The sequence below is a fragment of the Chlorocebus sabaeus genome, chromosome 5 (genome assembly GCF_047675955.1).
Source record: "Chlorocebus sabaeus isolate Y175 chromosome 5, mChlSab1.0.hap1, whole genome shotgun sequence".
NCBI classification, from domain to species: domain Eukaryota; kingdom Metazoa; phylum Chordata; class Mammalia; order Primates; family Cercopithecidae; genus Chlorocebus; species Chlorocebus sabaeus.
Genome location: NC_132908.1, coordinates 60950099 through 61022187, shown reverse-complemented (window position 1 = coordinate 61022187; position 72089 = coordinate 60950099).

Sequence of the window (72089 nt, the reverse complement as noted above, 5' to 3'; positions counted from 1 at the left end):
TTTATCTTTTCATTGACAAGTAATAATTGTGTATACTTATGGGCTGCAATGTGATAGTTATGAACCAAGGGTTTGTTTTTCCTTAATTGTATCTTCTTTTTTAAAAATATATTTTATTATAATAAGTGTTTCATTGGAGAATAATCTTCATTTTCTTAAAGCAACTAAAATGTTACTTGAGGTTTTTGCGTTTGCTTAAACATTTTTAGAAAAATATAGAGAAGATACTTTCTCACAATCCAATAATTTGTGAAAGTTAGATTTAAATAACTAATTTCAACTTCTACTTAATTAGAAAATATGTATTCATACCAGTTAATTTAGACGACTCGGAAGTCGGTAAATACTTGCATACAATTTCATGATATAGCTGCTAGGTACTAATTATTCATAATGGGAGATGTTCAGGATATGTCCATAAAATTTTGCAGTTCTCATGACACTTGTTTACATCACAACCCCCACAAACTCTAATTCATTTTCCCTGAACACCAGATTGCCTATAGGCAACTCCCTTAGATTGTCCCTTAGAATGTGATGTCCAGAGCTTGACATATGGTACCTGTGACTTTAATAAGGATAACATGGCAGAACTATGAACTCCCTTGTGTTCTACTAAACTCTGCAAGGAATTTCTTAGAGTTTCTAGCCCAGTGATCTGAGAGGTCAGCAATGCTTTTATTATCGAAAGATTTTTAATTGTGTTGTCTACCTCTCAAAGTCCAGTGCAATTTTTATGTAATTAGCAGCCAAGTAAAAACAGTAATATCACCTTATCTATGAGACTGACTCAAAATATTCTGTTGTTGGAGTGTACATCAATATTCTGTGGTTCAATGCAGAGCTCCAGAGTAGAGGACGTTGTTTTAAGCCTTTCTAGTTTACTTTTTTGTTGACTTGTTTGTGGAATGCATAGCCAACCCATGTAGAAATAAACTTGTAAAGATTGTTTTCTCTAAGTACAGCTCTTGGCTCATTCTAGGCACCAGAATATTGACAGCACTAATTAAGTTGACTATATCCAATGCCTTGGGTCAGGTCTTGAAGTAGAGCCTGAGACAGGGTTTCTTGTGAAAGTGATTTGTTGAAATAGGGTTCCTAGGAGAAATCTGTAGGGAATGAGAGAAGAGGTGAAGATGGAGAAACAACCTGGCAGAGGTGTGATTTCCAGAACTCAGCCTCACATCACAGGAAACTCTAGAGCATAAATTGGTATCACAGAAGTCCCACCTCAAGGAAAGAACGCAAGGGAGTGATATTCCATCAGTCACTGTTTGGCTGCAAGATGCCTGGGAGAAGTGGGTTGAATAACCTCCCAGTATCCCAGACATCTCTGAGTGTGCTGCCTCCTGTTAGCCAAGGACAATGTTCTGGTGAAGGACAGTGTGAGTTTTAGAACTAGCAGCAATACCAAATAGAAACAATATCCTAATAAAGAGGACCCTGTCAGGAAACCAATAGTATCTGCTTCAATCTGTCCATACAGCAATAGGAAACAGGGACTTACGAGGTTCTTTATCTCCAGACTTTATGAATGCAAAAAAATATATAATTGAGCAAGGATAATTAAAACCATAAAAGAAAGTGTCTAAATTCAAACTTTATTTTATTACGCTGGGCTTAAAATGACAATTGCAGAAACTTCTCCATCTCTCATATTGCAGTTGCTTAATGTTCACCCATTAAGTTTGGAACCTTCATTTGTAATCCATGCTATGGTGTGTATACATATCCATGCAAAAACAAGTTTTAGAATGTGTTATTTCTGTCTTTCAGAACAAACTGCAAAATGGTCACTTCAGCTTCCATATAGGAATCCTCTGTAGTTCTAAGGTTTGCCTCTTTGAGTAGTAGTCATTGTTTTCTCAGCCTTGAGACTTGTTTTATGACACCACAGGAATTTTCTGGTTCTTGCTGATAGTGAGAAAGTCACATATTCCATTTTAAAAATAACCTATTGCAGCCAAGAACCCACTTGACTTAAAGCCATGTCCTGTTTGTATACAGGAAACTGCTTTGTGATGTACATTGATGTGGAGTTTAATGGTTTCATATTCTTCAAATAGACTCTCCTTGACAACTATGATCTCAATTGTGGCAGGTTACACTGCTGTTCAACAATATATGGTTTTCATCTACCTTTGAGTCCAGAAAGAATGCTTAGTTTCCTCTTCTCAAAGTCATGTGTATGGGGACATGATTTCCTTTTTGTAAATGACATGTAATAATTGTACATATTTATTGAGTACAAAGTGATCTTTTGATCCATATGTATAGTGATCAGATCAGGGGAATCCATCATCTCAAGTATTTGTCATCTCTTCGTGTTGGAAATATTCAGTATATTCCTTGTGGCCATTTGAAACTATATTATTGTCTATGATTATCAGCCTGCAGTGGTATAGAACACTGAAAGCTATGCCTCCTACCTTTCTGTAATATAGCACAAATTATATGCATTGTTTCCAGGTGTAGGCATTTAACTGTTGGTGCTTAACTTTCCAAACCATGCTTCCTCTACAACAATGTTTGTGGAAGCATACAGTCAGGTAGAAGCCGCCAGAGATGCTGAGTTAACACATAGAAGGCAGCTGGTCTGGGGAATTGCCTAGACCAAAAGTTAATGTTGCATGAGCAAACCATTTGTTATGATGTGACACTGACTTTTTGGGGTTACTTGGAAACCACATATAACCCAGACTATCCTGACTAATAAAAAGATTCAATCACGCAACTCTTCTTGTATATATGAAAGAACACATATTATTGTGCCAATTTTATGAATTAGGGAGCTGAACTGCTAGAAAGTTACACGATTTTACGGAAAACAACAAGAAAGCAGAAAAAAAGATTTAAAAACGAATGCTCTCTGAATCCAGGGCAATTTTCTCCTCTTGCAGGATGGGAACAAAGGGTCATCTGGGTTGCCTCCTTGCAGTGGATTTAGCGATGTGATAATTACATGTAAGCGTACTGAAGTCTGCCAGGTACAAGACCATTTGAACTTTTATCTCCATAAATGCCAATAATTTTATTCCCAAAATATCTTTATAACAATTGATCTTATAGAAAGAAACCCAATCATCAATGATTTGCACTTCTATAGAACTAAATATTTTTATTCCAAATACAATTCAAATCTAAATCACTGAATTTGTCATTAGAATAGGAGCAAAATAATAAAACCACAATTATTATCATGTATCAGTTTGTTAACTAGTTACATATGACATAACTTAATATTTGTCAAAATATAACCCAGGTATTACTACTGACAGTTTTATAGCTGAAAAAAGTTGAGAATTAGAAAATGTAAACAATCTGCCCAAGGTGTCACAGAATTTGTGAGAGAAGATTCAGTCCAATTTCTTATGCGCAGGATCTTATGACAGTCTGTGTTTTAGCTTAAACGCTGCCTAGATGATCTCAAACAAGCCCTTTAACTGCTTCATTACTCAGTTTTTTTAATATGAAATTAGGAATAACACTATCCAGTAGTTTGGTGTTAGTATAAAATGATGACTTATATGAAAACATTTGTACATTAAGAACTCTTACAGGGTGTTGTAATTTCCTTATTATAATTACAATCATAGGAATGCTATAGAGATTATTATGAATCTGTGCCACACACTTTGTTCTGTTATATACTATTTCTTTTTAAAGAGCAGTATATTTTTAAAAGCTATCTTACATGTAATTATGCAGTGGGCAAGGATAAGTGGTGAATTAACTGTGTTGGTAGTTCTTTTCTGAAGTATATCTCTAGCAAATAGCTTCATGGCTCACTGGAGCAATCAAAATTAAAAATGTATATGTGAGGCTTAAATACTCAAAAATAGCTCACAGTTAAACACATCATACTGCTTAAAATTTTAAAAGATGCAATTATCTTTTTTTTGGCAAACTCTGAATATTCTCTGGAATGTTGGCGAATATAAAAGGGTTTCAAACAGTAATTTTTACAAGGTTCCGTTAAATGGAAATACCGAAGGGTATGCTATTTTCCTCTTTTACTATAATCTCTCTTCCAATTTCCCCTTGGAATTTACATACTCCCTGAAAATTGATTCATTCAGTCAATTTCAAAACTTTGAAATAGTGGTAGGTAAATAGAAAATCTGTCCTTACAAATTTATGAAGTAAAATAATTTTGGAATAGCCATCACAGACTCTCTCTCTTTCCCTGTCTCTATGATACACGCACACACACACACACAGATGATTGCGGTTTTGAATAAGTCATACAAGCACCATTTTCTTAAATTTGAAACTTTTAGGATTAAAACTTTCAGAGTATAATTATTACTGGTTGTGATAGTGTAAACAACTTAGTATATAAAAAGAATATTTTTTCTTATTCCAAAGATATTGGAGGAAGAGATGAAAACTAAAGCTAAGTGGCAATGCTATGATAAATGTGTATGATTTCTATGCATATCATATAAATATGAAAAATATATATATATGACCTATATGGCAAGCATTGCTCTAGCTGATAGGATGTCACAGTAAACAGAATAGACAAAGTCCATTAACTTGTGGGTTTTACATTATAGTGAGCAAGACAGTAAACAAACAAATAATAGCCATGCTAAATGGTAATAAATACTCTGAAAGAAAATAAAGCAGTGTAATGGAACAAGAGTAATGGGGCCTCTATTTTATACAATATTGCATATCACTTAGGGTTCTTACAGGACCCTGGTGGCACATTCAAGTTGAAATAATTGAAGGTAATTTAATAAAGGAACTATTATAAAAGGTATGGACAGGGTGTTGGGAAAACCCCAAGGTGGTTTTATAGCTTTGGGTACTGGCTGTCTACCTTATCAGTGTGCAAGAAGGACTGAATGAATCTGGAATAGAATATAGAGTAGAAAATGTATAAAAAGAGTCACATGCACCAGACTCTGAACTTCAGTGATGACTCTCACAAAAACAGAGGAATAAATACCCCAAACTAACATGTCTTCCCCCGTCTAGCCTCTTCCCCCAATACACAAACCCTATCAGAAACAAAATATCAAGGAAGTTCACCAGTGTAGTAAATATGACCTAGCCTGGTAGAACTCAGGGCAGGATAGAGAAGGACAAAGAAGAGTCTGGGAAGCAAAACAGGCACTACAGGCATATGTGGTCAAAACAGTCCTCTCTGAGTGGGAAGAACAGTTAAGCAGAGATCTGGATTAGACAAAGGAGGGACAGCATAGTAGTTATCTGGGGGAAGCTCTTACAAAACTGAGGGAACACAAATTTTTAAAGTGCTTAGCATGTCATTTCCCAAAAATATGATTTGCTTTTAATAAAATGCTCCCTCTCCTCACAGTTGCTGATCTGCTGTAGTCGGCCCTTACCTCCAGAGATCGCCCATGACTCTTTGAACTAAGCTCACCAAAAATATATGTTCTGAACCAGAAAAGTCTTGACTTTGGCTTTATGTCTCTGACCTATACCACATATTTAACACATTTTTCTTAGCTTTCCTCTTGTATCCATATCCTTCCAATGTTATCATTACTTTGATGCTAGCTCCCCCTCTGTATCGCTGATAATACATTTTCTATTTTATTGCCTCATTCCCCCAAGGTCCTACACTTGGACCTTTCTCTTATCATTAAATTTTTACTTGCTTTATATTATCAATTTTCTTTCCTTCTCTTCTCTATATGGTGAATCAGAACATAGAGGGAGGATGGATGGATAGATGGATGGATGGAGAAAGGGAGAGAGAACTGAATTACTATAAAAGATTAACACAGGCCTTTAAAGTGGCCTGCTTGATCTCTCATCCTCAATATTTCTACAATGGAAACAACCATCACTTTCTTTTTGTTTGCTCCCAGTTCCGCTGAATGGCAGCAGCAATGTTTAAACTATCACCGCTTAAAATTGTTGTATCTTCAAATCTTTCTATTCTCAAGCTAACTTTTCCAACAAATAGCCATGTTATCAACATATCTATAGTGGAACTAACCATCTCCACCGTTTGTTCTGCTCTTCCTCCTGAGTTATCACAGTGAATGGCAACATATTCTTCTGTTTCTCATATATCTGCAACATTTTCAGTTCATCTCTTTCAGTAAACTATAATGTCCTATTTTGTCTTTTGGATTCATATACCTCTTTTAGTTCCCACTATTATCACTCTAATTTAATTCTTCATAATTCTCACCAGTATAATGGATGATATTTTTCATTTCCACATAACTAACATGTAGGAGCCCAGGACTGATCAGGCAGGTCCTTGCTGCTAAGACCTAGGTGGATAATAGTAGATGGTTAATACTAGCAGGACCAGTACCATCATGGTAACATACCCACCCTGAAATAGGGAGAGAGAATTTCAAGTTACACAATTGTAAACTGAAGGAGTTGGTTGTAGATGAAACCCTGATCCAATTCCAGAGTTCATGGGTTGGTGCCTCTGACCGTTTCTGGACATATGTGTTACAGTGGTCATGAGCAATATGGCAAGAGATCAAACGTGTCTATTATGCATTCATTCAGAAAGTATAATTTGAGTGTCCAACACATTCCAAGGTCATATGATAAAGAATAATTGAGGTATATCCTACTTTAAATGGAGTGGTCGAAGGGAAGGTCTTTCTGCAGAGTAACATTTTATACTTGCACTGTAAAGATAAGAATGAGTGTGAGAAGAAAAGAGAAAGAGTACCCTACGAAATGTAACAGTCTCCTTCTAATGTTTTCCCCTTTCTTACTTCTCCCATTAATATAGAATTTGTCCCTAGAGTCAATGTTCATAATGATAACAATGATGGTGATAGTGATATCGAATGTAACAATGATGATGTTAATGGTAACAGCAATTGATACAGTAAAATTCCCATGAGAGCAGAGACCATGTGTCTATTGTTTGCTGCTTTATCCTCAGCATCTATCACAGTATCAGGCACAACATTGATATTCAATAAATATTTGTTGGATGAACAGAAGTATGAATGAAAGATGATGGTAATGACTAGGAGTGGTTCAATTCAATTGAGCTGATGACAGTGTATTATGTACCTCAAAACTAGAGACTGTCAATATTTGTCAGCTTCAATTGCTTTTAAGGAAATGAACCACTCCAATGATATCGTATCTCAAACAATTAATTTTCACCTTATTCTGTTGAGCATTATCACCTAGTATTTAGCACATTGTTAATTATCACTTTGTAACACTTTGTAAAGTGTGAAAAAGCCTGCTGCACGGATTCCTCTTTTCCACTAATTGTGTTTCACTCCAACCCAGCCAACACAAGCAGAAAATAAAGCATTTACAATAACATAACTAAAATAAAGTGAATACAACGTTCATTCTTAAAAAATAGCATGCCAGTAACTCCTCTACAAGCACTGATAAAAGACACAGAGGTGTTATGAAGAATAAATGTTTCATTGAAAAATCTATAATAATGTATTAGGAAAAAGAGCAAGGTGGGCTTGCAAGATGAGTGTGATTGCACATGCACAGAATTCGTCCAAATTGGCCTAGGTAATATTATTTTTTTATTTATAATTTTATTTTTAAATTTGATTGGATTTTGAGTACTCAGGACAAAGGCATATGAGATGATGGGGAGCAATATCTGATTTTTTTTTACCATACTCCCACTCACTATCCCTACTGCTTACCACAATGCCAAATCAATTGTATTTATATATCTATTATCTGATACTGATACAGGAGAAGGTAAAATAACAGCTTTGAAGTCAATAACTCATACAGGATTCAAATATGAACTATGCAATTGGCTATCACAGTGACCCTGGGCAAATTATGTACCATCTCAATTTCAACATAATTATAAAACTAAATTACACTCAGCAGAAAGTAGATACCCATTGGATACCAGTTGCTGACTGCTTTCTACATCCAACACAATGTCATATTAGAGCAATTGCTGAGCAACAGATAAGACAAAATCTGATAGTTTTAGCTACTCAAATAAGCTCTCAAATTGACCATCCTTTATAACTAGTGACAGATTTTACTAGATGCATTAGGTTGTAAAACATAGGCCTTGTCATTAATTACAATCTATAAATAGATATGATCTTATGCACCAGTAATTCTGAATCAATGTTTATTAAAAACCAGTAAGAAAATATTCTTAAAAAGTGTAACTTTTAGTCTAATTCTTTGTAATCATTTTGTGCAATCATAAAACAATGCGTAAATGTTTATATGATTAATATTATATAATTATGCATGAACAAAATTTTGTTACATTTTCGAAAGTGTCATCTCTCTCACCAATGCACTTTTACCTCATGTTTTCCCATTCAGCCCCAGGAATACACATCATCCATACTTTCTTACAGAATTGTTAGAGAACAGAGGCAAGCCAAACCTTATTCCTGATCTGTGAATATCCAGACATTGAAAGAATCAGAGATTCCAAGTTTAGAGAATATACAATCTGATAAGTTACAGGAATGATAAATACCTATGTCATAAGCAATATATTTGCAAGCATATATGATTAACTATGGTTGATTTCTTGCACCACAAGTCATTAATGTTTGTAACAGCTGGATAAAAGTGAAGATTTGGGAGACTAGGTTTTTGTTTGGCCAGGAAAAGAAACTATTCCTAGAGTTGAATCTGGGAAGAGAAAAACTTATAAACCCTCAGATAGGTTTGGAGATTTGAGAGAAAAGGAGACCTTATGTTACTTGCAGATTGAGACTTCTTGATCTCCCTGCCATTCTCTGTGCGTTAGAAATGGTAGAATAAAACTTGCTATGTAAGATGTTTTCAAGGATGAGCTCAATGCTCCCTTATAAAAATTGTGTGTGCACTGTAAGAAGCAATATATTGTTTTCTGTGTGTTCTAGACAAGAGCAGCATTGGCAGAGAGACCTGGCAAACCTAGGGAGGCCATGCCACTGGTCCTAGAAGGAAGTAGCCATTATCTGCATGAGCCAATAACCTGGTAGAAGTGAGGATGCTGCAGTAAATGACATAAGGTTATGTGACAACCAAGATCCAAGTGTTTCCTTTCTCAGCACAAAGGGCAGGCTGCCATGCAGTTTCCTGGAAACTTAAAGAAAAGATCTGAGAAAACAGGTATATAGTTCCTGAATTGAACAGGTTTACTAATCAGTTACTGGGACCGGAACTCAATCATAGAACTTGTTTTAAGGAAATTTACAGGTTGCATTTTTTGAACAACAAAGTTGGTCTTGTGATATCCATACCTGACGTATAACTGAAAATCAAAAACTGTTGCCATGTGTAAAGTAGAAAACATAACAATCTATGGATGATAGGGTTAGACTTTGTCTCCACCCAAATCTCATCTTGAATTGTAATCTCCGTAATCCCCATAATCCCCATGTGTCAAAGGAGAGACCAGGTGGAGGTAAGTGAATCATGGGAGCCGTTTCCCCCATACTGTCCTCATGATTGTGAGTGAGTCCTCACCAGATCTGATGGTTTTATAAGGGTCTCTTCCCTCTTCGCTCAGCACCTCTCCTTCCTGCCGCCTCGCTTCCCTTTTGCCTTCTGCCATAATTGTAAGTTTCCTGAGGCCACCTCAGCCATGCTGAACCATGTGTCAATTAATCCTCTTTCCTTTATAAATTACTGAGTTTTGGGAAGTTCTTTATAGCAGTATAAAAATGGACTAATACAATGGACTTTTGATTTTAGCTCTGAAATATAAAAAGCTTGAAAGTTGTCACTTTCATTCTAACAACTAGAAATAGCCAAAGAAAAAACTAGACAATTTTTCTTAGACAAATTGAGTTCACAAAACAAACTGCCACTCGAAAATATGAACAGGTGGGTAAAACCAGAGAGCTGCAGTCAAGATCTGTTTACCTGGAACAGAAGACACTGGAACAATAAATTGATAGACTTAAATGATAATTTTGATAAATTGTTGGACTAGCATAAGAGTAAGAAAACCCTGAGGTTGAAACAGTGTTAGAGGGATTCCCAGACTTTTGGGAGTTTTATCTCCAGGAACCCCATGGAACCTCACTAGATTCTCATAATGAAGATCTGAGAGATATCCTCTCTTGGCTCTGGCAAGTGGATGGGAAGAGTAATAGTTTATTAAATACTCCTACAGCATTCTCTCGAACGAAAGGCTTCCTCTCCAAGAGAACATACTTTACCTGAGCTTTGTTTAATGTGGAGGTAAGTAAATCACTTAACTCTAGGCCCCTTCTAGCCTTCCTTTCTCACCTAAGGCTAAGCAAAAAGTTTAGAAACACTTGTGACTGTCACAGCCCAGAGAAACAGGACTATTAACAGACTAACCTTTGATAATATGATTATAGACGATAGAATGCTCCCCTCCTTTGCACCTTGCTACCATGCCAGTAGAGCTCCAGCATAATAACAGTGTGTTGCAACTGAAAGCACTGTAGGACACAGTTGTTCTATGAGGGGAGCTACGTAGGGAAGATCAAAGTTAAGAGAGAAAGGAAAAGAAGGACACTAGAAGACTTTGAAGCCTTTAGGATCTACAGCCACAACAAACATTGAAAATATCCCATTACTGACCAGATTAAAATAAATCCTCACACTAATGATCTACTTTCCTTAGTTACCATTATCCAATACAGTGTGTCCATCTTTTTAAAAAAGTTTCAAGGCATGCCAAAAAGTAAGAGAAAAAGAGTCAGAAAAAGCAAACATAATGTGGAGTTGAAATTATCAAATAAAGAATTTTAAATAACTATGATTAACATATTAAGGGCTCTAATGGAAAAGTAGACAGCATGTAAGAACAGATGGTTAACGTAAGCAGAGAGATGGAAGCTCTAAAAAATAATTAAAGGAAGTGATAAGCAAAGACATTGTAAAAGATGAATAATTTATTTAATACTTTCAGACTGGACATGGCCAATAAAGTAATTCATGAGCTTGAAGATAGGTCAATAGAAATTCCTTAAACTGAAAGACAAAGAAAAAAAAAAAAACACAGAAAACCCAGAATATCCGCCAAGAAATGTGGGAGAATTTTAAAAGGTGCAAATTACATATTTTTGAATATGTAATTCATAAATTTAGAATAAAAATTTTAGAATAAAAAGAAAAAAATAGAGCAGAAGAAATATATGACTAAGGACTTCAAAAAGTTTTACATATAGGCATATCATATTCAAACAGCAGAACACCAAAAGCAAAGAAAAAGTCTTGAAGAAACTAGAGAGGAAGGAAAAACAACTTAGTTACAGAGGAAATAGGATAAGAATTACAGTGAACTTCTCAGCAGAAGTCCTGTAAGCAAGAACAGAGTGGAGTCCAATATTTAAAGTATTGGAAGAAAAATCACCAAACTAAAATTTTATATTAAATTGTTCTTCAAAAATAAAGGAGAAATTTAACCTTTTTCAGACAAACAAAAACTGAAGGAGTTTACTATTAGCAGACATGTCCTCCAAGAAATGTTAAAAGAGGTTATTCAGAGAGTAGGACAATGATATAGGTAAGAAACTTTATGTAAAGAAATAAATATATGAGAGGAGGAATACATAAGGATATTTTCTTTCTTATTCTTAATTTACCTAAAAGATAACTGATGGTTTAGATTAGTAATAGTAACGATGCATTGAATGATCATAGCATATAGATAAATAAAAGGAATAACAACAATGGTCATAAAGGACAGGAGGAAGAAATTGGGAATATCTTTATTAGGAAACTGAGCAATACATGATCTGGTATAGTATTTGAAGCTAGATCAGTAAAAAATTGTGTATTGAAAAATCTAGGAAAAACACTAATATATTTTAAAGTATGTTTTATATGCTAGGAGAGGAGATAGAATCATATAAAACATTCAATTTAAACCAGATAAATCAGAAAAATACTGATGGAGTGGGGGAATAAAGAAAAACAATTAATAAAAAATTAATCAGAAGATATTAAAGAAATAACTTCAAATTATGATCATCACAATATAAAAGACACCATCAGAGTGGATAAAAAAATAAAGATGCCATCATATATTTGGTCTGCAAGAAACTGATTTCAAATACAAAAGGTAGGCTAAATGTAACTGATGGAGAATGACATTCCATGCTTATGGCGAATCAGAAGAAAGCTGGAGTACTAAATTAGTTTCGAACACATGAGGCTTCAGAAAAAGAAAAATTATGGAGGATTAAGAGAGACATTGTATATCCAAAAGGAGTCAATTCCTCAAGAAATAAAACAACCCTAAAGGTGTATGAACCTAACAACCGAGTATCAAATTACAGACTGATGGAAAAGAAATAGAAATAGATAAACTTGCTATTGTAATTGGAGATTCAACATCCTCTTTCAGTAAGGGATACATCAAACAGATATAAAACTGGTAAGGGTATAGTTGACCTGAACAGTACTATCAATCAACTTGATCTGACATTTTATAAAACACTTCATACAGCAACAGGATGGAATATTCACCAAGATAAAACACATTCTGAACCATGTGTTCTTCAACAAATTTAAAAGAATACATGTTCTTTTAAATGTTACTTCAACAAATTTAAAAGAATAGAAATAATGCAAATTATGGTATCAGCCCAAAATAAAATTAAACTGAAAATTAATATATATTGAAAATATATCTGGAAGGCCCCCAATTATTTAGAGATAAAACACACACACTTCTAACATGGGTCAGAAGTCTCAAGAAATATGTAAGTGTTCTGTTATAAATTAAAATAAAGGTATACCATTAAATTTTGTGAGATGCAGAAAAATCAGTACTTAGAGATAAATTTATAGCATTAAATTTATGAATTAGAAAACATTAAACATTTTAAATAATATAACTTCCATATTAGGAAAATAAAGAAGAACAAGCTATAGCATGCAAGCAGAAAAAAAAAGAAAAAAATAAAAATTAGAGCAGACCTCAATGAAATTGAAAAAAGAAAAAAACTCAAACTCTAAAGTCAATTCTTTGAAAATTTCAGTAAAAGTAGTAAAAGTGTTGTACTTCTAATCCAGTTAACCAAGAAAAAAAGAAGATACAAATAACAGTATTAGAAACAAAAGAGAGGTCATAACTTAGACCATTCAGGGTTCTGTAACAAAATGCCTTAGACTAGGTAATTTTAAAACAACAGAAATGTAAAGTGTATTTAATACAGTTGCGAAACTGCTAAGCCCAACATCAAGGTGTCAGCTGATTCAGTGTCTGGTGAAGATTCGCTCTCTGCTTGGAAGCTGGTGCTTTCTTGTGGAGTCCTCACATGGTAGAAGGGTGCAAGACCACTCACTTCAATCTGTTTTATGACAGAACTAATCCCATTCATGGAGATGGAATCCTCGTGGTTTAATCATTCCACAAAAGCCACATTTCTTAATATTATCCTACTAGATATTAGGCAGAGATAGAATGCTATGGTCTATAGCATTCTATCTCTGCCCCCACCCCCACAAAAGTCATGCTCTTCTCACATACAAAACACATTCATTCCATCTTAATAGCCCCTAAATCTTAGCTTGTTCTAGAACAAATTCAGAAGTCTAAAGTCCTAAGTTTTATCTAAATCAGATGTGAGGGAGACTCAAGTATGTGATTAATCATAAAGGAAATTCCCTTTCACCTGTGGGCTCGTGGTATCAAACAAGTCATCTGTTTTCAAAATACAGTAGTGGAATAGGCATAGGATGAAGATTTTCATTCCAAAAGGGAGAACCAGGAAATAATAAAATAACAGGTCCTGATCAAATCCAAAAGCCAACAAAGCAAACATAAAATCTTAATGTTCAAGAATAATTTTTGTATCGAAGTCCTGCTTTTCTTGACATACCTGGGTGGAGGTTGGACCCCCATGATTTCAAGGGGCTTTATCCCAATAGTTTCACTCAGTGCTAAAACTCTGATGAGTTGGAAAGTTGTGCCTGTGACTTATACAGATTGGGGTTTTAGTGGCAGCCCTGTCCACACAGCTTCATTAGGCATTGCCCTATTGGGTGCTATCTTCAGTAGTTCTGCCCCTTTGATAATTCTCTGCCTGGACTCTGAGGCTTTCTATGGCATTTTTTGAAATCTAGGTAGAGGAGTCACACCCTCACAGCTTATGTATTCTGCACCCTGGTGCAAAGGCATTGCATGAACAATACCAAGGTTTACAGTCTGCCTTTTGGAAGGGCAACTGAGCCACACATGGGCCCACTTGAGCCACAACTGGGACGGCCAAGGATTACCGCATCAGAATGCAGGTAGAGAACCTTGAAAATATTCTGTTCCCAAGTCTTGATATTCTAGGCTCTGTGATGGGCAGAGCATCCCAAAAGATTTCTGAAATACCTTTGGGATCATTTATACATTGTCTTGATGAATAGCACCAGGCTTCTGCCTATCCACGCTAATCTCCTTATCCAAGTGTAGCTTGGCCACGTCGTTGGTGTTCTCTCCTGAATGAGTTTTTTCATTATTTACAATGTAGTGAGGCTGGAAATTTTTTTACTCTTTAAGTCCTTCTTCCCTGAATTATGACAAATTCTACCTTTAGTTAGTTAATCTTTTCTTGTTTTGTACTCTAGGCACTCAAGAGAAGTCATGCCATACCCTCAGCAGTTTGCATAGAGATTTCTTTTGCAAAATATCCCATTTTGTTGCTCACAAAATCTGCCCTCCACAAAACACTAGGACACAAACACGATTCAGTCAAGTTTTTTGCCACTTTGTAATGAAAATGTCTTCTCTTCAAGTTTCCAATAAAATGTTCTCATTTCCAACTGAGGCTTTATTAGAAAGGCTTTTAGCATCCATATTTCTACCAACTTTCTGTTCACAATCTCTTAAATCATCTCTAAAATGATTGAGGCTTTCTCTACAGCTCACTTCTTATTCTGAACCCTCACCAGAATCACCCTCTATGGTCCATTCAAAGAAGTACAGGCTGCTTCCAGCATGCACCTCCAAATTGTTGCAGCCTCTATCCATTATCTAGTTTCAAAGATGCTTTCACAATTTTAGATATTTGTTATAGTAGCACTCCACTTATGGTACCAATTTCTGTTTTGGTTCATTTGGGTTGGTATAACAAAATACCTTCAACTAGGTAATTTATAAACAACAGAAACATATTGCTCAGTTCTTCAGGCTGGAAGTCCAAGATTAAGTCACTGGGCAATTTGGTGTCCGGTAAGTACTTGTTCTGTACTTCAAACATGGTGCCTTATTGGTGCAGCCTCACATGGTGGAAGGAGGCAGGACAGTTCCTTTCAACTCTTTAATAGAAACACATTAATCCCATTCTTGAGGGTAGAGCCCTCGTGACCTAATTATTTCCAAAAATGTCCCACTTCTTCAAACCAGCACATTGGGTATTGGATTCCAATATATAAATTTTGGGGGGCACCAACATTCAGACCATAGCAGGTCATCACAGCTCATCACATAGTTATTAAAAGGGTAATAAAACATGAACAACTCTATAGCCCAAAATTTGATAATAGAAAATGGACCAATTTTTTGAAAGAAAGAAACTACAAAAACTCACACAAAAAGAGATATGTAAAATAATTAGGCCTGTATCTATTTAAGAAATTGAATCAGTAATAACCTTTTAAGAAAGAACCTGTAACAGGTGGTTTTGTGGGTTTTATTTAAGGTAAAAATAATAGTAATTCAAATATATTCTGGAAAATATAAGTAGAGGAAAACTATGCTTATATCTGCAAACTCATTCTACAAGGACATTACCATAATAAAAAACAGCTAAAGACATTACAAGAAAGGAAAACTGAGTACATTTCTCATAAACACAGATGCAAAAGTCTTCAACAAAATATTATTATAGAAAATCCAGCAATGTATAAAAAGACTACACCATGACCAGTGGGATTTATTTCAGATGTACAAAGTTGGCTTAACCTTCAAAAATCAACATAAGACATCACATGGATAGTCTAAAGAAGAAAACATTTATAAGCATATTAATTGATAAGGGATTCAAAAACTCCAATACTAATGATAAAAACTTTTGGCAAAATAAAAATTTTCAGAAATAGAAGGCAACATCCTCAACTCGATGGAGAACATCTTCAATAACCTTACAGCTAAGATAATACTTAATGGTGAGAAATTGGATACTTTTCTCCTAAGATTAGCAACAATGCACGGATATCTTCTTTCAACTTTCATTTACAACATCATACTGAAAGTCCTTAGAGTTAAATAAGACAAGAAAAGTACATAAAAGGCATACAAATTGGGAAAGAATAAGTATGCATTCTTTATTAGCAAGCTACATAATGTAATAGAAAGTCTTACAAAATCAACAAAACAATTCCTGGAACTAATAAATGTGTGTAGCCAGGTTACAAGATACAAAGTTAATGTAAAATGCTAATTTCCTTCCTATATATTAGAAATGCATGATTAAAATTTGAACTCTCATAAAATATCATTTACAATATATATTAGGTCATTTTTGCATTGATATAAAGGAATACCTGAGGCTGGGAAATTTATGAAGAAAACAAATGTAATTGACTCATGATTCTGCAGGATGTACAAGTATGGCACCAGCATCTGCTTCTGGTGAGGGTCTCAGGAAGGTTCTAATCATGATGGAAGGTGATAGGCAGCCAGCATGATATACAACCAGAGAGGGAACAAGAGAGAGTGAGGGGGGAGGTACCACACACTTTTAACCAACCAGATGTTTCATGAACTAACTGCGTGAGAACTCACTTATCACCAAGGGGATGGTGCTATTCATGAGGGATCCACACTCATGATCTAATCACCTCTCACCAGACCCCACCTTCAACACTGGAAATCACATTTCAACATGAGATTTGGAGGGGTCAAGCATCCAAACTATATCACAGTAGCGCTGGAAAAATGAAATAGGTATAAATTAAAATATGTGCAAAATCTGTATATTAAAAACTATAAAATTGTAATATAAAGTAATTTAAAAATCTAAATGGAGTAACATTCCATACTCATGGATTAAAGGATCAGTATTGCTAATATGTCAATTCTTTCCCAAATAATCTATAGATTCAGTATAGTCCCAACCAAGTCCCAGTAAACTGCTTTATAGATATCAAAAAGCTCCTTCCAAAGTTTGTACTGAAAAACCTTCAATAGCCAACCAAATGCTTAAGAAGAGCAAGCTGGAGTACTTGTATTACTTGACTTCTAGACTTATACAGAAAATCAAGAGAGTATAAACACCTATATCAACAGAACAGAGCAGAGTCCAGAAGTAGATCTACAAAAATATAGTCAACTGATCTTTGACAAAGGAGCAAAGGCTAGTCAATAAAGGAATGATGTATTTTCAGTAATTTTACTGGGACAATTATATGTCTATATGCCAAACAACCTAAACACAGGCATTGCACCTTTCACAAGAATACATGCAAAATGGATGTTACATTTAGATGTTAAACATACTACTATAAAATTTTAAGAGGAACACTTGATATAATCTAGATGATCTTTGGGTTTGTCTGTGTGTTTTAAATATAGCAAGAAATGCTTGATCCAAGAAAAAAAGTTGGATTTTGTTAAAATTAGAAAGTTCTACTCTACAAAAGACATTAAGAGAATGCAAAAAAAAAAAAAAAAAGTCACAGACTTGGAAAAAATGTATATATTTTAAATATATAATAATTTCAAACATACAAAGAAGTCTTAAAAGTCAACTATAAGAAAGCACACATTTCCATTAAAATATGGGCAAAAGATCTAAACAGACATGTCTACAAAGATTTACAGATAACAATTACGTATGAAAAGTCACATCATGTTACACTACAGGGCTTCAAATGAAAGCAACAGTAAAATATCACTACATGCATAACAGAATGAGTACAATTTTAATAATACAAGACAGTGTCATTTGTGAGTGCTAATCAAGAGGACTCTCAGTCATTCTTGGAGGGGATGTGAAATGATACAACTGCTCTGGAAGACAATTTGGTAGTTTCTGACAAAGCTCAGAACAGCCTTCCCCATATAATTTGGCAATTCTGCTCCTAGATGTTTATACAATTGATTTGAAAACTATGCCTACTCAAAAATATGCAAGTAAATGATTATATTAGTTTTATAATAGCCCCCAAATGGGATCAACCAAGATATCTTTCAATAGGTAAATTTTTAAACAATCTCTAATACATCCATACAATGGAATATTGTTAAGCAAAAAAAAAAAAAAAAAAAAAAAAAAAACCATGAAAAGACAAGGAAAGAGGACATGTGCTAATGATAGGTGAAAGAAATCTGAATAGGCTATGTACCATATGCTTTCACATGTATGACAGTTTGAAAAAGGTAAAACTTAAGAGAATATAGGATCAGTGGTGACCAGAGAGGAGCAGAGAAGGAAGAACTGAGGAGCTGAAACACGGGATTTTTTAGGGTTATAAAACTATTTTGTATAATACTGTCATGGAGGATACATGACACCCTACATTTGGCAAAAGACATAGAACTTTACAGCGTAAAAAAAACTTGAACCCTGGTATATGTAAAGTTTTAAATACACAAACACCACATCCCTAGTATATGTATGTGTGTGTGTATATATATTTTTTTGTATATATGGACAGATTATACATATACATATGTATATGTGTGTATACATATATATGTGTATGTGTATATACACGTGTGTATATACACATAAGTATGTATATGGTTAAGTCCCCAGGTGGAATGTAGAATGGGTAGAATGGGACAGGACAATGGAACTGTTTTAAATATATACAAAACAATTTAAATGAGGTGGAGAAAAATATTTTTGACCTAAGTAATTTTGGAAATGCATGTAGTCTAAGAATAAAGGGAAAAGAAACTATACATAGAGAGTGTACCCTAGTTGAAAAAGTCCTTTCCTACAGGAGTACTGGCTAATCATTCTATTACTGCTATAAATTCACACTAGAGTTGTAAAATAAAACAAATGAATAGCAAGTGGTGAAATGTTTCTCAGTGCTGGAGGGGGAGTTTACAGACATGTAAGAACTCTAGAATGATCTATGAGGCGCAATGAGTTAATATTGGCATCAATATAAACTCATGTTTATGTTAATATAGATAGAGGTGGTTATAGATAGGAATATATATATATCTCCATAAGTTAATATATATCCATGAGTTAATATACATTTTCTTGCCTTCTCAGCTTAGAGGGTATACAAGCACCACCACCTCAGTAGACACAAGCATACTATTTAGATCTTGTTTTCTAATACCATTCTCCAATGAAAGGAACCAGATCTCATTAAAGATTTGACTGATTCTAAGACTAAGGTATTATAGATACAAAATAAACATCCAGTATCCTGTAATGCAGAAAGTAAAATAGTGTTAAAAATCACAATAATGGCAATATGTGATTTTATGTCAAAGATACACAGAAGTCAATTAAAGAAGCTCCCAATAACCAACGGTGTAATAAATTGAGCAACAAAACTTTTGTTGTATTATAGCCCAAAATATAAAAATCTGTGAATCCAGACAATGTGAATAAATGATTGAGGTGGGAAGATCTCTTGAGCATGGGAGGTCAAGGCTTCAGTGAGCTGTGACCACACTACTTCACTCCAGCCTGGGGGACTATACAGAAGGATAAGCGGGGTGGGTGGCAGAGATCCTGTCTCAATAATAATAAGTTATTGAATTTTTTTTTTTTTTTTTTTTTTTTTGAGGCGGAGTCTTGCTCTATTGCCTAGACTGCAGTGCAGTGGCGCGATCTCGGTTCACCGCAAGCTCCGCCTCCCGGGTTCACGCCATTCTCCTGCCTCAGCTTCCCGAGTAGCTGGGACTACAGGTGCCCGCCACCGCGGCCGGTTAATTTTTTGTATTTTTAGTTAGAGACGGGGTTTCACCATGTTAGCCAGGATGGTTTCGATTTCCTGACCTTGTGATCCACCCGCCTCGGCCTCCCAAAGTGCTGGGATTACAGGTGTGAGCCACTGCGCCTGGCCCATGAATACATTTTTTAAATGGAGAGAATAGACAGCTCTCTTATGCCTAATTCCAGATAACTTATATAGATACTTTGCTATTAAGGAGATGGAAAATAACTCTTCACTCTCTTAAGTGTGGGCTGTGTCTACTGACTTCCTTCCAAAGAGTACAGTATGAAAGAGTCAATAGTCACTTTACAGTGGAGAAACCTGAGAAACACTACTTCAGGTAGGCATCAAGGTTCACATCGATAGTGATGTCATGTTGAGAACACGCTCCCTTGATATCACATGAGAAAATGGCACTTTAAATTTTTGGTTCTCCCAAAAGCACATAACTTGCTTTCTCACTCTAACCTTGAGAAAAATGCGAGACAAATCTCAATTGAGGTACAATTTACAGAATGCTTGACCAATTCTCACAATTGTCAAGGTCATCAAAAACTTAAAAGTCTGTAAAACTGTTACAATTAATGGGTGCCTAAGGATCTTTAACTACTAAATGTAATACGATATCCTGAAACAGAAAAAGAGCATTAGGTAAAAACTAAGAAAACATGAATAATGCACAAACCAAATGTATCAAATTTGGTTCATTCATTGTAACAAATGTGCCATACTAATAAAAAAAAAGTTAATTATAGTGGAAACCAAATGTGAGTTATATAAGAACTCAAACAATATCTAAAACTGTTCTAAATTAACAGTTTATTAAAACACACAATAAAAGTGACATGTACAATTTAACATGCTTAATGACATAAATGCTAAAATTTATCACTTTAATAGTAAAAAAGTTATCGTAATCTAGTTTTGCACTTTAACTGTATTCATATTTTTTCTGGACAAAAATATTTTTCAAATTTTTGTTAAAATGAAAATTTTTTTATCTCTAAATAAAACATGTTTCATATACTATAATACAATTCTAATGCATTATTTGCAAGCAGAAAAATCAACCATTATGCTAACCCCAAACAGTGCCAGGAAGCAATACACTGTAATTAGATTTACCTGTTAATTTTCTAAACTTGTTTTCTTGGAGATAAGTTCAGCAATAAAGTACAATTGAAGTTAGATGCTTATCTAATTAATAAAACACATTAGTGGCTATTTGCTACTGCATTTAATACTGATTATCTTTTCACTGATGGAAACTAAATACTATACTCACTATATAAATACATACACATACACATTTTATTTCATATATATGCATGTAAGAGAGAGATGAAGGTAAATATACATATATGTGTATATATACATAGATGTAACATAACATCTATCTTTAACATATATATACAGTTACTGCTGGCAGTTATGGTTTAGTACTTTATGATGCTTTATAACATCAATCCAAATAAAGTGTGTAGGAGTGTGTGTGTGTGTCTATATTTACACAAATGCACAGTGAATATTGAAATAATTGTATTAAAATACTGCATTATTGAACTGTGATTAAATGAACATGGTTGTGAGACATGGGAGAAGAAAATCTTATTTAATCCTCTGTTGGCATTGTGCAGTCTGAATTAAAGAAGCCTTCATGTGTTAGCATTGATTTTTTTTGTAGGCTAGAACTAACCTATTTCAAGTCAATAAGAATAAGAGCAACTATTTTTAGAACATTCATCATGCATCTCTTGCTCTCTATATATTAACAGTATTTTCTGGAATTATTTTCCATTTTTTATATTCTTTTCCATGGTTGACACATAATAATTGTAAATTGAAACTCGAGACGTCAGGGAATTGCCCAAAGAAACAAGATACTCAGTGTCAGAGTACAGATTGAATCCTAGGTTTCTCTAATGGTAAAGTCCACTTAACAATATATTACAATTTCGTCTCAGTATCCTAACTGGATAAAAATAGGTGGGCAGTGATCTTAAGCGATATTGATTTGGTTTGGCTTACATTTCTCTGTGTGAACTGTTGATTATTAAGGTATTGTTACCTAGAGATGAATGATTTGTTATTAGCAAATACCAGCATCATCCTGTTTCCTCTCTTGGAATTCCATACCAAAGTTTGTCTTTTTATTTGTATTTTCTTGCACAAAAAATGAGTCATTTTTTGGTTTGACAACCCCGTGTAAATATTGGAAAGTTTTGAGAATTGAAAGATTCATGCAGCATATATCCTAAAAGGAAACCTATCAATGAGATTAAAATGTGTGTGTCTATACACATGTACTGCTTCAAAACTGTGTTCTGTCCAGGCATTGCAACGTGAAAACATGTAGCAGGCAATCATAGTTTAAATTGTACTTTTTTGTTGTATTATGATTAATGATAAATGTCTAAATGTCTAAGTTAATATGCATAGGAAAGAATTGTATTCACCAAACATCTTTCCTATCAGTCATTGCTCACATCTGGTTTACATAAGTTTTTGTTTTTTTTTTTTGTGAGACAGAGTTTTGCTCTTGTTACCCAGGCTGGAGTGCAGTGACACGATCTCAACTCACTGCAACCTCCGCCTCCTGGGTTCAAGCGATTCTCCTGCCTCAGCCTCCCGAGTAGCTGGGACTACAGGTGCACATCAGTTCTTTACACTTATGTCAGGAATATATTTTTTTAAATCTTGTAGCAAATTATACTTAATATTTATACATAAAATATATCCATCTCTAGACTGAAAAAGAAAGAAAAGAGGGCCAGTAGTTGAGGGGAAGCTATCTTGTTTACTACATGTTCATTGCTTGTATCTTCTAATTTCATTTTAGTAATTTTTTTCATGAAGAAATTAGGCTATTATAATTCCATTTAAATCATATATATCTGACCCTCCAAAACATGCCAATTTCAACATACACGTGTTTATTGAAACCAATGAGTTTGTTAAAGCTAGATTTGACATTTTCCAAATGCCCTTCTCTTCACTTATGAAAAGTTTCTGAGACTCAATATTATTTTAAAATTTCAAAGTTTCTGATAGAAATACTAAATAAAGAAAATGTAAAGGTAATTGTGCCTATCCTCTCATTCTTCAGCTTTGGAGAATTTCCTCTATAGAGGTCACATTTTAAATATTGAATCCTTTTTGACTATTAAAGTTGGATCTAACTCCAGTCTTCCAGCTATAAAGTATACTTCCAATATTCATAACCCCCTATGTATCCACTGAGAGCAAGCTGACGTAGAAAATATAAGTGATGGCTACCACTGATGAGTGCCTGCTGCACATTAATGGTGCAATCTGTGATCAAGAGCTTGGTCATCAGTTTTAGCAACTTGGAACCGCTAATTATTCATATAGATGTAATCCATTCCTAGACAAACTCTAAGAAACTAACAAACTAAAATACTTCTGTGTTAATTTACAACGGGATGTAAAATGTGGCAGAATCACCAGCTCTATTTTTCCATTTATTTTACTGCGTATGTACTGATTAAAAGTTTAAAGTGTGAAGATGGACATTATAGAAAACATACTTGGATACCACTCAGTTAATCACAGTCAAGATTCTGGGGCTCTGAGGCAGAATTGAGGAAATGGCTCAAAAGATAGATCAGTCTATGTTGGGGAGCTCTTGAATAGCAGAATGATAAATTATGACAATTTATTTGACAATTAGAAGATGTTGAAAGTTGTGGACTAGGAAAATTGTATGGTTAGAATTACATGTCAGGAAAATTGATTTTGCAGATATGTTATAGTCCTAAATATATTTTTTCTGACTGAGATTGATTTTACTATATTCCTGGGAAAGTGCCCTATTCTTTAGAAAGCCACCCCATCCATAGTAATAAAAGTGCCTTCACTAGGTTGAGAGAGAAAAGCCTTAGCTCCTAGACCTGTTGATGTTATTAGCATGGTCAAGACAAGAGGGATAAAATCCTCCTGGGGGAGACACTGAAGGGATAGGTTCTAAGTAAATAGTCAAGTGAAAAGCTACAGGGAGACAGGGAAATGGACAATGAAAGGATGGTTCATTTGGGAGATAGAAAAATGTGGTAGCTTTGACAAATTTGATGATATGATATCTGTTGGGGAAAAAAATCATTTAGAAAACCAGGACATAATGCTTGCCCCACCAAGCAGTTATGTGACCTTAAATGAGTCCTCTACCTTCTCTATTGTATAGATGTTTCACTGTGACATAATGGGGCAGAAAAAGACTGCCCCTCTCTAAGTTTCATCTGGATCTAAGATTCATGCTATAACTGAAATGACCATTTTTATTTTATCACAGAAAATTCAATTTCTTGGATGATTACTTATTATTTGAGATCCTTATGTGAGCATAAAGTTCATTTCATACACTATTACAGAAACAGATTCTAATTAAACCTTAGAACACAGAAACATAGCATGAAGTGCAATTCTCATAGCAAAAACTAGGAATGACTATTTCACAATACAGTGATAAATGCACTACTGCTAGTCAGCACCTCCTCATCCTTTACCCTTGACTTCCACCTCTCATTGCTCCTGGGGCTGCAGGGCCCCAAATATAGACTTAATGAAGTCTTAATCCTGTGACTATAGGATAGGCTTTAAAAAGGTCTTTGTTTTATACTCTGATGACTCCCTACTAACTAAGCCATCTTGATAATCTAGTCTTTACTATAGTTGTTATTGGACGCCTCATGTATTTGAGACCAAGGGTCCTTAATATTTCAGATGCAGGATCTCAGTCAAGTTCCCTGCACCTGAATCTATTTGATGAACCACCATATATATGTGTGTGTGTGTGTGTGTGTGTGTGTGTGTGTGTGTGTAACCAAAATAAGTACTTAGATCAGGAATGAATTAAATTTGAATCTATGAGTCAAATACATGTCCAGAGATTGGACAATGTCTTACACTTGCTTTCTCTGCCCTGATAGCAATGCTACCATTTTAATGGTGTCCACTTAATTTGTCAAAGTACAGAGCCTCAATTATTTTGTAGTGTTCTCCACATGAATATTCTTAGCTTGGGTGGCCGTGGATGTTAACACAATGTACCTTTTTCTCTCAGCATCTCTTCTTTAGCATATTCTACCCTAACTTATTGCTAAACTTTTTTAACCAGCTGCACAGTTGTAGTGTTGGGTTGGAATTTTTGATGTCTTTTTTTTTTTTTTTTTTTTTTTTAGCTTAGTTTCTTCAGACTTCCTTCAAAGCAAAAACTCAAATTAATTTGACCAGTATACTGCTGCCCTTTGCTTTATCTTTGAACACTCTTTTTCTTCCAGTGTGCCAATCCCTGAGAATGAAATCTAGATAACCAACAGTACTTCCAGAACCAGAAATTTTCAACACATTTGCATCTCATCCATATTGTAAATGATACCATCAACACAGTGCTCAGGTGCGATAGAATTGAAAGAGTTCAGGAAAAGAGCCAATTTCCTGATAGATGGCTGGTGACTGCCTTTTCTGATCATGTTTGGAAGTTGTACTCTCATTCTGAGACTGGGCTCTGCTTTGTTTATTTTTGGTTCTCTCAATTTGAAAATTAAGAGGCTTACTTAGATCTGTCTGTATTGCTTTTCAGTTTTAATTTTTTAACTAAAATATGTATCTTGAAAAAATTTTTTAAAGATGTTAGATGTTTTTGTCTTAGCACCAAAATACCAAAGGGAAAATTGGTCTTCTAGCCTTTAAATGGGCACCCGTGATGCAGATGAGTCCTTTCTATCACAGAAGCATCCATTCCATTTTTATGAAAAGAAATTTTACACTTTGTGCAAAAGGAACCAACTTGTTGGCAAGAAAATCTTGCTTCAGGTCATCACTTGAATATATACTTGGACACATTCCTCAACGTTTCTAAACTTCAGTTTAAAAATACATTAAATAGGAATTACAATGTTACCTGATTTATGATTTATAATGGGGTCATATGAGTTCTTGAATTTAACTTAGTGTCAGGCACATACAAATTCTCATTAAATCTAAATTATTATACAGTTGGTAGAAACATTTTTTCTAGTGTGTTTGTAAATGTCCATTCCATGAGCTTAAGTGTACTTGTGGACATTGTTGATGCCTTCATGCAGAGACTCCTGTAAAAGTCTATACGCTCATTAATTTAATCCTCAGTAGTTAGTAGTTTGCTTTTTGAAGACAGAATTTTTCCTTAAATTTGTATCACCCACTAACCCTAGCACAGGCCTCAGCATGTCGTATGTGTTTTGTTTAATGTCTGCTTATGACATCATCTTGTCACTGTGTTAGGACTAACGGAACACATCATCATTCTTTGAAACTTGATTTCCTGTGCAAGCTTCAACAAATTCCATCACCCTGGACTTTAATCCTGGAGAGAATATTATGAATTATCTATTCTGGAATGGAACATATGTGGCATGCCTGCTTCTTGGCAGATTTATTCATACAGCATTTTTATTCTATGGGGTCTTCACATTGCCTTAGAAATATTTTCAGCAGAATGTCCCAGAGGTCCTTTCCAGTGCATCAGAGGAGTTTAAGCCTTCTTCACAACAGAGAGCTAATTTTCTTATTAGATGTGTGTTGAAAGTGAGGCCCAGGAAACGGAACTTAAGTGACTTTCCTATGAAAATCAAGATCTCTGGTCTCATGGGCTTAGAATTATAAAATTGTGAAATTGTGGAATTTAAGATTTTGAAGGAAGGAGAAGTGGTATTTACTAATTACTTATGTTGTATCAAGCCTTTGCATGTATAGTATGAATTCACCTTCACAGCTCCCAAATTACAAAAGTATTTTCTTATTTATAGATGAGGAAACAGCCAGTAAGCGACAGAGATAACATCCTGACCCTCAAATTCTCAAAATTATTTTTGTTTAAAACTTTCCTCCTTCAATCATGCAATTAAACTCCCTCATTTAATAAATAAATGCCCAATTCCAAGTTTACTGAGGTCGATACTTTGTTCAAAGTTGCCTGTCAAGTTAATGGAAGGGTGGGTGCATTTCTGAGGCAGGCAAAATTCATTTGTCAGTCACAGTTAAAGTCTTGACCCTGATGTTTTCTTTCATAAAATGGAAACTTATACTTGGTCTTTACTGATAATATTAGATTTATTCAAAATTAGAAATAGGTTAAAGATCTTAGTACATTTGTAAGCAAATTTAGATTTGAGATCTCTTTGTGCTGGGTTTGCAGTAAACACCCTGCTTCATCTAATGTTTTGGATCCTTCTGGAAATATACTACGTGAACTATGACAATTCATTTTGTCAATGTGCTTAATTTGTCTCAATTTTTTACTACAGTGCATATTTAAGATAATGAGTCTTAGCAGGTGGATTCTCTTATTAAACAAACTGAGAGCACTACATACCACACACACACACAAACACAAATAGGTCTGCATTTCCCTTTGGAAAATGTTGTTTGGGGCAATTTTTATGCTTTAAGAAGAGTTCTCATGTTTAATTCATCTATCACCAAAGGGACTCACTTTAGGGATAATGAACATCAATAGAGACCTCTTCTGCAAAACATTTAGCCTAGTGAATGGTAAATTACTTTGAGCTTAAGTGACTCCACAGTTCACTGTCTAGAGGAAGCTCAACATAATTGACGGCAGCTGAGGATCACGGTAGACCAGTTAGCATTTTTCTCTCACATTTGCAAGGAGCCTAAGTGATGTAAACTATATCTAGGTAAACGTTCTGAAGCTTTTGCCTGTGTCATTTGACATTTTTCTGAGCGATCTCTAGCCAGTCTCTCAAACCAGAAGGCAGCAAAGACAACAGTGGCAAATGGTGAGTCATAATCTACTAAAACCAAATTCGGTTCCTGGTGTTTCTTAGGTTGTTATGTCAGGAAGGAAATTTTACCTCTCTAACCTTCGTTTCCATTTCCTTAAAGTTGAGATACTAATGAGGCCTAAGTAATGTTCTTTTTCCAATTAAATGTTATTCTCTGTAAAGTACCTGATACAATGTTGTGTAACAATGAATGTCCAACAAATGTTTTCTACTTGTATTACAGGGCACTATCTCTAATGCTCAAAACAACTCTTTGAGAGAGAAATCATTGTCCCCATTTCATGGATTAGAAACAACACAAATCATAAACAGAAACCCGAGCCTTAAGGTGACACTGTAATTGACAAAGTATTAAGCAGTCAAATCAGTTCACACTCTAGTGTGTTTAGCTTCAAATCCTCTGTATTTTCCACCCCACCAAGCATGACATTACCATAATATTCAAGTAGTGGTCCTAGGAGGTAAACAAACCTGTTAGCAAGGCACCATTAGGAAGAACAGCTCAATTTCAGCCCTGCCAACATTCTGACCATTGTGTTTGGCAGACACGCTTCAGCTTCCAGATGGATAATATTGAGCCAAGCCACTAATCAGGTCAGTAGGTCAATTCCGACCAAGTGTTTTGTAGCTAATGTATTCTGGCAGGTCTATCAAAATGTGGTCATGCTCAAAAGCTGGTGGTCTACAGGGGCCATTTCCAGGGGCTTTCAGTGCAGATGCAAATGTTTGAGAAATGCCTGTCTTCAAACCCTCCCATGCCAAGGTCACCTTTCTCATGCTTCACGGAACAGCACTACAGGCATCGCCACATATTTGCACAAGTCTTTGAAGAAATGTAGTCTTGTTGACTAAAAGACATTTTGGAGGACAAGTGTTGTTGTCGTCTTCCAGGCAAAGTGCATATCAGAATTTTACTCATCATGGAATAATGTAAAGCATGCCCTTTAGAGAGACAACATAGTGAAAGAACACAGTGTAAACTTGAGGCATGAGTTCATCTGATTTCATCCCTGGCTCTTGTCATTTGTGCTCTTGGGAAAGTTGCTTAACTCTACTAAGCTTCATTTCTATCATACATAACATTTCACTAATAATGTAAACATGATTGCGTTGCTATGAGTAATGAATAGAAAAAAAAAAAAAACCCCTCAAGTTGAAAGCAATTGACATAGTCCTTGACAAAACTTCATCTGCCTTCTAATCACCATCTTGCAATTAAATTACTAAACTCTGACACCTTAAAAATCACCATAGAGTGAGACGTTCTATACAGTGCCTTGAAACTGATTTACTAAAACTGTACTGATTGGCTCTGTGAAACCCAAGAGCCCAACAGTGACTTGATCTAATTATAAATTAATGGTTACCAAGATGTAATTGGTTTGCAACAATCTAACAATCTTGCTTTATCTTCCTTTCATTTTATTGCTTTCCCACTCTCCATGACTATATTATAACCTCTCCACTCTCCTCAAATGTTTATTATCTCCTTTTCCACCCACTGTAGCATCACCTTGGACAAATGACCCAGAAGTTCTCCTCAAAAATATTCTGCAGTAGCAGCACTTTTTTTTTTTTTGGTACTAAATGTACTCAAAATTATCTATTGAACATGGTTTTCTTATTAAAATAAATTTGGTGCACCTGCTCCACTTAAAATAGAGGCTCAATAGGTAATGCTAAATGAATGAACAAGTTTCTGCAATTAATGACATGGGTGATTTGAAACAATAGATCCTTGTAAAATTGGATTGAGGATAACACCTCTTTATAATCTCACCATTCATTATACAGTATGGTGTATTTTTATTTTCATATGACAACTTACAACTCTTTTATGATGTAGGGATGTCAGAGATTGAAACTTCAGAAAAATGTGGGTTCAGAGACCATACACAGCTTTCCAGAGAGAGTTAATCAGCTGCAATTTAAATAAGTATTTCTTTCCCCATTCTTTTTCCATATACTACATAATATTATACATGTTCATCATGAACAACAATGTCCACACTCAGAAAATTCAGAGCTGCCTAAAATTAAATGAAAGGTTAGTTAATATCTATGGGTGGCAAGGATCTGGTCAATGTATGCTGTATCCCGGATTTGTTCAATCTAGCCAGGATGCCAGTAATGCTCAACTTTAATTGTTGAAGACTCAATTACTTAGCAATGCCTTTACTTGTTCAATGAGTTTCATGTCAATCATATGCATCCCCAGCACTTGTGACCTTGTAACTTCAGGAATATTAAAATGTGATCTTTTTCCACACAAAAAATCGGTACATTTGGCAGCAGAAATTGTTTCTTCTTCTATGTGGCCCTAAATAGTCATTTGTATGCACAAACAAATTCCTGAGTGAAAATATTTTAAGGGTATCTAAAAGTCTAGAAAATTGATCGATAAATTATTCAAGAAATGGGAAGTTTTAATCAGCACCTTTAATTTTCCCAGCACACCCACGCAAAAGCACACATCATTGCAATTTTGACACGTTTTTCTCTTTAATCTGGTTTGTATTCCTAAGTGTGCCATGTGAAATCTACAGAAGATTGGTCAAGCTAAATGCAGAATTCTACAAGCACAATAACATTCAGATGAATGAAACAAGGGGACACAAAGGTACTGTTGTTTATATCTATTCTGTACCATTTAATGATCCAAAGATAAAAAGCAAAGCAAAACCAAATGAACAAATACAAATGTTTAATATAGGTATTTTCCCTTACTTTACAGGTAAGAATGTGTAAACTTACTAGCTTGAGTAAGTAAACAAAGGTCACACAACTATTAAATAGTGGCTTTGGAATTCAGCCTAACTCACATCTGACTGCATCTCATTCCTTGACCTTGAACAATGCATGATTAATCTGCCTTGTCTCTTTTCTTTGATACACACACATACAAAGCCATCTCATACCAAATGTGGACAACCACCATTCTCCACCACCTACTTGCTTTGCTTTCTTCTCCTCCATGTATCTCTAGTTTCTTGCCTTCCTTGCTCTGAAATCCCATTTTGTCTTGACTTCCTTGATGAAACCATTAGGTTTTCTCTTGGTTGTAATTTGAGCTACAATTTAGAAGAATTGCCACACCTACCTGCAACCTGTAGGCTCTCTACATCTCTGTTTGCCATTCTAACCACACTGAACCTCAATAAGGAAAATTCCACCATGCAACCATCTTTTTATTGTAGAAAGCAGTAAGTATATCAGATGTCTGTTCAGAACAAAAAATTATTGACATTACTAAGTTCTTCATAGTAAGTTGTATGTAACACCCTCTTGAGGGCTATAGTCTGCTTTAGTAAACAACCCACACAGTGGGAGAAAATCTTTGCAATCTATACATCCAAAAAGGACTAATATCCAGAATCTATAAGGAATTCAAATTAGCTAGAAAAAAAATCCCGTCAAAAAGTAGGCTAAGGACATGAATAGACAATTCTCAAAAGAAGATACACAAATGGCCAACAAACACGTGAAAAAATGCTCAACAACACTAATGATCAGGGAAACACAAAACCACAATGTGATACCACCTTACTCAAGAATGGTTGTAATAAAAAAAAAAATAGATATTGGTGTGAATATGGTCAAAAGGGAACACTTCTACACTGCTTGTGGGAATGTAAACGAGTAAAACCACTGTGGAGAAAGCAGTGCGGAGATTCCTTAGGGTGCTTTAAAAAAGGCTTTTAAATACTCATCTGGGCACTGGGTTGTATGTACAATTATTTCGTTCTGTAGATTTCTGTTTTTACGTTACATGGACTGAATATGTAATATGGATTATTAGCATTTGCCAGGCAGGCTTTTTATGGTATAGCCCAGTGTTTCCCAGTCCACTTTAGCCCACAGGAGACTCAACATTGTCACATCTCTATTTCTGATTAAAGGAGTAAGGGAAATGAAAAGAGAGTACATAAGCTGGCCACAGGCTGTGTCTCTGCAAGGGGACTAAGAAAAGGACCAATTATGGGGACACATGTTCTTGGCTGACCAAAATAGGCAATAAAGAATTGCTAATCTTACTTCTCATTGGGCAAATACAAATATAGAAACTTAAATACCTTACCAAATCATATAATATATTAATGGAAATAGACTAGAATCTAGAAATTCTGGTTTACAAATAAATGGTCTTACTTCCTAGCCATACTCACTAGACAATCTCATGTGAGTCCTAATCAATGCCCTTTTTCTGCCATTTCTAGCAATTAGGTATGCAGACTGTTCCAAAATGAGGCATCCTCTTTGTTTTCTTGGAACTCTTAAGAATGTTATGTCCAAAGCAGGGTATCCAAAGCAATACTAAGAGATTTAATTAATGTAATATCTTATTTAACACATACATGAAATAATAAATAAAGCCTAAAAATAATTTAAAAGTCAACCATCATGTGCCAGACACACTCCTCAGCACATTCTTAACCCTCACAAAGTTAGGGGTAGAAGCTCTGCTGCAACTGTTACCATGAGCTAGACACTATATAGCAGTTATAATATTCCTGCCATGATTATAAGTACACACACACATATACATATGGGAATATATTTAATCCTGACAATAACTTTAAGAGGTACGGTTATTTTATCCCCACTTCACAGATGATAAAGCCTCCGAGGTACTAAATAATGATTAGTCAGCAGACATTAGTCAAATACCTCCTCTTATTGGCCATTATGTAAGCATTGGAGATATAAGGATACCTATAAAAGGAGTAGTCCTGGAGCCTTCAATCTAATGAGGATGACAGCTTTTAAACTGATTGCAGCACTAGTAATTCATTAGCATGAAACCACTATAATCAAGGAATGTAGGGTACCATGGAGTACATCATATGAAGGTAAAATCTGATCTGAAATTGTAGCTTTCCTCTAAGCCATTCTAGTAGATTAGAACAGCTGTCCAAGCAAAAGTAGAGGGAAAATGTCTTAGTCTGTTTCCTATTGCTAATAACAGAATACCTGCAACTGAGTAATTTATAAGGAAAAGGAATTTGTTACCATTATGGGATCTGAGAAGTCCAAGGCCAAGAGACTGCATCAGGTAAAAGCTTTCTTGCTGGTGGAGAATCTCTGCAGAGTACTGAGGCAGCACAGGACATCACACAGCAAAGGAGCTGAGCATGCTAACATCCTAGCTTAGGTCTCTCTTCCAAATCTTATAAAGCCACAGGTTCCCCTCCCATGATAACTCTTTCTTCCATTAGTCCGTGAATGGATTGATCCTTTCATGAAGGCAGACCCCTCATGACCCAGTCACTTCTTAAAGACCCTGCTGCTCAATACTGCCACCTTGGGGACAAAATTACAGCATGAGTTTTGGAGGGAACCCTCAAACCATAGCCGAAGAGAATAATAAAAGCAAGGGTTGAATCTACATTGTCTGATGCAGGATATGAAATGTGACTAGCATAAGTGCAGGTGTGTGTTAGTGTGAAATACACAACAAATTTCTAAATCTTACGAAGAAATAAAAAGAAACTAAAATAATACCTAGTCAATACCTCACTTTTAATATGGATTACAGGTTAAAATACTGATGTTTTCAACATAGTGTGTTAAATAAAACATATTAAAAGTAACTTTCTCATACAGTTTGGCTCTGTGTCCCCATGCAAATCTCTCTCGAATTGTAATCTCCACCTGTCAAAGGAGGAACCTGGTGGGAGATGATGGGATCACGGGGGCAGTTTTCCCAGGCTGTTCTCCTGATAGTGAGGGAGTTCTCACCAGTTCTGTTGGTTTTATAAATGACAGTTTCCCCTGTGCGTGCTCTCGCGCTCTCGCTCTCTCGCTCTCTCGCTCTCTCGCTCCGCCACCATGTAAGACTTGCCTTGCTTCCCCTTTGCCGTCTGTGATGATTGTACATTTTCTGAGGCCTCCCCAGCCATACAGAACTGTGAGTCAATTAAACCTCTTTTCTTTATAAATCACTCAGGTAGTGTCTTTATAGCAGTGTGAAAACAGACCAATACACTTTCCTATTTAATTTTTTAATGCAGCTGTTATAAAATGTATAATTACACGAGGGACTTGGATTTGTTACTCACATTATGGATGTACTTGACAGGCTGGCTTCAGGTTTCAGTTCAAAACAAAGGTCAGTAGCTGGAAGGACTCAATGGATGGGAAGCAGGCCTGTGAGGCCTAAGTGTGGTGAACTTTGGAAAGTGGCCCAAGATGAAGCTGTAGATACAGATAGGATAAGATCATCTGCTTAAGATACAGAAGTGACCAGATTTATGCCTAGTTTGGTCTGATTCCAGACCTGTGACTTCCTAAAAACAATACTGTGCAGCCTCTTCTGAAATAGTGGTCACCATCGGCCAGGCACGGTGACTCCTGCCTGTAATCTCAGCATTTTGGGAGGCCAAGGCGGGTGGATAACCTGAGGTCATGAGTTCGAGAGCAGCCTGGCCAACATGGTGAAATGCAGTCTCTACTAAAAATACAAAAAATTAGCCAGGGATGGTGGTGGATGCCTGTAATCCCAGCTACTCAGGAGGCTGAGGCAGGAGAATCACTTGAACCTGGGAGATGGAGGTTGCAGTGAGCTGAGATCATACAGCTGCACTCCAGCCCTGGGTAACGAGCAAAACATCATGAAAAGAAAAGTGAGAGATAGGGAGGGAGGGAGGAAGGCAGGAAGGCAGGTCGGCCGGCCACCGTCTCAGTAGCCAACTCTTTTTATTCGGACACCAACACTTGCTTCCTCTGGCATGTCTTCACTTACTATCATGTTTTGACATTGGGGTATTCATGCCTCTTCACTCAACTAACCATAAGGATTTCCATCATCCCAGGGCCTCTTCAACACACAGATCCATGTTTCTCCAGTTTATCTTGTTTAAGGTGAATCTCTATCGGTGAATGCCCCAAAACTGGCATGGAGGCAGGTGGTGGGTGGAGGTTGTTGGAATAATTCTTTATCTCTGCAGACTGGCTGTCTTTTTGAGTCTTCTCAATATGTTTGTCTACCTGATCTATCTCTGTAGTTCCAAATCAGAGAATCCTTGCCAATTTCCTGAATGAGCAAGGTTTTCACCCCGGGAAGGGGAAACAGAAAATATATAGAATAGAAAACAAATATAATTTGTTTTCCTTCTGGTTACTTTAGCCTCCCTCCTCTTTTTCCACTCCTCCTCCGTGGTATCACCACTTTCATTTTTCTTCATTTTTCTGTTTCATTTTCAATGTGGCAATTCTTGGACAGACTCCACTAAGCAGACCTCCAGGGGTCCGCTCTAATATCTCTTGTACTAAGCCCCACCACTTTCAGAAGGAGCTAATCCTATCTCAGTCCAATGTGTATATTGTTCTGGAGCTTATTGTATCATTTTTTTGAGTTTTAATTGTATGATTATTTTTTTCCCAGGGAAAAACCAAGGGAATTTACTTGAAGCAGAAGTGATACTGGATGTGAATATTCCAGTTATTACCATAACAAGCTAAATAAATAAATAAGACACAGGAAAGAAACCACCTAGGAACTATAAGAAATACAATCAAAGTTTTGTTATAATGTGTAGAATATTGGTCAGCTTGTGTTCATAATTAGCAAAATCTATTTTTAAAAAGTGTGTGAGAGAGAGAGGGAGAGAGAGAAAGATAATCATATAGGCTAGATTTGAGGTACCTGTTTGGATCCGGTGCTTTTCCTGTCTAGCAATAACTAAAGTGTTTGTAGAATTTCTACTGCAATTTCTTTCTTTGCATATGTAGCAGTTAACAAGGCCTGTGTGTTTTTTTGTTGATAAGTATCTACCGTTTCAATAAATGCCCAGTTCAAAATTAACTCCCCTCAAAAATACATCTAGCTAATCTTTGTAATTATAGGATGTATTTGCTTTGGATTGTCACATAGATGAACTAAAGGGTATCTTATCGCTCTCCTGTAAGAGACACCTGGATGTTACCTGTGTAACCTGCACATCCTGCACATGTCCCTCAGAACTTAAAATACAAATTATGATTTTGGAAAAGAGGTATCTGGATGGTTTCTTGTAATGGTTTTAATTTTGTGCTTTTGTTTTTTATTTTCACTTACCCTTTATCTGTTTTTTTTTTTTTTCTTATTTTTTTGCGTATTAGCCAAAAACTGAATGGCTACTATTCTACCACATACCTTGAGGCAGTCAAATTCTGTCTACCCGGGAAGAAAGTATATACACATAAGAGCTGCCATTGGTGCGTTTTGGAAGCATGCGTATGTTTCAGGAAGGATGAAAAAGTACAGAATTATTGAAAAATGTAGTATTTGAAATAATTCTTCAAAGACAAGTGCTTGCCTTTTAAAGGATGAAACGAAATTTTAGGTAGAAAAATCAGAAATGAGTAAAATTTTAGAAAAGTGAAAAAAGTCACATTCTAGAAGAAATAAATAGTTCAATGTAGCTGGAACTAAGACACAAAGACATAAGCATTTTAGAGGCGAGGATCGGGAGATGGGCGTGGGTTCAATTCATGTCATGTGAAATAATTTACACTTTGTCCTGTAGACATAGGGAGGCATCAAAGCTGTTTAAACAAAGTGGCATGTAATTGGTTTTATGTTTGAGAAATAACATCCTTATAGTAATATAGAAATTGCTTCCTAAATGTTCTCCCTTGTAATTTATACTTAAAAACTCTGGAAGAACAAGACCTCCTACCATCCTTTGCTTTCTTTGTAAAGAACCTAGCGCAATCTCAGCATAAGAGGAATTTATTCATCTCCATACAAAATGAGAGAATATTATTGGAACATGTTTATTTAATAAGTAGAATGTGTGCTTCGACACAACCTGGGCCTAAGTTAAAAATCTAGCTTTACTGCTTAATAGTCATGTATCATTTTTGAGCCTCAGTTTTGTCATCTGTTACAATGGGAATGGTACTATTCCAATGGTTATTCTGAGAAACATTTTCAGTATATTGAAGCCCCTCAGTCACATTTTGTTTGTATGCTGGTGTATATGACTGTTTTCATGGATTGTTAAATTATTCCTCTCAGACTATACCTTCCAAATGAACTGAATGAAATGCTGTTGGATTTACATTGCCATAAAAATGAAACAATCAACTACCTACCACTGAACTAAACTTGATTTTGAACGTTATTGGTATGTCAGTGACAGAAAAGATTTCAGTGCAACCACTTTAAATTCCAAGCAATGCATAATTAGGGCTCAGAGCAAGAATCAAAACCTAGGTACACACTGGGTTTTAAACACATTCTAACAGACCCTGAACAAAAACCCAGATTCCGTTCTACACAGATGATGGAAAACAATATTCCTATGCTGCCAAAAATACGTGTTGACTGAGCGAAGAACTAAATGACATTAGGATTGTTCTTTGAGTATTACCTTTCATGTGGGCTTCAAGTCATTTCAGACTAAATGGAAAACGTTCAATGACTTATCAGAGAATGAACAGTGCATACAGGATGTTAATGCTTTGTCAGGATGTGTTTCAATGTGGAATAAGATTTCAAATTGGATTAATATGCAGAGTCTCAAATACCAAACACCAACACTGCTAGCAAACTTCATAATCTGAGCTTCAGAGATAAAAGAGTGGGAAGGCTTCCAAATAGTATTTAGATTGGGCCCAGCCCAGTGTCCATCTCATCCCATGTTTTTTTGGGGGGGGAAAGTACATTTTCTCCTGGGGACATCCTGATCTAAATTTTTTCAATACACAGCACTGGCTAAATCCAGATTTGCTGACCCCTGGAGTCTAGCTATTCTGCTCTGCCAATCCAAATGATGCTTTCTCAACACTTGCATTGGCTGAATTATTTAAAATGGTTTAAATGATATTTTGAAGTTTCTTTTTTTTTTTTTTTTTAATTAGCTCACTGTGCCTGGGGGCCAGATGGCAATGAATGTTGCCATCGTTAATTTAAATAAATAAAAATAAGAGGTCAGGAAAATTTCCAAATGTTCCTTGTGAAGCAAAGTGTAACACACATCCCCTCATTTTTCTTTTTCTTGTCTTTTTTTAATGATCAACTTCAAACATTCAATCAGAATATGTCTGAATCATTTACACTTAGCACATGAAAATGTTTTTTAAGTGCCAGATTCTGTTAAACATGAAGATTTGTACAGGTAATTTTTAGCCTTCAGATTTGGAAAGTTGAAATTTGCATTTAATGTTACATGGGACTGAAAAGGTTGATTTTGATACTTCCCTTGAAATACACAAACAATAAGTGCGGTCAACTTCAGAAAAAATATATTTCTCCATGGACAATGTTATAATATGGAGTTTTGTGAGGCACATGTCTGAAGCACACTCTTCTTTGTCATAAAAGTAAGAGGGTAACAATTAGGTATTTGAAGAGAGTGAAACATTGAAGTGGAAGAACTGACTCTGAACATGATGTTATATTAAGTTACAAAAAGTGTTCAGCTTGGAGGTTTTATAATTTGTAGTAATTAATACTTTATCAATTCTAAATCTATACACATTCAGGTTTAGAGTTAGCAATCTCAGATAGAAACAAGAGAGTTTCTGTTGTAAAAGCCAGAATTAGGGTGAATTAGTCTACTTGCATTAGTTTAGGCTAGGTTTAGGCAAAGTAACAAGCAAACCCTGCTCTCAGTTATTAACCAAGTAAAATTTTTGCAGATAAAAATAAGCATTCTATTACTTGTGACCATTTTGGGATCAAGACTGAAAGACATTTTATTTTATCGTGTACTTCTACATTCCACCATGATACAAAGGCCACCTGGTGAATTGTGACCTCCTCAAAAATTTCACTGAGAGTGATGTATCACTCTAATGCTCATTTCTATGACAAAAGCAAGTCACATGCTGCATTCTTCTAAGAAACAGAACCAATAGGATGTGTATCTATATAGAAAGAGATTTATTGTAAGAAATCAGTTCTTCTGATTATAGAAACTGACAAGTCTACATCTGTGGTGAGAGTCAGCAAGCCTGAGACCCAGGAAAGTCAATGGTATAGTTTCCATCCACAGGCCAGCAGGCAGAGATCCAGGAAAGCCCATGGTGCAGATGTAGTCTGAAGGTAATCTGCTGGAGGATTCCCTCTTGCTTGGGGAGGCCAGTCTTTTTGTTCTAATCAGGCTTTCCACTGATTAGACAATGCCCACTTACAGTATAGAGGATAATCCGCTCACTCAAATTAACACTCAAGTGTTAATTTCATCCAAAACACTCTGCAAGTTGACATGAAATGAACCATCACATGTGTTCACACCTAACTTCAAAAGGGGTGGAAAACTCAATCCACCATTTACCTAGATTACTGAGAGCCAGAAAAATTTGCTGAATTCCATTTGTGTCTACCGCATTAACCAATGCAGCCACGAATAGAAGAGCCAAAGATAATATGCCCAGAAAAATTTTTACAGGCCATCTAAAATCAATCAAACTCCAGGAAGCTAGATCACACCAAAAAGAGTAGGGTCGAAGCCATTAGAAGAAAGTGAAAGTGTAAATAGAGAACAATTGAAACCAAATGAAAACAAGATTGAATCTTGATGACTGTCATGCCTCTAAAATATTCCTGACTCATTGCCTAAAAATCAACCTCTCTATAGGTACAAAGTCAAACCTGGTAACAAATCTTTGAGAGTCTCTGCATCACCAACCAACTCTCTATTCCCTTAACTTTTGATATATGTATTTGTCCTTCACTCAATGGAGTTTATGTAATTGACTATGTGATTTTGCATTGCCCACTTTAAAAAACACACACAAAAAATGCCTTATTATTTCCAGCCTATTTATTGTGCAGTTGCTAAGACTTGACTACAGAGATAATACATTTGAATCATTTTTTTCTGGGATTGAAGTGCTCCCATAATAACAGTAGGTTTTCCAGATTCAAGTTCCCTAAGACTTGCCCACGTGGAAGAGTCCTCTGTATCTGGACACTTGAGGCTTCTTTTCCTACTTCTGAAACCCATTTGTGTTCAACTGTAAGCCCTAGTGGAAAAACTCTGAAATCCAAAGTCAAAAGACAGGATATGCCAATTTTTACCTATGAGTTATCCTAGCTCTGAGTTTTAACTTTATTCTACATAAAACAGGCATAAGATTACTTATCTTACATTGCTTTAATGAAGATAAAATACCAACTTAAAAATACGGCTCAACACTCACTAGATAGTAGATACTTATTAAATATTACTGGAGTAAACTTTTCTCAAACCATTATTTTAAAAGAGATAGTTTGCTGTAGTATTGAAAACTATGTGTTATAGAATTAGACTGCCCTTGTTCAAATCCTACTGTCACTACTGTGTAACCTTTGGCAAGTTAATACTCTAAGATACATTTTTCCCATTAGTTAAATTGAGATAATGATAGAAATGCCAACCTTATGGTATTTACATAAGACTAAATGAAATCATCTACCACAAATTAGTTTTATACTGGACAGTCAGTGCTCAATACATAATTAATGTCTGTATTATTTTTGTTTGTTTTTGTTTTATTTTAATAATTGACAAATTGTATATAGTCAAGCTGTACAATGTGATGATTTGGTATATAATATACATTATATATTGATTATCACAGTCAAATTCACAAGTCCATCACCACCTATAGTTACCGTTTTGTGTGTGTGTGGTGTGTTGTGTGAGGTGGGGAGAACGTTTAAAATCTGCTCTCCTGTCAAAGTTTAGTTATTCTTACTATGTGAAATATGTAAAACTACTTTGTAAGCCATGACATGATGTAAAATGTTAGTTTCAAATATCTTTTTTTTTTTTTCAAACTTAGTGTATTAAAAGGAATTGCATTAACACTACCAGGCTTCATAGATTAGTGATAATTACTCAAGTTAAATTGACCAAATGGTAATTACAAGTCCCTTCCCTCTCTAACAATTAGTATATCATTGAGACTCTAATTGAATTCTACACACAATTGGGATAATATTACTTACCTTACATTGCTTTCATAAAGATAAAATAGCAACTTAAAAATATGGTTTGATGTTCAGCATGTAGTAGATAATTATTAAATGTTTATTTCTGGGCCAAAGTTAAAATAGCATGGATACACTAATGGTTAGAGAAGAAGGGGACTCGTAGGTGAGTGTTTTCACAGTGTGATTGTTTAATTTTTAGAGACAAGGTCTTGCTCTGTCATCGCCCGGACAGGAGTACGGTAGCGTGATCATAGTTCACTGCACACTTGAACTCGAGGGCTCAAATACTACTCCTGCCTCAGCTTCCCAAGTAGCTAGGATTACTGATGTGTGCCACCACACCTGGCTAATTTTTTAATTTGTTGTAGAGACGGAGTCTCACTATGTTCCATAAGCTGGTCTCAAACTCCTGGCCTCATGTGATCCTCCCTCCTCAGCCGCCAAATGCCCTGGGATTATAAGCATAAGCCACTATGTCAAACGCAGTTTGTTTTTGGAAGTGAAAATATTTTTGCTTATCCTCAAATGAGCCGAATAGAACCCAATACAAAAATCTTAAATCTGAAATTGTGACAGGTTGGTTTAGAAAAAAATGTTTTAGTTGGTTCTGATTTGAATGGTTTATTACGTATACTCTCTATCATATTTTTATTCCTATGTCTGTTAACTTAAATCACACGTGTTTTTAAACATATCAACTTTAGTGCTTGGTTACATTAAATTAGTTAATATATCTGGGAAATCCCTCAATGTAATTATTTTAATGTCAAGTTAAAGACATATTGAGCCAGCTCTCTGTCTCTTTCTGTCGCTCTATCTGTTCCTCCCAGTCACTTTCTTCCTCATATACAAATGTCAGTACATACGCTTTCCTTTTTCACAAAACGCTAGTAATATCAACAATAATATGAAATAAGTTTAAACATTTTATATATTTTTCTCACATAAGAATCTCATGTTTGAAGAAATCACATTTTAAACAGAAGTGCTTATCAATTAAATACAGAACATTTTTTCATATTATGCTCTACATGAGAGGTTTGCTAACCTCCTGAAAAAGCTTATAATTCAGGAGGAAAGACAGGCAAGCGTACAACTACATTTAAAAGAAGTCAGTGCAATATGCACTCCAAATGGTGTTTGACGTGAATTGCCATGTGTGCATGGTGGAATGAATGATTAATTCAGGATCGGAGTATCAGAAAATGCGTTCTGGCTTTATCTGCGTGACATGGGTTGGGGGAGCACAGGACCATTTTAGGTTCTATATTTTTGACTTCCAACTGGGCTCTAATTAATTTCCAACGGGCTCTCCCTTTAGATCAGCACTTCCCTTTAGAGAACAAACCCCATCTCCACCTCTCAACCTTTTAATTTTCTTGCATTGATTGCTGAGAAAACTTTGGACCAAATGGTGAGTAAGTTATTCATTTCCTCGCATTTCTTGAGCACTGGATGTTTCAATCGACATTTTCAGTATATCAGGGATTTAACCATGGCACAAACCTTTTTTATTTTTTTTAAAGGGTATATTATGTTTGTTTTAAATTCATACTATTTCTCTGGCCAATATTTGTTTGATTGTTCCATCAATGTATGGGAAAAGTTTCAATGATATAATTAAATCGACATGTCATACGTTATATAGATAGATATACATACATACACAGACATATACATGCAGACACACCTCAGAGATATTGCAGTTTCCATTCCAAACCACCAGAGTGAAGTGACTATCTCAGGAAGACAAGTCACATGCATATTTTTGTTTCCCAGTGGATAAAAACGTTATATTTATACTGTACTCAAAATGTACAATAGCATTATGTCTAAGAAGCCAACATGCATACTTAAATTTTAAAATATTTTAATGCTGAAAAGTGCTAACAATTATCTGAGTCTTCAGCAAACTGTAATCTTTTTGCTGAATGAGGGTCTTCCTTGATGTTGATGGCTGCTGACTCATCAGGGTTGCTGAAGGCCAGGCTGGCTGTGGCAACTTCTTTTCTTTTTTGGGGGAAGTGGGTGGGGGATGATGTGGAGGAAGACAAAGTGTTACTCTGTCACCCAGGCTGGAGTGCCGTGGTGGAATCTCGGCTCACAGCAACCTCTGTCTCCCAGGCTCAGGCAATTCTCCTGCCTCACCTCCTCACTAGCTGGGATTACAGGTGCCCACCACCACGCCCAGCTTTGTATTTTTAGTAGAGATGGGGTTTCACCAAGTTGGCTAGGCTTGTCTCGAACTCCTGACCTTAAGTAATCTGCTCCCCTCAGCCTCCCATAGTGCTGGGATTACAGGCGTGATCCACCTGCACCCGGCTGTAATTTCCTAAAATAAGATAACAGTGAAGACAATACATCGATTGACTCTTCCTTTAATGAAAAATTTATCCATGGCAGGCAGTGCCTCTTGATAGTATTTTACGTACAATAAAACTTTCAAAATTGAAGTCAATTCTCTCAAAACCTCTCACTGCTTTATTAACTAAGCGTGTGCACTATTCTAAATCCTTTGTTGTCATTTTAATAATGATCACAGCGTCTTTGCCAAAAGTAGTTACTATCTCAAGAACCCGCTTTCTTTGCTCATCCACTAGAAGCGACTCTTTATTATAATGGTATCATGAGATTGCAGCAATTCTGTCACATCTTGAGGTTCCACTTCTCATTTTAGTTCTCCTGATATTTCCACCACCTCTGCAATTGCTTCCTCCACTAAAGTCTTGAATCCCTCAAACTCATCCAGGAGGGTTAAAATCAACTTCTTCCAAACTTCTGTTACTGGGTATGGTGACTTCCTCTCATGAATCATAAATGTTCTTAATGCCATCTAGAATGATGATTTTTTTCATAAAATTTTCCATTTCTTTTGCACAGATCCATCAGTGGAATCACTACCTATGCAGCTATAGCCTTTAAAATGTATTTCTTAAATAATACAGCTTGGAACTCAAAATTACTTCTTGATCTGTGTGGCCTGTAGTATGGACGTTATGTCAGCAGGCATAAAAGCAATATTCATTTCCTTGTAAATCTCCATTAGAGCTCTTGGGTGACCAGGTGTATTGTCAATGAGCAGTAATACTTTGAAAGACTTATTTATTTATTTATTTATTTATTTATTTATTTATTTATTTTTCTGAGCTGTAGCTCTTGGTAGTGGGTTTAAAACGTTCAGTAGGGTCAGTTGTGATGGCTCACTCCTATAATCCCAGCACTTTGGGATGCCAAGGTGGGTAGATCACCTGAGGTCAGGAGTTTGAGACCAGCCTGGCCAACATGGCCAAAGCCCATCTCTACTAAAAATACAAAAATTAGCCAGGTGTGGTGGTGCACACTTGTAGTCCTGGCTACTCAGGAGGCTAAAGTAGGAGAATCGTTTGAACCCAGCAGGCAGAGATTGAAGTGAACCGAGATCATGCTACTGCATTCCAGCCTGGGCAACAGAGTGTGACTCTGTCTCAAAATAAATAAATACATATGTACATACATAAGTAAGTTTAGTAAACCATTCTGTACACAAATGTACTGTCATCCAGCCTTTGTTTTTTACATTTTAGAGCACAGAGTAGATTTAACATAATTTTTGTGGATTTAGGATCTTTGGAATGGTAAATAGGCATTGGTTTCAACTTAAAGTCAACAGCTGCATTTACCCTTAACAAGAGAGTCAGCCTGTCCTTTGAAACTTTGAAGCCAGGCATTGACTTTGCCTTTCTAGCCATGAATGTCTTAGATGCCATCTGTTTTCAAGATAAGGCTGTTTTGTCTGCACTGAAAATCTGTCGTTTAGTGTAGCCACCTTCATCAATTATCTCAGCTAGATCTTCAAAATGACTTGCTTTAGCTTCCACAATAGTACTTGCTGCTTCACCTTGCACTGTTATGTTACAAAGAGGGCTTCTTTCCTTAAATCTGGTGAACTAAACTCTGCTAGCTTCAAACTTTTCTTCTGCAGTTTTGTCAACTCTGTCAACCTTCACAGAACTGAAAGAAGTTAGAGCATTGCTCTGGATTAGACTTTGGCTTAAGGACATGTGGTTGGTTTGATCTTCTATCTAGACCACAAAAACTTTCTCCAAAGCAGCAATATAGCCGTTCTGCTTTTCTTTGTGTGTTCACAGGAGTAGCACAGTTAATTTCTTTGAAGAACTTTTTTGCATTCACAACTCAGCTAATGGATGCAAAAGGCCTAGATTTTTCACTATCTTGGCTTTGATATGCCTTCCTCACTCAGCTTAATCATTTCTAGCTTTTGATTTAAAATGAGAAACATGCAACCCTTCCTTTCACTTGAATGCTTAGAGGCCATTTAAGGTTATTAACAAGCCTAATTTTAATATTGTTATGTTTCAGGGAATAGGGAGGCCTCAGGCAAGGGAGAGAGATGGGGGAATGGATAAGCAGTCAGAACACACACAACACATTAATTAAATGTGCGGTCTTATATGGGCACAGTTTGTGGCACCCCAAAACAATGATATCAGCAATATCAATGATCACTGATCACAGATTACCGCAATAATAATATAATATATATGAATATATGTAATATGTAATTTCAATATAATAATAAAACATTTGAAGTATTGCAAACCTTACCAGAACATGACAGAGAAATGTGAAGTGAGAACATACTGTTGGATAAAGTGGTGTGCTGATACACTTGCTCATTGCAGGGTTGCTCCAAATCTTCAATTTATAAAAAAAAAAGATATATCTGTGAAACACGGTAATACAAATCACACAAAAAAATGAGGTTTGCCTGTCCACACACAATGTTTAAGTGCTGGACACTTTGGTATCAGGCTTATAGGAGAGGCAGAAATGGAAGAAATTAAATAAGTAAATAAATAATAGGCAGCAGAAACAAAATAGAAGTTGAGTTGAGATAATAAAGTGACAATCTGTGGCTATATTCAGTCAGATTTTTGGTTTTCTCTCCCCCATCCCATCCTACTGCAGACATCAAGAATACTTCAAGATTTCAGGACTATCAGAGTCTATAAACATGCAAACACGGAATGCTCTATCAAGAACCTGTTGTTTAAATCAAAGTTTTCATGTCCACACTCATATTTCACAGTTACTAAAAGGACATTTAAGCTCAGTTAATCTTCAACAGAATCTCAGCTTAGATGGTTATGGTTATGGTTATGGTTATGGTTATGGTTGCAACTATACCAGAGTCTGTTGGATGGTACAGATTTTCCTCCACTCTCCCTAGTCACCTGTACTTCAGACATCTTCTTCTCCTAGATTATCAGAGGACCCTTGGCCTAGATCCCATTTCCTCTTTTTCCTCCTTTTCCTCCTTTTCTACTATTCTATCCCCTCTTCATTTGGGGTCCAGCTTTGTCCCTCTACTTCGTATGTCTACTGGGAAGTCCCATCTCATTTCACTGGCATTTAGTTTGAGTGGTGTCAGTGGGAATTCTTCATCATGGGGCACTGAAGACATCCTATTTCACCCTTAAAAGCATTTCTAACCACACACAACGTACGTTCAATTAATTATTCTGCTCACATGAATGACATCTTTCCAACCACGAGTGAGAATGGAGGGATTCCAAGGGACAGAGATAGAAAACTTCTATCCATCCTACCATATGTGCACACATTCTATGGGATTGTTAAACAGCCATGAAAATTATGTTTCCAGGAATATCATGAGAACAAGCTTATATTATAATATTACAATTAAATACAGAATATAGCAAGTGTGTACAAAGTATAAATATTCTGGCACACTATTCAAAGGCAGAATAACAGAGAATATAACAAGATTATAGCAGCAGATTATATTTTTGGTGAAATCATAAGTGTCTTTTTACTGCCTTTTCTCCCTTTCTCTCACATACATTCATTGTGCACAGTGCCCCTGTAAGTAATACCATTATTACAGAAGCAGAGTCTATTAATATATATATTCTTAATTTTATAGAAAAATGCATATACTCAATGTTACATTAAGAACATTTACTGTTTCTTTTTAGTTTCATTGGATTGACGTGATGATACTATCGATTTAAAAGTCTCAGTTATTTTAATGTGCACAAAACATATGTTTTTCTAAGTGGTAATTACAAAAGGAAGTAAAATAATATGCATTGTACAAAAAGAGATTGATGAAAGGGTCAAAATATTAACCTGGCATTATCAATAGAGCGATGATTATTTCTACTGCTGAGGGTAAAATAAATACATCAATGTAGAAAGGAAGGGGAATGATAATTTGAAGAGTGATTCAAAGTATGATCCAGTTAGTAGAAGATGGGAATTCCTTCTCTTTTGTTTTTAATTATTTTCCCTCCAGTGACAGAAAACTCTAAACCGGAAAGTCTTAGCATCTTCTTTGTAAAAGTCTGAAGAAATATATATATATATATAAAATATACACACACACTGTATATGTGTATATACATACATGTGTGCTTTCCAAGTTTTCATTTACACGATGCTTTTCTTTCCCTTGATAATAAGTGTTTAGAACAACTGAATTATGACTTTGGCTCCCGGTCAGATTCTGTTGAGTCACAGAAGATAAATTGGGGGAACAGTACTAAAGTTAAGGCTCATAATTCAGTTGTCCGCAGTACATCTTGCAAAAGCAGTTTTTATAAGCAACAAGAAATTGGGGAAAAATGCCAGAAATGCTCCTCCTTCCACTTTGTTTTGGTTCCTGGAAAGAGTTTTGCCCAGTAGATGTGTTTTGCATCTGTTGAATTTATTGCTTTTTGAGCCAAATGTAAACTGTCTGGGTTTCTTGATTTGATGGTTTATTATCTATAGAAAAATTCGTGTTTCTTAAAAAGAGTTGAAAAATGCTTTCATGCAGTAGGATAGCATTTCTGACTCAGAATCCATACAGAGAACCCTGACTGCTCTTCAGTATATCTCATACACCCATAAAAGCTTGCATTTGTGCAACTCCATGCATTGAATATATTTTATATGCAGGATAAAATTATATGTTTAATGTATGTTTTATTGACCATAAACTTCATCTGGCAGGAATTACATCTTTTGTGTGCATTTCTGTAGCACAAATGTTAAGCAGAGTGGCTAGCACATGGTCTAAGCACACAACCAATAACCAATAAATATCTGAGTATTAGCTACAATACTCAATAAATAGTATTTATTCTTACTATGTACCAGACACTGTGACTGACATATAACCATAACAGTAGCCAAATAAACAAATTGCATTTATCAAACTATCAATATATACTGAGAATTATGTCAGGTACTTTATATTCATTTTCTCATTTAGTTTTCAAAATGAGTTTAAAAGGTTGGAACCATCGATTTTTACATTTTATAGATAAAGATGTTGAGGTTAAGACAGGTTAAATAACTTTTCTAATCTCAAGGCTATTAAGTAGCAGAACTAGAATCTTACACAATATTTTCTGTTAAGTAGCAGAACTAGAATCTTACACAATATTTTCTGTATATACATTTTCTCATTTGGTACTTAATAATGAGCACCTGAGATGGAGATTATCACACTTGTTTTTCAAGCAATAAAACTGAACCTCACATAATCAAAGGACTCTGAATAATTTCTCTTATTTAATGAAAGAGGTAGAAAACAATTTCACCCATTTCTGGTTACCTCCAAATCTAATCTTCCTTCCCAGAGAAGTAGATTCTTTGGAGGTTTTAAGGAGGATTTAGAGACCAAACCTGCACTCAAGAAGCTAGAACTTGCAGAGCGGACTCTTTCACACAGAGTGGGAAGGGACAGATGCTCTGACAACATGTCACATGTCAGACAGCAACATGTGATGGGACTTTTGGAAGAGGACGCTGAATCATGAACAGCTTCACAGCAGAGGAGGCAGTTGAATTTTCCTTAAAGCACAGTTGGATCTGAGCATGAAAGAATGGGAATAGCAATGAACTCGCCACAGACCCAAAAGTTTGGGTTGATGTTTTGTAAAGGCTAAGTTTTTACCCCCCCCCCAAAAAAACAAATATTAACATACAATTTACAACAAATCAAAGTTCTATTCTGCAAACAACTTAAAAAGATGAAAAAAAAACTGATTGGGAAATTATTAATTAAGCATTTACTCTGCGGAGTGCCCTCTAACAGGAACAGAGGGAGGAACTGGGGGAGATAGAGTAGTAAAGAAGGCTAGCATTGTTGCTGACCTAGAGGGAACTAATGAGACTCTGATCAGTTAAAGAGGGAGTTTTTGGTCAGAATAAAAAGCTAAGTGACTCTTACAAGAACTGAATTTACAACTGGCCTCATTAGAGCTGAGCTGTAGTTAATTGAGTTGTATGTTAATGTGCTGGGCAGAAAACAATGTTGGAAGAGAAATGAAACAGTGCTCCATTTTCCAACTTGCTCTATAGCGGATATGTAGAGTACCAGATGGTGACATTTATAAATGGAATGAGTCATTATGGAGGCACAACTGAAGTATCAATAAATATTGGATTTACATAAACACGAATTTATCTACAAATGTCTGCTCTAAACAAAGGTAGAGAAAGGAAATGTGAGTTTGGACACAGCAAGGGGTTGAGAATTGGGAGACTGAAGATTCAGTCCTGCTAAGAATATTTTCACCTCCTCCTCCCTATGTCTGAAGTTCGCTTCTCCCAGAATTTTGCAAGGCTGACTCCTTTTTCAACCTTTATTTATACTTCAGGTGTCATTTCTCAGATAGCATCTCCTAACAGATTTAAAGTAAATTTTTTCTCATCATCTCAATCCCACCACTGTGTTGATATCTCAATCTCTGAAAATTTAATATATTTACTTGTTTGTCTTTATTATTTTTCAATGCATTAGAGTCAAAGCTCCGTGAGATCAGGATTTGTTTTATTTTATTTTTATTTATGGTTATTATTATTATTATTTTGAGACAGAGTCTCGCTCTGTCGCCCAGGCTGGAGTGCAGTGGCCAGATCTCAGCTCACTGCAAGCTCCGGCTCCCAGGTTCACTCCATTCTCCTGCCTCAGCCTCCTGAGTATCTGGGACTACAGGCGCCCACTGCCACGCCCAGCTAATTTTTTTGTATTCTTGGTACAGACGGGGCTTCACCGTGTTAGCCAGGATGGTCTTGATCTCCTGACCTCATGATCCGCCCGCCTCGGCCTCCCAAAGTGCTGGGATTACAGGCGTGAGCCACCGCGCCCGGCTGGAGACCAGGATTTTTTTTTTCCGTCTTGTTCACCAGTGCTTCCCTGGTGTCTTAAGTAATATCTGGCACTTAGTAAATGTTAACTAAATATATAGAATGGCAAAACAGTGACTTTACTCCTTATTATCTGTGTGACTTGAAATAAACTATTTGGTCTAACATGTTGTTTTAATGACGATAAACCTAGCAAGACTGTGTGCTATTACAAAGATCGAAAATGTCAAATCCCCTAAAGGTCCTTCAAAAACTTAGTGGGATATTAGAACATGAGTTTGCCTAAAAGAACAGTCCATGGAGGATAATGCTAAATTCACAAAAAGTAATACTGACCGCCTTTCTTTAATAAGTTAGTGAGATTTTGTGTCCTTGGCCAATTCTGTTCCCAATTTTGAATTTGAATTTCTACATCTGTGAGATCCCTCATAACTCTAAAATGCTACCACTTGCTGATTATGAAGCGATCTCGTTCCACATAAATTTTAAAAGAGTTCTTTTTCTAGTTCTGTGAAGAATGTCATTGGTAATTTGATAGGAATAGCATTGAAACTATGAATTGCTTGGTGCAGCGTGGCCATTTTAAATATGTGAATTCATCCTATCCATGAGCATGGAATGTTTTTTCATTTGTGTCATCTCTGAATCCTTTGAGCAGTGTTTTGTAGGTCTCCTTGTAGAGATCTTTCACTGCCCTGGTTAGTTGTACACCTGGGTATTTTAGTCTTTGGGGGCACTTGTAAGTAGGATTGATTTCCTGATTTGGCTCTCCGCTTGACTGTTGTTGGTGTACCAAAAAAAGAGCCTGAATAGCCAAGGGAATCCTAAGCAAAAAGAACAAGGCTAGATGTGTTACATTATCCAACTTTAAACTATAGTACAGGGCTATAGTAACCAAAACACCATAGCACCTAAACCAAAACACACACATAGACCAACAAAACAGAATGGAGAACACAAAAATAAGGCCACACACTGACAACTACCTGATCTTTGACAAAGTCAACAAAAACAAGCACTGGAGAAAGGTCTCCCTATTTAGCAAATGGTGCTGGGATGACTGGCCGTGTACAGAAGATTGAAACTACTAGAACCCTTCTTTACATCATATATAAAAACCAACTCAACATGGATTAAAGATTTAAATGTACAACTCAAAGCTGTAAAATCCCTGGAAGACAACCTAGTCAATACAATTCCAGACATAGGAATGAGCAAAGATTTCATGACCAAGATGCCAAAAGCAATGGAAACAAGCAAAAATTGACAAACGGGATCTCGGGATCTGATTAAACTAAGAGCTTCTGCACAGCAGAAGAAACTATCAGCAGAGTAAACAGACAACCTATAGAATGGGAGAAAACTTTCGCAGACTATGCTTCTGACAAAGATCTAATATCCAGTATCTATAAGGAACTTAAATTTACAATCAAAAATCAAACACCACCATTACAAAGTGTGAAAAGCACATAAACTGGCACTTTTCAAAAGAAGGCATACATGTGGCCAACAAGCACATGCAAAAAAGCCTCAGTATCACTGATCATTAGAGAAATGCAAACCAAAACCACAATGATACATCATCTCACACCAGTCAGAATGGCCATTATTAAAAAGTCAAAAAATAACAGAGGCGGATGAGGCCACAGAGAAAAATGTACACTGATACGCTGTTGGTAGGAGTGTAAATTAGTTCAACTATTATATAAAACAGTGCAGTGATTCCTCAAAGACTGAAAACCAAACTACCATTTGACCCAGAAACCCCATTATAGGGTATATACCCACAGGAATATAAATCATTCTATCATAAAGACACGCATGCATATATTCATTGCAGCACTTTTCACAATAACAAAGATATGGAATTAACCTAAATGCCCATCAATGGCAGACTCTATAAAAAGAAAATGTGGTACATATACACTGTGGAGTACTATGCAGCCATAAAAACAAACTCATGTCATTTGTAGTAGCATGGATAGAACTTGAGGCCGTTATCAATAGAAAACTAACACAAGAAGAGAAATCAAATAGAATATGTTCTCACTTGTAAGTTGGAGCTTACTGAGAAGAACACATGGACATATAGAGGGGAACAACAGACAATGAGGCCTACTGGAGGGTGGAGGGTGAGAGGATGAGCAGAATCAGAACAAATAATCAGTACTAGGCTTAATAACTGGGTGACAAAATAATCTGTACAACAAACCCCCTTAACATGAATTTACCTATATATCGCACTTGCACCTGTACCCCTAAACTTAAAATTTTTAAAAGATCTATTTTTAAAAAGATTTTGTGATTCCACAAATATAAATGTAAGGATGTAGATTTTCACAACTATTGGTGGCTGTGTTTAACACAATGATGTTTTCTTACATTCTATTTATTTGTCAGGCCATACTTAAATGCCTACAGAGAGAAATTTGTGTGTGTGTAGGGGGGGGGTGTTTATTTTCCTATTCAGAACTGTCACAATAGTCAATAGTTAATCTCCAAAATTAAAATGTCCAAAACATAGTGTGGAGCCAGGATAGGGCAAGCCCTATTGGTTGACAAAGAGGTTTAGCCATTTCAGGGGCATATAAGCTGGATACTGATATAAGAAATAAATGTTTGGCCAGGCACTGTGGCTCACCCCTGTAATCCAAACACTTTGGGAGGCCGAGGCAGGTAGATCACCTCGGGAGGTCAGAAATTTGAGACCAGCCTGGCCAACATGGCAAAACCCTTTCTCTACTAAAAATACCAAAAAATTTCACCAGTTGTGGTGGTGGGCCCCTGTAATCCCAGTTACTCGGGAGGCTCAGGCAAGAGAAACGTTTGAACCCAGGAGGCAGAGATTATAGTGAGCTGAGATCGCACTACTGCACTCCAGCCCTCCAGCCTGGGTGACAGAGCAAGACTCTGTCTCACACACACACACACACACACACACACACACACACACACACACACACAGAAAAGAAAAAAAAGAAATGTTTGAAACAACAGTGCATACTGCCTCTTCTACAATAACCGCATATTGTGAAATAAGAAAGATTAGATTGTATAATATTGAAAAGAAAGGAAATAGACTATGATCAGAAATGTTTCATAGATATCATCTATAGTGAGCTTAAAAATGAGCCTGGGAAGACAGAGGCAAATACTGGAGAGCAAGAACACATCTCAGTCAAGATACGAGGGAAATTACCCAGAGGTTGACTTTCTGAAAATTGGATGAGAGACAGCAAGTTCCAGGCTGGGAAAATGTGAGAGACAGCTTTCATGGGAAATGCAGGGGTTTGAAATTCCGGGAACAAAAGGATGAAAGAAGTAAATTACAGTTTCTTGAAACAGGTACTCTGCAAACATGTATATTATATCTTGTTTATCTTCAGGAAACCTTGCACTGAAGGTATTATTTGTAGGAGTTTACAGAAGAGCGAACTGTGGCTTATAGAGTTCTACTGGCTTGCCCAAGGTCACACTGACAATATATGTCAGAGCCACTTTTGAATCTTAAGATATAAGGAGTTCAGAATACTTGGATAAAAAACAGATCTTTTTTTACATTGATATCACTTCTGTAGATTCATGCCACTACATTTCATTTAAAACTTTGCCTGTCTAAAAGTGCAGCAAACTGAGGCTGATGTCCAAAATTGTTATAGTACAGCCATAAATTTGAAACTAGTCTACTTTGAAAGGAGATTGTAAAACATTTACCATGACTATTCCATGTGACAGTCTGTTTCACAGAGGAGGCTCCATAAAAACACATTGATAAACCCTACCTTATGCAATGAATATCCCAGAAGCAGCTATAGGTACGGTGCAAATTTCTTCCTACTTGTACAGATCTAGTTTCTTTTTTGGTTTTTTTTTTTTTTTTTGGAGACAGGGCCTCACACTGTCACCCAGGCTGGAGTGCAGTGGTGCAATCACTGCTCACTGCAGCCTTGACCTCTCTGGGCTCAGGTGATCCTCCCACCTCAGCCTCCCGAGTAGCTGGGATTATAGGCACATACCACCATGTCCACAAAATTTTTATATTTTTGGTACAGACACGGTTTCACCATATCGCTCAGGCTTGTCTTGAACTCCTGGGCTCAAATGATCCCCCCACTTTGGCATCCTAAAGTGCTGGGATTACAGGTGTGAGCTACTGCACCTGGCCTGCATCTAGATTTTAAAATTTTTCAAAGGGACTTCAATAAAACATAAGTAAATTCATTAGAAAGAAAAAGTACACAACTAGGTACACTGAAATTGCTTTTAAAATAAATACTAAACTTTTTGAAACTTTCAAGAATTGATTAAATTATTTTTTAAAAAACTGAAAATAAGAGGATGAATAAGAACCAAAAAAAGCCACTAAAGTTTTTTAAAAATATTTTTATGCCTTACAATTAGTAATGTCTAAGTTTGCTACTTTTTTTATTTTTATTTTATTTTATTTTATTTTTTATTTATTTATTTTTTTGAGACGGAGTCTCACTTTGTCACCAGGCTGGAGTGCAGTGGCCCAATCTCGGCTCACTGCAACTTCTACCTCCTGGGTTCAAGTGATTCTTCTGCTTCAGCCTCCCAAGTAGCTGGGATTATAGGTGTGTGCCATCACACGCAGCTAATTTTTGTATTTTTAGTAGAGACAGGGTTTCACCATGTTGGCCAGGATGGTCTTGATCTCTTGACCTCATGATCTGCCGGCTGCGGCCTGCCGCATAATACTTTTATAAAGCCTTATGCAGCATTGTTTGTTGGTGTTTATTTAGTATCTCCATAGTTGTATTTCTAGACCAGGCATTGTGCTAGATATTAAGAATTGAGAGATGCAGATGAAAGTCTCAACCCTCTCATAGAGATCATGGTAAGTAAAACAATTAAATAATTCTAATTTAAAATATTCTACAGTGAAATTGGACCCCCTTTGACCAGTGGCTTTTCAGAAGACATGCATGAAAAGTTTTTAGGGGGTGGACATGTCAAAAGTGGTCATGCAGATGTCACAGCCTATGCCAAAGCAAATGATGGTACGTCGTGTATGGAAAGAGCCAATCATAAACAGGCCTAAACCCAACCCTCAAGACCCAATCAGACAGAATTCCATGGGATTGAATGTTGACCCATCTGCGAAGGGGAGTGAGAAGAAACAAGATTGAGAAATCATTTCACTTCCAGCATCGAAGTGTCATGGATGTCATGCCAAGGATTTGGAACCATCATCTCATTTTCAGTTGGACCTCTCAGAGTCTGACTCTTTTAGAATTAGGCTGAATAATCTAAAGTACTTTCATGAATCTAGGGAAAATGGGCAGAAGTATATGTAATACAGGATTTAGTATTTCAGTCAGGAGAAGATAACATGACAGAGTTAAGCAGTGTGTGGTTGAATGGAAAGTATTAGCAATGATTATATATCGGTCTGAATTCTTAGACTTGTAAGACAGCAGGTATAGGTGAATCTGATTTTTATCACCTATGACAGTTTGAAACAAGGAAGTATGCCTTTTTGAAATATTTAACATTGTTCAGTACTTGCAGTCATGGTATCAGTGGTTTGCAAGCAACTCTTGCTTACCCATGTTTTAGGGCTCAAGGGGTCACTCATTGTCTACAGCCTAGGAAAAATCTTAAGTTTCTGGAATATTCCCCTTGTATGTATCAGTTTCCATTAATGGGGCCAAAGATATTGAAAGAAACAGATAAATAAGCATATACTCAACCCTCCTTTTCTTTTTCCTTTCTTCTGTTGTTCTTTTCACCCATTTACCTCCCCAACTCTCCATTCCTCCCTCCTTCCCTCCCTCCTTCCCTCCCTCCTTCCCTCCCTCCTTCCCTCCCACCTTCCCTCCCACCTTCCCTCCCACCTTCCCTCCCACCTTCCCTCCCACCTTCCCTCCCACCTTCCCTCCCACCTTCCCTCCCACATTTTCTTCCTTCAAAATCCTTTTGAGAACCTACCATGTAACTAACATGGCTTATAACAGGGACTAAAGCCAAGTCTCTCTCCTCAATGAGTTTACATCCTGGAAAAGATGTGACAGAGTACAAGAGATAAACAACAAACATAATTCAACAAATGGATGGTGTGTTGTGCATTGAAACTGTTTACTTCATGGTCTTTTCCAACACAGGATGACCAAATGTTTTTTATTTGCCCCAGACTTTTCTAGTTTTAGCATTGAAAGTTCCATATCCCAGGAGTGCTCTCAGTCCCAGGTAAACTTGGACAATGAGTCACCCTACAAGTTCCAAGAGCATGTCACATTATGAATATTGAGCACCAGCTGTAAATAAAGTGGAGACCCTAAGAAAATATTCCCATGCTCAGCATCATTGATCATTAGAGAAATGCCAATTAAAATTACAACACGATATCATCTCACCCCAGTTAATTAAAATAGCTTTCATTCAAAAGACAGGAAATGATGAATGCTGGTGAAAATGTGGAGAAAAGGGAAATCTCTCATACACTGTTGGTGGGAATGTAAGTTAGTGCAGTCACTCTAGAGAACAGCATGGAAGTTCTTCGAAAAAGTAAAAATAGAGTTACCATATGATTCAGCAATTCCACTGCTAAGTTATACCCCCCCAAAGAAAAAGAAATCAGTATATTAAAGAGATATCTGTACTCCCACGTTTACTGTGGCATTATTCACAATTGCCAACATTTGGAACCAACCTCAGTGTCCATCAATAGATTATTGGATAAAGCAAATGTGATACTTATACATAATGGAGTACCACTCAGTCATAAAATGAATGAGATTCTGTCTTTGGCAACAGCATGGGTGGAACTGGAGAACATTTTGTTAACTGAAATAGGTCAAGCACTTGAAGTCAAACTTCAAATGTTCTCACACGTTTGTGGGAGCTAAAATTTAAAACAAATGAACTCATGGAGATAGAAGGTAGAAAGATGGTTAATAGAGATTGAGAAGGATAGTGAGGGGTGCGGGGGAGGGATTTGGGATGGTTAATGGGTATAAAATGCAGTTAGAATTAATATAATCTGGTATTTGATAGCACAGCAGGATGATTACAGGTAGCAATAATTTATTGTACATTTAAAAATAACTAAAATAATATAATTAAACTACTTATAAGGCAAAGAAGTGATAAATGCTTAAGGTGATGGATACGCTATTTACCCTGATGTGATTATTATTCATTGTATGCCTGTATCAAAATATCTTATGTACCTCATAAATATATATACCTACTATGTACCCATGAAAATTAAAAGGTAAGAATTTAAAACAAAGAGAACATTCCCAACTTAGTCTAAAACTGCATTTACTCAAAATATTCTTCTGTCTGGGCTAGGGACAGAAGGCAGGGAGAGGTTTGCCAGGTCTTTATTTATGTGAAAGATCAAAAACCCTGTTGGGAAATAATGTTTCCAGACGTCAAACATAATTTAGCCCTAATGTTTGGTTCAAGAGTAATAGGGCATGAGTAAATGTGTGAGCTCCTAAGAGTGTCAGCTAAGACTGACCTGTAGTTTTAACCCTGTACTTCTTGAGAAGAATACTACCATGACTCCTTAAGGTAGTGTAGCTGAGAACTGCTCTGGAGAAAATGTAATTTGGTAAAGTAGAAAGAAGGGGCAAAGTAAACCTAAATTATCCAAAGCTATTGAACAAAGGTACATAACACTCTCTCTCTCTCTCTCTCTCTCTCTCTATATATATATATATATATATGTGTATATATATACCTTAAAATATTATTTAATACTACACTGATATATTCAAGAAAGTAGTGATTAGAATAAACTTTAATAAAAAATAAAATTGATTTACTTATTTAATTTTTTAATATGGCATTTAAAAATAATCTGGATACAGAAGTGAAGGATACCCATATATGTTGAGGATTTACTGAATGGTAAGCTTTGTGTCAGATATTTTGCAGAATTAATCATCTAAATCGTTTCAAAAGACACAATGAAGAAGGTATTGTTGTCCTCCATTTTACAATCAGGAGACTGAATATTAAGGACACTGGCTGACTTGGCCAAAAGTCACAAAACAAATTAATGCCTCTACATAATGTCAGTAGAAAACCTGGATAAAAATGATGTTATGAAAACTGCTATGGAAGACGACTAAATACTCAAAGCACTGAAAAAAGGGCGGTTAATTTTGCATGCAGTTGTCTAGGAAGGCTGAATTATGCATTGTCAGAATGCACTTTAGGGAATGCTGCCTTTGGGTATCACTTTATTATAGCTGAGGGTAATCATTGATGAAAACAAGAATGATCTTGAGTCAACAAAAATAATAAGCATTTTTTATGAATGCAAAGGCTTTAGGATGATTTTATGTACACATTTTATGTAAAACCTTAAAAATGCTAACCTCATTATAGTTACTAGAGATGCAAATCAGTCTGAAAGTCTTTCTTTCGCCTGCTGAATTTTGGAATTTTCTCATGTGAATGCAACCAAAAAAACTAATGAAGAAGAAATCAGAAAGGAGAAAGTTCCAATCAGAAGGGAGAAATGTACTTAATACTCAACTCACCTTAGGAAAGTCATCATCTGAATGGTGAAATCAATCTTTCAATCTTTCTTTTTTTTTTTTTTTTTTTTTGAGAAGGAGTCTTGCTCTGTCGTCCAAGCTGGAGTGCAGTAATGCGATCTCGGCTCACTGAAACCTCCGCCTCTAGGGAGGCAATGGATTCTCCTGCCTCAGGCTCCTCAGTAGCTGGGATTACAGGGGTGCGCCACCCTACCCAGCTAACTTTTTTGTTTTTCGTAGAGACAGGGTTTCAACATCTTGGCCAGGCTGGTCTCAAACTCCTGACCTCAGGTGATCTGCCCGCCTTGGCCTCCCAAAATGCTGGGATTATAAGCGTGAGCCACTGCGCCTGGCCGTGAAGCCAGTCTTGAGCTAACTGCAATAACACTTGGGATTTTCTCCTGACTGTCACACGCTAGCTTTGGTCAATTCCATTAACCACTGTGGATTTCCTGGTATAGATCATTACATACATCAATACTGGTCCTCATTTCATTACTCACATGAAATGAAGAAAGACCAAATGAGAAAAAATACGTAAAATATGTTCAAAAATTAAAAGTTTATAGTGTCAGATGACAAATAAAACAATTACTTTATATTGTTTAAAGAATAGGAATAGATATTTAGTAACATAAAATTAGTATGTTAATTTTTGTATTTAGAAACTCATTAAAATTCAATAAAATATCTTAATATTACTGTAACTTAATATTAACATTCTTTAGCATTAGAAGCCAAGATCATCCATGGTCTGTCTGTCTGGAATTAAAGAAAAAAAGCTGGGCATTTCTATCCCCCTAAAAGGCCACTACTGATAAATAAACAAATATTAATGATAACTTAAGTATATGTAAATTGCATACATATAAAGCTTGTGTCACATGCCAGGAGCTGGACTTTGTTCTTTGCATAGTTATCTCACTTGAAGTTGCAAAAGATAGTGACAAGTTGAGTGTTGCTTCTACTTTATAAGAATGGAAACTAGGACTCAGAGAACTAAAGGGACATGCCTGAGATGATATCAAATGTAGTCAATGGAGCTGAGGTTAAAAGAAGTCTATCAGGGGCCCCACAATAGCAATTGCCCACCACACAAAAGTATCTTCCCAGGTTATTCCTCAGAAAAGGTGTGAGAAGTAGATGAGGAAACGCAGGCTGCATACTTTGTCTTCTCTGAAGCAGTGATCTTGACGTTAAATGCCTACCGTGGCAAGCATGTAGATCAGGCTTCTCTATGGAGAAGAATGTGAGTGAAGCTCACTGGAGACAGCCTGCAACTGTTCATAGGCTTATTTGTCTTGCTTTTATTTTTGATGTTGGTTTAGTTTGATTAGTTTTCATCTTTGTCAAACAGATACACATATTCTTTCTGGAGCTGAAATAGGCAAGGGCTTTCTCGTCAACTTCATGTGGCTTTTGCTCAAAAACAGTGGAATCGGCCAGGCAGTGGCTCAAGCCTGTAATCCCAGCACTTTGGGAGGCCAAGGTGGGCAGATCACCTAAGGTCAGGAGTTTAAGACCAGCCTGGCCAACATGGTGAAACCCTGTCTCTAATAAAAAAATACAAAAATTAGCCAGGTATGGTGGCAGCCTCCTGTAATCCCAGCTACTCGGGAGGCTGAGGCAGGAGAATCACTTGAACCTGGGAGGTGGAGGTTTCAGTGAGCCAAGATTGTTCCGTTGCACTCCAGCCTGGGTGACAGAGCAAGATTCCATCTCAAAAAAACAAAAGCAGTGTAATCTAGACTATTTTGCGTCTAATATTTCACACTTGATTAAAATGCTTTGCACCAAGAAACATTTATACTTGTCTGTTCCATCCCCCATTATCTAGTATAGTTCTATGTAGAACTATGCTATAGACTTTTGTTGGTTATTTTTATAACTGCAATGCTAAAAATTAAGGGTAAAGAATGAAAGCAAAACGTTTTAATTCTCCTCTAAAAATGCTCTTGCCTTGAAGATTATTTGAAGAATCTAGAAACTACCACATGCCCACCGCCAACTCAAATGGAAGTCAAATCTTCAAAGCATACCCAATATTTAAACTTTGGCAGAAATAGTAAACTAATTATCTTTGGAAACAGCATTGTGCATGTTTATTTTGTGATTTAATAAAAAAGCTGACATGGCGGCCATTAGCTTCCCAGAGTGCGTTCCGTTTAATATGCAAAACACACAGAAATTAACATAGTAATTATGTTAGAACTAACAGGATACAAACATTTTAAATGGATTTAACACATTAAATAATTTCATGTCTTATGTGGCCCTGGTGTCTTTCACAGATGGTCACAACATTTGCTAATTTGTTCTACAGGTACTGAAAATTAATGTGATTTTCTTTGACTCTTATTCTTTTATAATGTGGACAGATAACTTTATTTTTAACTTAAAATCATGGCTACCCTGCTTAATGTATTTTGAGTTCCTTTAATAAAGAAGATCTATGTTCTTTTCAAAATGGTAGCTTTCTTTGCAACCAAGTTTAAATGTTGGGGAAGAAAGAAAGTTACTGAAAATATGTCCATTTGATATCTCAGCACAGATGTTAATGTCACTAATATTACTCCACTAGAAACCATTTATTCCTTTGCATAGCAACCATTTCTGAGACATCAACTATTCACAAAATACTAGCTGCTGCTGGTACAAGGATTGTGTCTTCAATATCTCTATAGGTACTGCTAAAATAAGATTTGCAAAAATAAATATTATTTTTCCCTTAATCCCATCTAAGCAGTATAAATAATTTTCTGTAGTAATTTAAGGAAATAAAATATAATTATTACCAGTTAAGTAGTAATGGATTTTAATAAAAGGAACGAGAGCTTTTTGGAGAAATGCCTGATTCTAAGCCTATGCAGGAAATATAAAGGATTAACCTAAAACATTTATTTATACAAAATATTAAGGAAGTACTCAAAGACTAGTGTAGTCATATCAAAACTAAATAATTCAGTAATCAAATGGAAGAGGTCATATTTGCCAAAGATAAGTAGGTCATCTATAGGAATACTAATTACAATGGATTTAAATTTATGTAATATAATTTTATCAAAAATTCACTATTATGAAGATAAAAATTATCAGTTCTAGTTATCTTTGGAGAAGGCTGGGACTTTTCTGTAAACTGGTAACAGGAAAAAACATCAAGCATTATTCTGCCTTTATTATACAAACTTTATCTCAGACTAACCAAATAATAAGAAAAACATTCTCTTAATAGAAATATCTCAACGAAAAACAAATAAAAAAGGAAAACAAATACGAAAGAATTGGTAGAAGTAGAAAGTCACCATTCTGCAACCCGCAATGATTTTATAGGTATGAAAACTGTTCATTGAAGGCTGCCACCATCAGTAAAAGAGAGAACTGACAAAAGACAACATCTCCTAGGAATTAGTCTAAAAATAATATGGGTTGGTGCACAATTAATTGTAGTTTTTGCCATTAATTAATTTTGCACCAACCTAATAGTAAATAAAACAGAACGACAAAACCACAAAAACTTTGGCCTAGAGCAATGTTCTCAACCAAGTGCAATTTTGTCTCCAGGAGACATTTGACAATATCTGGAGACATTTTTTCACTGTCACAAATGGGGAGGTACTAATGGCATCTAGTGGGTAGAGGCCAGGAACGTTGCTAAACATCCTACACAGCACAGGAAGGCCCCCCACAACCAAGAGTTATCAGAATCACTTAATTTTTAAAAATGTCAACAGTACTGAGATTAAGAAACCCTGACTCAGACCTATCAGTTTGCAGAAAATACAGAATACAAATGGTCATATTAAATAATACACTGTGGGTGCAATGAGCAAAATGTGAACCGAGGGAAACTGCAGGGCAAATGATCTGGTTCTAGAAAATGTGGCACATATACACCATGGAATACTATGCAGCCATAAAAAAGGATGAGTTCGTGTCCTTTGTAGGGACATGGATGCAGCTGGAAACCATCATTCTCAGCAAACTATCTCAAGAACAGAAAACCAAACACCGCATGTTCTCACTCATAGGTGGGAATTGAATGTTGAGATCACTTGGACACGGGAAGGGGAACATCACACACTGGGGCTTATTGTGGGGAGGGAGTATGGGGGAGGGATAGCATTAGGAGATATACTTAATGTAAATGACGAGTTAATGGGTGCAGCACACCAACATGGTACTTGTATACATATGTAACAAACCTGCACGTTGTGCACATGTACCCTAGAACTTAAAGTATAATAAAAAAAGAAAAAGGAGAGAAGAAAAGAGAGAGGAGGTATGATTTTGTAACTTTAAGGTTTAATGACTGCCCTATTGGATTTCAGATTTGCATTCGGCCTGTAGCCCCTTTGTTTTGGCTATTTTTCCCATTTGGAACGGGTTTATTTCCCAATGCTGTACCTCTGTATCTGGGAAGTAACTAACTTGCTTTCAGTTTTACAGGCTCATAGGCGGAAAAGACTTGCCTTGTCTCAGATGGGACTTTGGACTTGAACTTTTGGGTTAATGCTGGGATGAGCAAAGACTGTGGGGACTGTTGGAAAGGCATGATTGTGTTTTGAAATGTGAGGGCATGAGATTTGGGAGAGACCAGGAATGGAATAATATGGTTTGGCTGTGTGCCCACAAATTTCATCTTGAATTGTAGTTCCCATATTCCCCCCCATTATGCCATGATAATGTCATAGGAGGGAACTGGTGGGAGATAATTGAAACATGGGGGCGGTTACCCCCATGATGTTCTTGGGATAGTGAGTTCTCACAAGATCTGATGGTTTTATAAGGGGCATTTCCCCCTTTTTTCAGCACTTTTCCTTCCTATTGCCACTTTTCCTTCCTCTTACCTTTCTTCCCCTTGACCTTCTGCCATGATTGTACGTTTCCTGAGGCTTTCCCAGCCATGCGAAAGTGTAAGTCAATTAAACCTCTTTCCTTATAAATTACTCAGTCTTGGGTATTTCTTCATAGCAGCATGAAAATGGACTAGTACAGGCAGAGAGGGAGAGACAGACAATCTATAGATTAGTAAGGTTTTTGAGCCATCACTAGATCATAATCTATGATTGTTTTATGCATTCTGATGCATAAAACCACACTGTAAGACATAATATTAGTGGAGTAATTGGGTACATTAGATGCTGGCTAGATACTTTATAATGTTAACAAATTATTTAATATATGATAATGATCGTGTGAATGTTTAAAAATATATAAATCCTATGTTTCAGAGATGACATTGAAACACTTAAGGATAAAATGATATATCTGAAATTTTCCTGTAAATAATCCAGAGATGGGAGAAATAGTGTATGTGTGTGTATACATACATAAAATAATCCGTGAGTTGATAATTGTTGATACTAGATAATGGTTATCTGGGGATCATTAAAATATGTAGTGTTTGCAATTTCTGTAATAATATTTTAAAGAGCTATTGGAATAAAGTGATTATATCGCCATGTTGTAGTACAAAGCTCATAAAATAATTCATCCATTAATTTATTTATTTATATATTCAGTTGATCTAATTTACTAGAGGAAAACCTTTGGCTTTTGAGTCAAATAGCCTTATATTTGAATTCCAGTTCTGTCATTTAATATGTATCTAATGTGGGCAAAGTTCTCTCTCCTATCATCATTAGTTTACTCTTTTCCAAAATGCCGGATTATATGGAGTTCCATTGTGTAATAGTTAACACACTAGACTCTGACAAAATGATGCATTATAATATCTAATGTTAATAGCAGTTATACTAGAAGTTATATATGAAAGTACCTAGCACATTGCTTGGTATAAAATAGATATAGGTATAGAATAAATAATTGCTAGTTTTATGACAGCAAACTTTTCAAGAAGCAAAGAAGTCAAGGTATTACCCTTAAAGCAATGTTTGCATGCTATTAAGTAGTTTGTCTGTCTTCACTGTATTATTTATTAAGGAAGTAGATTTTGTACTGACAAAATTGCCCTACGAATGATCAATAATACTAGAAACTCCTTTTAGTTGCATAGAGCCACCCTTTCCGAGTCTGAATTTTCTTTGTAATTTATTCAGTGATTTGATTTGACTCGGTAAAGCTGACTGTTTATGACTTGTACTGACCTTAAAATCCCTCAACTCTTCAGAGTGACTAATTATTGATTTTATGTAAAGACTATTTAATTAAATAGATACCAAGAAGAGAGTGTTTCTGTATAGAGAGAAATGGCTGAAGGTGATTATTAAATCTGTTTGCCTTGTGGAATCTTGATAAAGTCATTGTTAATTTATATTTTCTTCCTTAGGACATACCTGTCTATTCACTTGACTCCTTTTCTGACATTGTCACTCCATTGGGAGGATGCCTGTTTATTTGAGATGCTTGACATTTCTCAGAGTTGATTTGACATGTACACTAATAAAGCTCAATTACTGAAAGATTAATAATTCATCAAGAAAGGTCATATATGAGCAAATGACTTATGTTTTGATATTTGAGACTTATTTAGGTGGTTAAAATAAATTAGGCTGATTCATGTCTGCTTATACACAATACCATGATCAACTCAAACACTATTAAATGCTGCACATTCATATATATATATATATGTGTGTGTGTGTGTATATATATGCTTTCATTAAAAACATTCAATATTTTTATCCCATAAGCAAAATATTTATGGAATGTTTTTTGGATTCCAAGCACTGTGCTATGGTTTAGGATATTCTGTTGAATAAAACTCAGCGAATGTTTTCTCTTAACGATTGTGCAGATGCATGGAAAGTGTGGTACAGTCAGAGAGCACATCATGTAGGTGGTGAGGATACAACCCCAGGCAGAGTAGTGACCCAGAGAAGGAGCACACCTCGGGACTGATAATGTAAAACATCACTTTATGGGATGGGTGCAGTGGCTCATGCCTGTAATCCCAGCACTTTGGGAGACCGAGGCAGGTGGATCACAAGGTCAGGAGTTCAGGACCAGCCTGACCAAGATGGTGAAACCCCATCTCTACTAAAAATATGAAAATTAGCTGGGCATGGCGGTGGGAGCCTGTAATCCTAGCTACTTGGGAGGCTGAAGCAGAGAATTGCTTGAACCCAGGAGGTGGAGGTTGCAGTGAGCCAAGATTGTGCCACTGCACTCCAGCCTGGGTGACAGAGCAAGACTCCTTCTCAAAAAAAAAAATCACTTTATGATAAAAACTCTCAACAACTTGGTATTGAAGAAGCATACATCAAAATAATGAAGGCCACATATTACAAACCCACAGTTAACTTTCACAATCACTGAAAAGTAAAAAATAAAAATATTTTTTGTGGCTGAATAATATTCTATTGCATATATATGCCACATTTTCCTTACCAATTCATCCATTGATGGGCACTTAGATTGATTCCATATTTTGGTTATTGGGAATAGTGCTGCAATAAACATGGGAGTGCAGATGTCTCTTCAATATACTGATTTCCTTTCTTTTGGATATACACACAGTAGTGGAACTGCTGGGTCATATGGAAGTTCTGTTTTTAATTTTTTGAGGAACCTCCTTATCATTCTGCATAGTGGCTGTACTAATTTACATTCCCACCAACAGTGTATGTGGGTTCCCCTTATTCCACATCCTCACCAGTATCTGTTATTGCCTGTCTTTTTGATACAGGCCATTTAACTGGAGTGACATGATATCTCATTATGGTTTTGATTTGCATTTCTCTGATGATTAGTGATGTTGAGCATTATTTCATATACTAATGGCCATTTGTACATTTGCTTTTTAGAAATGTCTATTCAGATCCGTGGCCTATTTTTATTCAGATTATTCATTTTATTGCTATTGAGTTATTTGAGCTCCTTATATATTCCAGTTTTTAATTCCTTTTCAGGTGGATTGCTTGCAAATATTTTCTTCAGTTCTGTGGGTTGCCAATTCACTTTGTTGATTGTTTGCTGTGAAGAAGCTTTTTAGCTTCACATATCCTGTTTCTCTATTTTTGCTTTTGTTGCTTGTGCTTCTGAGGTCTTACACAAAATTTTTGCCTAAGGTATTTTCTGAAAGCTTTGTGCCAGTAGTTTCCTATGTCCTGAGGTATTTTCCAAAAGCTTTATGGTATTAGTTTCATAATTTCAGGTCTCAGATGTAATACTTTTATCCATTTTTATTTGATTTTTGTATATGGTGAGAGACAGGTGTCCAGTTACATTCTTCTGCATATGGTTACCAAGTTTTCCCTAGAAATATTTATGGAAGAAATTGTTGTCTTTCCATTTTTCTTTGTTTCAAAAAGTTTTTAATTTTCCATCTTAATATCTTCATTGACCCTTCACTGTTCAAGAGAAGGTTGCTTAATTTTCAGGTGTTGTGTAGTTTCTGGGTTTCCTCTTGTTATTAATTGCTAGTTTTATTCCATTGAGATCAGAAAAGATAATTGGTAGGATGTCTACTTTTTTAAGTTTGTTGAAACACATTTTGTGTCCTAAAGTATGGTCTGTTCTGTAGAATGGCCCATGCACTGATGAAAAGAATGTGTATTTTGCACCTGCTGGGTAAAAAGCTTGATAAATGTCAGTTAAGCTTATCTGGTCCAGTCTGTAGAATAATTCCGAAGTCTGGTTGGTTTTTTGTCTAGATGATCTGTTCATTACTGAAAGAGGCATGTTGAAGTCCCCTATTATTATTATATTGCAGTCTATTTCTCACTTTAGATCTATCAATGATTGCTATATACATTTGTGTGCTTTAGTGTTGGGTGCGTGTATATTTATTATTGTTATATCTTGCAGAATTGATCTCTTAATTATTGTATGATGGACTTTCTTTTTCTCATCTTATAGTCTTGAACCTGTAGTTTTTTTTCTAAGTATAGCTACTCGTATTCTTTGTTTTCTACTTACGTGCAATATCTTTTTCACTTTCAGGGTATATGTGTCTTTATAGGTGAAGTGGGTTTCTTGTAGACCCAGCTCATAGTTGGGTCTTATATTTTTATCCATTCAGACACTCTGTGCCTTTTCATTGAAGGATTGTATTCATTTTCATTAAGTGTTGTTATGGATACTAAAATCTTACTCCTTTGTTAATTATTTTCTGGTTATTTTGTAACTTTTCTATTCCTTCCTATCTTCCTTGTGGTTAAGTATTTACTCTGGTGGTATATTTTAATTCCTCCTTTTTTATTTTTAGTGATTCTATTATAAGTTTTTGCATTGTGGTTACCATGAGGTTTGCAAAAAAATTTCATAGATACAACAGATATTTTTAAAGAAATGACAAATATTTTCCTTTTGTACGTTAGTGTTTTGTTTTGTTTTATTGTTTCTTTCAGAATGAAGAGCTCCTTTTAGCAGTTCTTGGAAGATAGTTCTGGTAGTGGTCAATTGTCTCAACTTTTGTTTATCTGGGGGAGACTTCGTCATATTTAAAGGATAGCTTTGCTGGATTTTTGGATGGCAGTTTTTTTTTTTTTTTTTTCTTTCAGCACTTTGAAAATATTGTCCCAGTCCCTCCTAGCTTGTGTGGCTTCTATTGAGAAGTCTGTTGCCAGATAAATTGGAGATCTTTTTTATGTTATTTTCCTCTTTTCTCTTACTGCTTTTAGAATACATTATTTGTCCTTGAGGTTCAAGAGTTTGATTATTTTATTCAAGAGGTGTAATTGGCTCATTTTTCTGTGGGTTGAACAAGCATAGAGTTGGCATCTGTTTGGCATCTGGGGAGGCCTCAGGAGCTCTTATTCATGGTGGAAAATGAAGCAGGAACAGGCATATCACATGACTACAGCACGATCAAGAGAGAGTAAAGGGGAAGATTCCACACACTTTTAAACAACTAGATCTCACAAGAACTCACTCACTCACTATCATGAGGACAGCACCAAGCCTTATAGAAGGGATCTTGGCCCCAAGACCTAAAGACCTCCCACCTACTTCCAACACTGGGGATTAAATCTCAACATGAGTTTTGAAGAGGGCATTCAAACTATGTTATCGGGTTAGTCTTATTGGGGTGAAATCTGTTTCTCCGACCTTACTGTACTTGAATATTTATCTCTTTCTCAAGTTTTGGGAAGCTTTTGTTATTTTTTTTAAAATAAGCTTTCTATTCCTTTCTCTTAACTTCTTTCTCAGATGTGATCTTTTCAGGCAATTTTTTTTTTTTTTTTTTTTTTTTTTTGTAGTGGGGATGGAGTCTCACTCTGTTGCCCAGGCTGGAGTACAGCAGTGCAATCACGGCTCACAGCAGCTTCCACCTCCAAGGTTCAAGTGATTCTCCTGCCTCAGCCTCCCAAGCAGCTGGGATCACAGGTATGCACCACCACACCCAACTACTTTTTGTATTTTTAGTAGAGATGGGGTTTCACCATGTTGGCCAGGCTGGTCTTGAACTCCTGACCTCAAGTGATCCTCCTGCCTTGGCCTCTCCAGGTGCTGGGATTACAGACATAAGCCACCACACCTAGCCTGAGGCAATTTTCTATGTCTTGTAGTGAATCTTTTTCCTTCTCACTTTTTTTTTCTCCTCTGACTGTGTATTTTAAAATAGGCTATCTTTGAGCTCACTGATTCTTTGCTGGATCTATTTGGTTGTTGATGGTCCCTAATGAGTTTTCAATTCAGCAAATGTATTTTTCAGTTCCAAGATTTCTGTTTAAAATCTTTATTGTTTCAATTTGTTAAATTTCTCTGATAAATTTCTGAATTGCTTTACCGTGTTAACTTGGAAATCACTGAATTTCCTTAAAACTGCTATTTTGAATTATTGGTTACAGAGCTCACATTTTGCTATCTCACTCAGGCTGGTCACTGATTCTTTGCTTTGTTTGAGGAGATCATGGTTTTCCTGCTTGCTGTTTTGTTTGTTTGTTTGTTTGTTTGAGGAATGTCTGTGTCTTTGCATTGAGGGACTAATTATTCGTTCCAGTCTTTGTCTGGCTGTTTTGTTTATTGGAAATATTTGCATAGAAAGTCTTTGTAGTTTACCTATTGAATATCTCTTTAATTTTTGTTTCCGCTCGCTCGCTCGCTCTCTTTGGCACTAGATGGCACCTTAAGCCCAGGTTTGTTTCAACTCTATTAAAATATCAGAATACTGCCTGTCCAGATTGGGGAAAGGTTCCTGAGAAGATATTACAGCAGTTTGGAAGAGTTGGCTAGAGGTTTGTGCCCAGGGAACCTGTGGAACCTACCCACTACAATGCAGTGCTACTGCATAACCACTCTGATCTGAAATCTTGGGCTGAGTTACAGAGGAGAGATTCCAGGCCTGAGGCTGAGGATAAGGATGGTAGTCTCACTTCCCTTCTGTCTCTGGCTATCATCAGGGATATTTCTCACATAAGTTACTTGTGATGCTTCCTGTGGCTTGAGGCAGGGACATGTCTTCTGCCAGGAAACCCAAGACAGTGGGGAAGCAGGGGTGTCTATCTCAATCTCATTTATTTCATTGTAGAAACCATATATTATGGGAAAATTTTTCATGTGCTTGGTGCCAGGCAGATGGAGGGTGGGGTGTTGCCAATGAGGAAGTCTGATTCTTAGAGTTTGTATACTTCTCTGTGGCCCTGCGAATTGTTTCATCCTCATATTTGAGTTGGATATTGAGATATTGCTGCTGATAATCTCAGCACTCTGTGTGTGTGTGTGTGTGTATATATATATTCATTCCAATATACATATTTGCATGTGTATATTATATATAGTGTGTGTTATTTGTGTGTGTGTGTATATATATGTACATATACAGATAGATAGATAGATAGATATAGATATATATTTGTACGTGTATGAAGGTAAGGGGAGTGAAGCCAGCTTGCTTGATCCCTCCATTTTAAACAGCACTGATTGTTTCTCTTTTGTACTTCTTTGATTTAGCATGATTTCAAGAATTATTCCTCTTGTAGAATAAATTGTTACTTCCTTTCTTTGTATGGCTGAATAATATTCCATTGTATGGATGTATCACATTTTGTTATTTTTGTTTCAATTTATGAACAATTGAGTTATTTCCATTTTGGGGTATTTATGATTAATGGTGCCATGAGGATTCATATACAAGATTTTGTGTGGACATGTACATTCAGGTCTCTTGGGTATGTATCTAAAAGTGAAATTGCTGCGTCTTATGGTAACTTCTTTAACTAGTTAAGGAGCTGCCAGGCTGTGTTTTCCAAAGTAGCTGTGCCACTTTATAATTCTGTAATCAAAGTATGAGGGTTTCAATTTTTCCACATTCTTGGTATTATTTGTAATTGTCTTTTTGTTTTAACCGTCCTGTGGGTGTAAATTAGTATCTCATTTTGGTTTTGATACGCGTTTTCCCAATGGCTAATGATGCTCACTATCTTTTCATGTACTTATTGGCTATCAGCATATCTTCACTGGATGTTTTGATTTTAAAAGCAATTTTAAATTTAGCAACTTGTAACAAATCTTGGTCAACATACATTTTTACATATTGAATTTCATCACCATGAGATTTTTGCATAACACATAACTTATGAATATTCTTCATCTTTCACTAGTGCTTGTGGGGAGCTGACATTTATTAAGAATAAGAAAAATAAAATAGAATTTGAAGACAGAGTTTTCTACTTTGACAATAATGAGAATATTTATTCTTTACACTTTATCAAGTTTAGCTGAGATAGTAGCATTGTATAATGATGGAAGAAAAACAGAAATAATTTTTGGCTCTTAATATTTTTCTCCCTTTAATTCAACTCTAGTAAATGCTTTTAAAAATAGAGGAATTTTAGGAAATAATCAAAAATGTTTATGTTTATATTTGTCTACCCTCGTACATCCTTAACAACATGTATTTTATTGAATAAACTATGAAAAATTTAAACAACAGAATAACAAAGATAATTATTTCATTCACAGTGCAAATGTTCTTTGGGTGTCCAGTATTTAAAGATATTTGTATTGAGTGCTTGGAAAGTAACAGTGAAAAATAAAAATGATACAATTAACATATATATATGTTATACATATATTTACATGGTAAGATGTATAGAGTACATTGTAAGTGGAAAAATACGTTTTAAAAATGAGTATAACACCTGTATATTATTCTAAATATGTAACTAGATGTGAAGTTTATGTTTAATGTACCAGAGTATGAATAATATTCATTCACTGACAATAAATCATGGCTGGATTTTTTTCCTCATTTATAACATCAATTATATAAATATAAATTATAAAAAGTTTAAATTTAGGGAGATTTAAGTTTGAAGATTAAATTGCTTCTTATCTGAAAAAATAAAGGTCACATCTGGATTATAGGGATAGTATAAATATCAAATGGCATGTAAAGTAACTAAAAATTACCTAATAGAGTATGTGCCAGCAAAAATATTTAAGTGTGTATTCACATATAATTATCACTACAACTCTATGAGAAAAGAAAACCATCCTATATTTACAATAATTTATTGTAACAACTGTAAGTTCTTAGTCAAAGTCCCCAAGTTGGAAAGAGGCTTGATATTGACACAAACCCTAATGTTTGTCTTTGACGACTGTTTGGTTAAACTTCACCAAACCACAGTAAAAGCAAACTCTATTTGGGATCTAATGTAAATAATTCTTAAAGTACTAACTGTGAAGCACTTATACTGTCGAGTGGTCACCAGTTTTTGTACCCTGTGTTCTCTACACATAGTGTTGCCAGATGGGTAGAAATTAGCAATATTAAAACACCAGAGGCTTTTCACAAGAGGCCTTTTGTGCCTCCACTTGGTTCTTCCAAGAGTAGAGGCTGTCACGTACCTGAGCTCCGATGAGTTACTTTGCCAGCTGCAAGAGACTGACATATTTTAAAGGCGTTGTTCCTGAGAAACCTAGGATATGATTTGAGAGGAAACTCTCTCTGTGCTTTCTCTCTAAACAGAAATCAGACAGAAGGGAGGGTTT